The 72089-nt window shown below is 44.4% G+C and overlaps 2 protein-coding genes, 1 long non-coding RNA gene and 3 pseudogenes across 3 annotated transcripts; 3 read left to right on the plus strand and 3 right to left on the minus strand.

The window, feature by feature from the left end:
• Positions 1-18321: 18321 nt before the first annotated feature.
• Positions 18322-19007, minus strand: LOC147978190 (uncharacterized). The gene has a single exon (XM_087516533.1). It carries the CDS (start codon positions 18990-18992, stop codon positions 18438-18440), a length of 555 nt encoding a protein of 184 aa, XP_087372659.1. The 5' UTR covers positions 18993-19007; the 3' UTR covers positions 18322-18437.
• Positions 19008-22648: 3641 nt separating this feature from the next.
• On the minus strand, positions 22649-25101 carry LOC147978191 (protein FAR1-RELATED SEQUENCE 5-like; annotated as a pseudogene).
• Positions 25102-30193: 5092 nt separating this feature from the next.
• LOC125547802 (uncharacterized) lies at positions 30194-31798 on the plus strand. Its single transcript, XR_007300783.2, has 2 exons — positions 30194-31462; positions 31545-31798. It is a non-coding gene; the product is annotated as an uncharacterized LOC125547802 (long non-coding RNA).
• A 9369-nt stretch (positions 31799-41167) lies between these two features.
• Positions 41168-42473, minus strand: LOC125546558 (cyclin-P3-1-like; annotated as a pseudogene).
• Positions 42474-44100: 1627 nt separating this feature from the next.
• On the plus strand, positions 44101-44897 carry LOC125546538 (disease resistance protein Pik-2-like; annotated as a pseudogene).
• Positions 44898-68178: 23281 nt separating this feature from the next.
• On the plus strand, positions 68179-69925 carry LOC125547801 (phloretin 2'-O-glucosyltransferase). The gene has a single exon (XM_048711569.2). It carries the CDS (start codon positions 68368-68370, stop codon positions 69781-69783), a length of 1416 nt encoding a protein of 471 aa, XP_048567526.2. The 5' UTR covers positions 68179-68367; the 3' UTR covers positions 69784-69925.
• The last annotated feature ends 2164 nt before the right edge of the window (positions 69926-72089 follow it).

The raw sequence follows: 72089 nt of genomic DNA on the forward strand, positions 1-72089 counted from the left end.
GGATTATACGCACTTTCTCCCTTCCACCATTGCTAGCCTCTCTAATACCGCGCACTTTTCGCTGGTATCATACACCCACCATATACCTTCCTCAAAACAGTCGCCATACCTACCTATCATGGCATTTCCATAGCCATTCCGAGATATATTGCCATGCAACTTACCACTATTTTGTTTATTATGACACGCTTCATCATTGTCATATTGCTTTGCATGATCATGTAGTTGACATCGTATTTGTGGCAAAACCACCGTTCATAATTCTTTCATACATGTCACTCTTGATTCATTGCATATCCCGGTACACCGCCGGAGGCATTCACATAGAGTCATATTTTGTTCTAAGTATTGAGTTGTAATTTATGAGTTGTAAGTAAATAAAAGTGTGATGATCATCATTTTAGAGCATTGTCCCAAGTGAGGAAAGTATGATGGATACTATGATTCCCCCATAAGTCGGGATGAGACTCCGGACGAAAGTAAAAAAAAGAGAAAAAAAGAGGCCATAAAAAGAGAGAGAAAAAGGCCCAAATAAAAAAAATGAGAGAAAAAGAGAGAAGGGACAATGTTACTATCCTTTTACCACACTTGTGCTTCAAAGTAGCACCATGATCTTCATGATAGAGAGTCTCTCATTTTGTCACTTTCATATACTAGTGGGAATTTTTCATTATAGAACTTGGCTTGTATATTCCAATGATGGGCTTCCTCAAAATGCCCTAGGTCTTCGTGAGCAAGCTTGTATATTCCAATGATGGGTTCAATCTTGCGGTGTCCTTTCCCAGTGACAGAAGGGGCAGCAAGGCACGTATTGTATTGTTGCCATCGAGGATAACAAGATGGGGTTTTTATCATATTGCATGAAACTATCCCTCTACATCATGTCATCTTGCTTAAGGCGTTACTCTGTTTTTAACTTAATACTCTAGATGCATGCTGGATAGCGGTCGAAGAGTGGAGTAATAGTAGTAGATGCAGGCAGGAGTTGGTCTACTTGTCTCGGACGTGATGCCTATATACATGATCATACCTAGATATTCTCATAAGTATGCTCAATTCTGTCAATTGCTCAATAGTAATTTGTTCACCCACCGTAAAATACTTATGCTCTTGAGAGAAGCCACTAGTGAAACCTATGGCCCCCGGGTCTATTTTCCATCATATTAATCTTCCAACACTTAGTTATTTTCCTTGCCTTTTATTTTACTTTGCATCTTTATCATAAAAATACCAAAATATTATCTTATCATATCTATCAGATCTCACTCTCGTAAGTGACCGTGTAGGGATTGACAACCCCTTATCGCGTTGGTTGCGAGGATTTATTTGTTTTGTGTAGGTGCGAGGGACTCGCGCGTAGCCTCCTACTGGATTGATACCTTGGTTCTAAAAAACTGAGGGAAATACTTACGCTACTTTGCTGCATCACCCTTTCCTCTTCAAGGGAAAACCAACGCAGTGCTCAAGAGGTAGCACTCCCACCTGGACTTGATCCCGGATGGAGTTGAAGCGTCTCTTGATGTGCTTGGTTCTCTTGTGAAATCTGGATTCCTTTGCCAAGGCAATTGCACCAGTATTGTCACAAAAGATTTTCATTCAACCCGATGCACTAAGTATGACACCTAGATCGGATATGAACTCCTTCATTCACTACTTCCGAAGCAGGAATGTACTCTGCTTCACACGTAGATCCCGCCACGATGCTTTGTTTAGAACTGCTCCAACTGACAGCTCCACTGTTCAATATAAATACGTATCCGGTTTGCGATTTAGAATCATCCGGATCAGTGTCAAAGCTTGCATCAACGTAACCATTTACGATGAGCTCTTTGTCACCTCCATAAACGAGAAACATATCCTTAGTCCTTTTCAGGTATTACAAGATGTTCTTGACCGATGTCCAGTGATCCACTCCTGGATTACTTTGGTACCTCTCTGCTAAACTAATATCAAGGCACACATCAGGTCTGGTACACAGCATTGCATACATGATAGAGCCTATGGCTGAAGCATAGGGAACATCTTTGATTTTCTCTCTATCTTCTGCAGTGGTCGGGCATTGAGTCTTACTCAACTTCACACCTTGTAACACAGACAAGAACCCTTTCTTTGCCTGATCCATTTTGAACTTCTTCAAAACTTTGTCAAGGTATGTGCTTTGTGAAAGTCCAATTAAGTGTCTTGATCTATCTCTATAGGAGACGGGGTTGCCGGCACACGGCTTGGTGTTTCTTGATGTGTCTTGGGTGCTAGACCTACCCCTCTATTTATATGTTGAGCCTTGGGGTCGAAACTTGGAGTAAAAGCCTCCACAAAGTCGGTTTCACCCGAAAGGCAAGAGTCCTTCTCGGACTCCAGAGCCAGACGCCAGGGATCCCGGCGTCTGGACCCAGACGCGAGGGACCCTGGCATCTGGCCCCTGGACTTCCTTAAAACTTCCTTTTCCGCTTTCCAAAAACCTCGTGGGCTTTCCCCTTTGGCCCAGAAAAAGTGTTCTCGTGCCCAAACATGTCGGGAAACATCCGGAACCCCTTCCGATGGATTCCGAAACCTTTCCGGAGATCAAACACTACTATCCACATATCAATCTTTACTTCCAGATCTTTCCGGAGTTCCTCGTCATATCCGTGATCTCAACCAAAACTCCGAACAACATTCGGTCACCAACATACATAACTCATAGTACTATATCGTCAATGAACGTTAAGCGTGCGGACCCTACGGGTTGGAGAACTATGTAGACATGACCGAGACACCTCTCTTGTCAATAACCAATAGCGGGACCTGGATGCCCATATTGGCTCCTACATATTCTACGAAGATCTTTATCGGTCAGACCGCATAACAACATACGTTGTTCCCTTTGTCATCGGTATGTTACTTGCCCGAGATTCGATCGTCGGTATCTCAATACCTAGTTCAATCTCGTTACCGACAAGTCTCTTTACTCGTTCCATAATACATCATCTCGCAACTAACTCATTAGTTGCAATGCTTGCAAGGCTTAAGTGATGTGCATTACTGAGAGGGCCCGGAGATACCTCTCCGACAATCGGAGTGACAAATCCTAATCTCGAAATACGCCAACCCAATAAGTACCTTCGGAGACACATGTAGAGCACCTTTATAATCACCCAATTACGTTGTGACGTTTGGTAGCACACAAAGTGTTCCTCCGGTAAACGGGAGTTGCATAATCTCATAGTCATAGGAACATGTATAAGTCATGAAGAAAGCAATAGCAACATACTAAACGATCGATTGCTAAGCTAACATAATGGGTCAAGTCAATCACATCATTCTCCTAATGATGTGATCCCGTTAATCAAATGAAAATTCATGTCTATGGCTAGGAAACTTAACCATCTTTGATCAACGAGCTAGTCAAGTAGAGGCATACTAGTGACACTTTGTTTGTCTATGTATTCACACATGTATTATGTTTCCGGTTAATACCATTCTAGCATGAATAATAAACATTTATCATGAAATAAGGAAATAAATAATAACTTTATTATTGCCTCTAGGGCATATTTCCTTCAAATACTTCCCCGGGGGGTTCCGGTAACCCCTCCGGCACTCCGGTTTTCTCCGAAACCATCCGGAACACTTCCGGTGTCCGAATATAGCCGTCCAATATATCAATCTTTACGTCTCGACCATTTCGAGACTCCTCGTCATGTCCGTGATCACATCCGGGACTCCGAACTACCTTCGGTACATCAAAACACTAAAACTCATAATACCGATCATCACCGAACTTTAAGCGTGCGGACCCTACGGGTTCGAGAACTATGTAGACATGACCGAGACAATTTTCTGGTCAATAACCAATAGCGGAACCTGGATGCTCATATTGGCTCCCACATATTCTACGAAGATCTTTATCGGTCAAACCGCATAACAACATACGTTGTTCCCTTTGTCATCGGTATGTTACTTTCCCGAGATTCGATCGTCGGTATCTCAGTACCTAGTTCAATCTCGTTACCGGCAAGTCTCTTTACTCATTCCGTAATGCATCATCCCGCAAATAACTCATTAGTTGCATTGCTTGCAAGGCTTATAGTGATGTGTATTACCGAGTGGGCCCAGTGATACCTCTCCGACAATCGGAGTGACAAATCCTAATCTCGAAATACGCCAACTCAACAAGTACCTTCGGAGATACCTGTAGAGCACCTTTATAATCACCCAGTTACGTTGTGACGTTTGGTAGCACACAAAGTGTTCCTCTGGTAAACGGGAGTTGCATAATCTCATAGTCATAGGAACTTGTATAAGTCATGAAGAAAGCAATAGCAATATACTAAACGATCAAGTGCTAAGATAACAGAATGGGTCAAATCAATCACATCATTCTCCTAATGATGTGATCCCGTTAATCAAATGACAACTCATGTCTATGGCTAGGAAACATAACCATCTTTGATCAACGAGCTAGTCAAGTAGAGGCATACTAGTGACACTCTGTTTGTCTATATATTCACACATGTGTCATGTTTCCGGTTAATACAATTCTAGCATGAATAATAAACATTTATCATGATATAAGGAAATAAATAATAACTTTATTATTGCCTCTAGGGCATATTTCTAGAGGCAATAATAAAGTTGTTATTTTATATTTCCTTATTCATGATAAATGTTTATTCTTAATGCTAGAATTGTATTAACTAGAAATTTGATACATGTGTGGATATATAGACAGAACACTATGTCCCTAGTAAGCCTCTACTAGACTAGCTCATTAATGAAAGATGGTTAAGTTTCCTAGCCATAGACATGTGTTGTCATTTGATGAATGGGATCACATCATTAGGAGAATGATGTGATGGACATGACCCATCCGTTAGCTTAGCATATTGATCGTTCAGTTTTATTGCTACTGCTTTCTTCATGTCAAATACATGTTCCTCCGACTATGAGATTATGCAACTCCCGGATACCGGAGGAATGGCTTGTGCGCTATCAAACGTCACAAAATAATTGGGTGATTATAAAGAATCTCTACAGGTATCTCCGTAGATGTCTGTTGGGTTGGCATAGATCGAGATTAGGATTTGTCACTCCGAGTATCGGAGAGGTATCTCTGGGCCCTCTCAGTAATGCACATTATAAGAAGCCTTGCAAGCAAAGTGACTAATGGGTTAGTTGCGGGATGATGCATTACGGAACAATTAAAGAGACTTGCCGGTAACGAGATTGAACTAGGTATGAAGATACCGACGATCAAATCTCGGGCAAGTAACATACCGATGACAAAGGGAACAACGTATGTTGTCATTACGGTTTGACCGATAAAGAGCTTCGTGGAATATGTGGGGGACAATATGAGCATCCAGGTTCCGCTATTAGACCGGAAAGGTGTCTCGGTCATGTCTACATAGTTCTCGAACCCGTAGGGTCCGCATGCTTAACGTTCAATGACGATTTTATATTGTATGAGTTATGTGATTTGATGACCGAATGTTGTTCGGAGTCCCAGATGAGATCACGGACATGAAAAGGAGTCTCGAAATGGTCGAGAGGCAAAGATTTGTATATAGGACGATAGTATTTGGACACGGAAGTGTTCCGGGGGTACCAGGTACGTATCGGGTCACCAGAAAGGGGTTCCGGGCGCCCCCGGCAAATATATGGGCCTAATGGGCGAAGAAGGGAAACATAGCAGCCAGCCGAACCAGAAGGGGAAGGAAAGAGGAGAGGAGAGAAAGGAAGGGGAGGGATTCGGCCTCCCGCTTCCTTCTGCCCCCTCCTCCTTCCTTCCCCTCGAGAAGTTATGGAAGGGGGGGGAGTAGGATTTTCTACAAGTGCTTGCCACAGAACTAGTTAAGGGTTTCAACGGTGCAAAAGTTCTCAAAAATTCTGAAAAAATACTGAACCAACACACCTATAATATAACATGATCCAACGGTGGGATTAAAGAAATACAACTATATGTGTCCTGGACAAAAAAACAAATAGTTCAGTATATATTTATGTCGCAGTGAGCTGAAATGCTTATTATTTTTGCCGATGACACATAGATGCATATTTTGACAATCCCTCTGTTGGATCATCTTATTACATTAGAGAGATGCTCCCATATTTATTTCCTATTTTTTGATAACTTTTAAACCTTTAAAAGTTTAGCGACCCTTAACAAGTTCTGTGGCAAGCTATGGTAGACACAGTTTTACCTATATATATGGGGGGGCACCGCTAGCAACATTGATTCCTAGCTGTGTGCGGTGCCCCCCTCCACAGTTTACGCCTCCGGTCATATTATCGTAGTGCTTAGGCGAAGCCCTGCGCGGATTACTTCACCATCGTAGTCACCACGACGTCGTGCTGACGGAACTCATCTACTTCCTTGATGCTCTACTGGATCAAGAGTTCGAGGGACGTCATCGAGCTGAACGTGTGTAGAACTCGGAGGTGCCGTACGTTCGGCGCTTGATCGGTCGGAACGAGAAGAAGTTCGACTACATCAACCGAGTTGTCAAACGCTTCCGCATTCGGTCTATGAGGGTACGTAGACACACTCTCCCCCTCTCGTTGTTACACATCTCCTAGATAGATCTTGCGTGATCGTAGATTTTTTTTTTTGAAATTGCATGCTACATTCCCAACACCGTTCACCCACATATCAAATTATCAAAGTAGCGAACGTGAATCAAACAAACATGATGAAAGTGACTAGATGAAATTCCCGTGTGTCCTAAAGAGCGCTTAGCTTATTATAATAGACCATTCTGGCCTGTCCTTTGCTACAAGAAGGATTGGGATACCTTGCTGCACCTTAGTTACTATTGCTACTTGTCGCTTGTTACGAATTATCTTGCTATCAAACTACTCGTTACCGATAATTTCAGTGCTTGCAGAAAATACCTTGCCGGAAACCGCTTGTCATTTCCTTCTGCTCCTCGTTGGGTTCGACACTCTTACTTATCGAAAGGACTACGATATATCCCTTATACTTGTGGGTCATCACAACGCGCCAATCATAGGCAGCAGACCAACTGACTGGGCAGTACGCATCGGCCCCACGAGTCTACTCCAGGCGGGCCCTACGACTGCGTCAGCCGGATCGGCCGCGGGATCCGTGCCAGATCTGCCCCATGCCCCCCGCTTGCCTAGGTCCTCTGCGGACGCGTCTACTGCTCCCTCCACGTCCCCAACCACAAATGATCCCATGCTGCATGGCGGGTCTGCTCCCTCGGGATCGGCATGATCTCCTCTGTAGCAGCTTGTCACCCCGCCTAGATCTTCTGCAGCTCCACCACTCGCAGGCGGCTTCAGGCAGGGATTATTCAGCCTGTCAATCACAAAACTAAATATGGTTTGGCTATTTGTTCTAATTCCACAGGCGAACAACGTAATTTTAATGATGGCCTTGCTGGTCCATGGTGGAAGCAGGCTATGGATGAAGAGTTTCATGCTCTTCAAAAAAATCATACTTGGCACCTTGTTCCTTATCATCCATGTAAAAAATTTCATTGATTGCAAGTGGGTGTACCGCATCGAACATCGGTCGGATGGCACCATTGATTGCTATAAAGCCAAACTTGTTGCTTAATGGTTTAAGCAGAGGTATGGACTTGATTATGAGGACACTTTCAGTCGTGTTGTTAAAGCTGCCACTATTCGTCTTGTTTTGTCCATTGCTATGTCCATAGGCTGGAGTGTTCATCAGCTAGATGTGCATAATGCATTACTTCATGGTGTTCTGAAAGAGGAAGTTTACATGAAGCAACCTCCTGGGTTTGAGGATAAAAGCAAATTGTTTCATATCTGCAGGCTTGACAAATCCCTCTATCTAAAGCAAGCCCCCAGAGCATGGTACTCGCGCTTGAGCTCCAAAATGAAAACACTTGGTTTCATTCCCTCCAAGTCAGATACATTCTTGTTCATTTACAATAAGTCACACACCATCATTTTTGTGCTTATTTATGTGGTTCACATTATTGTTATCAGTTCCTCTGATAAGGCAGTGACAACTTTGTCGCAAGATTTGCACTCAGATTTTGCTCTCAAGGATCTAGGATATCTTCACTTTATTCTTGGTATTGAGGTTAATAGAAACCATGAAGGTTGGCTTCATCTTTCTCAGGAAAAATATGCAATTGATCTTTTGAGCAAGACTGGGGTGCAAGGTTGTAAACCATCCCCAACTCCACTTTCCAATGCAGAAAAATTGTCTCTTGCAAAGGGTGTACTCTTGAATCAAGAGGATGGCACCAAGTACAGATGTCTGGTTGCACTTGACACTTACACGACCTGGTATTACTTTTCCAGTCAACAAAGTGTGTGAGTTTCTTCATGCACCTACCTCATCTTATTGGACTGCTGCTAAGCGTATTTTGAGATATGTAAAGAACACTTTTAGTGTTTGACTCACTTTCAGCAAGTCTGCCTCTACTCTTGTTAGTGCTTTCTCTAACACTTACTGGGCAGATTTCTTAGATGACAGAAGGTCCACAGGTGGTTTTGCAGTTTTCTTTGGACCTAATCTTATTTCTTGGTGTGCCAAGAAGCAAGCAACAGTGTCACGATCTAGTACCGAGGTACAGTACAAAGCACTGGCTAATGCAACAGTAGAGATCATATGGATCAAGTCCATGCTTAAGGAACTTGGAAGATATGCTCAAACACCATGTCTTTCATGTGAAAATCTTGGTGCCACATATCTTTCTGCTAATCCTGTGTTTCATGCAAGGACTAAACACATTGAGATTGATTATCATTTTATTAGGGAAAGGGTTGAAGGAAATATGCCCTAGAGGCAATAATAAAGTTATTATTTATTTCCTTATATCATGATAAATGTTTATTATTCATGCCAGAATTGTATTGACCGGAAACATAATACTTGTGTGAATACATAGACAAACAGAGTGTCACTAGTATGCCTCCACTTGACTAGCTCGTTAATCGAAGATGGTTATGTTTCCTAACCATAGACATGAGTTGTCATTTGATTAACGGGATCACATCATTAGGAGAATGATGTGATTGACTTGACCCATTCCATTAGCTTAGCACTTGATCGTTTAGTATGTTGTTGTTGCTTTCTTCATGACTTATACATGTTCCTATGACTATGAGATTATGCAACTCCCGTTTACCGGAGGAACACTTTGTGTGCTACCAAACGTCACAACGTGACTGGGTGATTATAAAGGTGCTCTACAGGTGTCTCCAAAGGTACATGTTGGGTTGGCGTATTTCGAGATTAGGATTTGTCACTCCGATTGTCGGAGAGATATCTCTGGGCCCTCTCGGTAATGCACATCACTTAAGCCTTGCAAGCATTGCAACTAATAAGTTAGTTGCGGGATGATGTATTACGGAACGAGTAAAGAGACTTGCCGGTAACGAGATTGAACTAGGTATTGAGATACCGACGATCGAATCTTGGGCAAGTAACATACCGATGACAAAGGGAACAACGTATGTTGTTACACGGTCTGACCGATAAAGGTCTTCGTAGAATATGTGGGAGTCAATATGAGCATCCAGGCTCTGCTATTGGTTATTGACCGGAGACATGTCTCAGCCATTTCTACATTGTTCTCGAACCCGTAGGGTCCGCACGCTTAACGTTACGATGACAGTTTCATTATGAATTTATATGTTTTGATGTACCGAAGGTTGTTTGGAGTCCCGGATGTGATCACGGACATGACGAGGAGTCTCGAAATGGTCGAGACATAAAGATTGATATATTGGAAGCCTATATTTGGATATCGGAATCGTTTCGGGTGAAATTGGGATTTTACCGGAGTACCGGGGGTTACCGGAACCCCCCGGGGGTTAATGGGCCTACATGGGCCCTAAGGGAGAAGAGGAGGGCCGGCCAGGGCAGGCTGCACGCCCCTCCCCCCTAGTCCGAATAGGACAAGGAAGGGGGGCGCCCCCCTTTCCTCTTTCCCCCTTCCCCTTTCCTTCTTCAACAAGGCAAGAGGGGGGAGTCCTACTCCCGGTAGGAGTAGGACTCCTCCAGGCGCACCCCTAGGGGGCCGGCCGCACCCCCCCTCCCTCCTTTATATACGGAGGCAAGGGGGCACCCCAAGACACACAAGTTGATCTTCGTGATCGTTCCTTAGCCGTGTGCGGTGCCCCCTTCCACCATATTCCACCTTGGTCATATCGTAGCGGTGCTTAGGCGAAGCCCTGCGACGGTAGAACATCAAGATCGTCACCACGCCATCGTGCTGATGGAACTCTTCCCCGACACTTTGCTGGATCGGAGTCCGGGGATCGTTATCGAGCTGAACGTGTGCAAGAACTCAGAGGTGCCGTAGTTTCGGTGCTTGATCGGTCGGGCCGTGAAGACGTACGACTACATCAACCGCGTTGTTATAACACTTCCATTGTCGGTCTACGAGGGTACGTGGACAACACTCTCCCCTCTCGTTGCTATGCATCACCATGATCTTGCATGTGCGTAGGAATTTTTTTGAAATTGCTACGTTCCCCAACAGTGGCATCAGAGCCTGGTTTTATGCGTTGATGTTATATGCACGAGTAGAACACAAGTGAGTTGTGGGCGATATAAGTCATACTGCTTACCAGCATGCCATACTTTGGTTCGGCGGCATTGTTGGATGAAGCGGACCGGACCGACATTACGCGTACGCTTACGCGAGACTGGTTCTACCGACGTGCTTTGCACACAGGTGGCTGGCGGGTGTCAGTTTCTCCAACTTTAGTTGAACCAAGTGTGGCTACGCCCGGTCCTTGCAAAGGTTAAAACAGCACCAACTTGACAAACTATCATTGTGGTTTTTGATGCGTAGGTAAGAACGGTTCTTGCAAAGCCCATAGCAGCCACGTAAAACTTGCAACAACAAAGTAGAGGACGTCTAACTTGTTTTTGCAGGGCATGTTGTGATGTGATATGGTCAAGACATGATGCTAAATTTTATTGTAAGAGATGATCATGTTTTATAACCGAGTTATCGGCAACTGGCAGGAGCCATATGGTTGTCGCTTTATTGTATGCAATGCAATCGCCCTGTAATGCTTTACTTTATCACTAAGCGGTAGCAATAGTCGTAGAAGCATAAGATTGGTGAGACGACAACGATGCTACGATGGAGATCAAGGTGTCGCGCCGGTGACGATGGTGATCATGATGGTGCTTCGGAGATGGAGATCGCAAGCACAAGATGATGATGGCCATGTCATATCACTTATATTGATTGCATGTGATGTTTATCTTTTATGCATCTTATCTTGCTTTGATTGACGGTAGCATTATAAGATGATTCGTCACTAAATTTCAAGATAAAAGTGTTCTTCCTGAGTATGCACCGTTGCCAAAGTTTGTCGTGCCCAGACACCACGTGATGATCGGGTGTGATAAGCTCTACGTCCATCTACAACGGGTGCAAGCCAGTTTTGCACACGCAGAATACTTGGGTTAAACTTGACGAGCCTAGCATATGCAAATATGACCTCGGAACACTGAGACCGAAAGGTCGAGCGTGAATCATATAGTAGATATGATCAACATAGTGATGTTCACCATTGAAAGCTACTCCATTTCACGTGATGATTGGTTATGGTTTAGTTGATTTGGATCACGTGATCACTTAGAGGTTTAGAGGGATGTCTTTCTAAGTGGGAGTTCTTAAGTAATATGATTAATTGAACTTAAATTTATCATGAACTTAGTACCTGATAGTATTTTGCTTGTCTATATTTGATTGTAGATAGATGGCCCGTGCTGTTGTTCCGTTGAATTTTAATGCGTTCCTTGAGAAAGCAAAGTTGAAAGATGATGGTAGCAATTACACGGACTGGGTCCGTAACTTGAGGATTATCCTCATTGCTACACAGAAGAATTACGTCCTGGAAGCACCGCTGGGTGCCAGGCCTGCTGCTGGAGCAACACCAGATGTTATGAACGTCTCGCAGAGCAAAGCTGATGACTACTCTATAGTTCAGTGTGCCATGCTTTACGGCTTAGAACCGGGTCTTCAACGACGTTTTGAACGTCATGGAGCATATGAGATGTTCCAGGAGTTGAAGTTAATATTTCAAGAAAATGCCCGGATTGAGAGATATGAAGTCTCCAATAAGTTCTACAGCTGCAAGATGGAGGAGAACAGTTCTGTCAGTGAGCATATACTCAAAATGTCTGGGTATAATAATCACTTGATTCAACTGGGAGTTAATCTTCCGGATGATAGCGTCATTGACAGAATTCTCCAATCACTACCACAAAGCTACAAGAGCTTTGTGATGAACTATAATATGCAAGGGATGGAAAAGACTATTCCCGAGCTCTTCGCGATGCTAAAAGCCGCGGAGGTAGAAATCAAGAAGGAGCATCAAGTGTTGATGGTCAACAAGACCACTAGTTTCAAGAAAAAGGGCAAGGGGAAGAAGAAGGGGAACTTCAAGAAGAACAGCAAGCAAGTTGCTGCTCAGGAGAAGAAACCCAAGTCTGGACCTAAGCCTGAAACTGAGTGCTTCTACTGCAAGCAGACTGGTCACTGGAAGCGGAACTGCCCCAAGTATTTGGCGGATAAGAAGGATGGCAAGGTGAACAAAGGTATATGTGATATACATGTTATTGATGTGTACCTTACTAGAGCTCACAGTAGCACCTGGGTATTTGATACTGGTTCTGTTGCTAATATTTGCAACTCGAAACAGGGACTACGGATTAAGCGAACACTGGCGAAGGACGAGGTGACGATGCGCATGGGAAATGGTTCCAAAGTCGATGTGATCGCGGTCGGCACGCTACCTCTACATCTACCATCAGGATTAGTATTAGACCTAAATAATTGTTATTTGGTGCCAGCATTGGGCATGAACATTATATCTGGATCTTGTTTGATGCGAGACGGTTATTCATTTAAATCAGAGAATAATGGTTGTTCTATTTATATGAGTAATATCTTTTATGGTCATGCACCCTTGAAGAGTGGTCTATTTTTGATGAATCTCGATAGTAGTGATACACATATTCATAATGTTGAAGCCAAAAGATGCAGAGTTGATAATGATAGTGCAACTTATTTGTGGCACTGCCGTTTAGGTCATATCGGTGTAAAGCGCATGAAGAAACTCCATACTGATGGACTTTTGGAACCACTTGATTATGAATCACTTGGTACTTGCGAACCGTGCCTCATGGGCAAGATGACTAAAACGCCGTTCTCCGGTACTATGGAGAGAGCAACAGATTTGTTGGAAATAATACATACATATGTATGTGGTTCGATGAATGTTGAAGCTCGTGGCGGATATCGTTATTTTCTGACCTTCACAGATGATTTAAGCAGATATGGGTATATCTAATTAATGAAACATAAGTCTGAAACATTTGAAAAGTTCAAAGAATTTCAGAGTGAAGTTGAAAATCATCGTAAGAAGAAAATAAAGTTTCTACGATCTAATCGTGGAGGAGAATATTTGAGTTACGAGTTTGGTCTACATTTGAAACAATGCGGAATAGTTTCGCAACTCACGCCACCCGGAACACCACAGCGTAATGGTGTGTCCGAACGTCGTAATCGTACTTTACTTGATATGGTGCGATCTATGATGTCTCTTACAGATTTACCGCTATCGTTTTGGGGTTATGCTTTAGAGACGGCCGCATTCACGTTAAATAGGGCACCATCAAAATCCATTGAGACGATGCCTTATGAACTATGGTTTGGCAAGAAACCAAAGTTGTCGTTTCTCAAAGTTTGGGGCTGCGATGCTTATGTGAAAAAGCTTCAACCTGATAAGCTCGAACCCAAATCGGAGAAATGTGTTTTCATAGGATACAAAAAAGAGACAGTTGGGTATACTTTCTATCACAAATCCGAAGGAAAAACTTTTGTTGCTAAAAATGGATCCTTTCTAGAGAAGGAGTTTCTCTCGAAAGAAGTGAGTGGGAGGAAAGTAGAACTTGATGAGGTAACTGTACCTGCTCCCTTATTGGAAAGTAGTACATCACAGAAACTGGCTTCTGTGACACCTACACCAATTAGTGAGGAAGCTAATGATGATGATCATGAAACTTCAGAACAAGTTACTACTGAACCTCGTAGATCAACCAGAGTAAGATCCGCACCAGAGTGGTACGGTAATCCTGTTCTGGAAGTCATGCTACTAGATCATGATGAACCTACGAACTATGAAGAAGCGATGGTGAGCCAGATTCCGCAAAATGGCTTGAAGCCATGAAATCCGAGATGGGATCCATGTATGAGAACAAAGTGTGGACTTTGGTTGACTTGCCCGATGATCGGCAAGCAATTGAGAATAAATGGATCTTCAAGAAGAAGACTGACGCTGACGGTAATGTTACTGTCTACAAAGCTCGACTTGTTGCAAAAGGTTTTCGACAAGTTCAAGGGATTGACTACGATGAGACCTTCTCACCCGTAGCGATGCTTAAGTCTGTCCGAATCATGTTAGCAATTGCCGCATTTTATGATTATGAAATTTGGCAAATGGATGTCAAAACTGCATTCCTGAATGGATTTCTGGAAGAAGAGTTGTATATGATGCAACCAGAAGGTTTTGTCGATCCAAAGGGAGCTAACAAAGTATGCAAGCTCCAGCGATCCATTTATGGACTGGTGCAAGCCTCTTGGAGTTGGAATAAACGCTTTGATAGTGTGATCAAAGCATTTGGTTTTGTACAGACTTTTGGAGAAGCTTGTATTTACAAGAAAGTGAGTGGGAGCTCTGTAGCATTTCTGATATTATATGTGGATGATATATTGCTTATCAAAAATGATATAGAATTTCTGGATAGCATAAAGGGATACTTGAATAAGATTTTTTTCAATGAAAGACCTTGGTGAAGCTGCTTACATATTGGGCATTAAGATCTATAGAGATAGATCTAGACGCTTAATTGGACTTTCACAAAGCACATACCTTGACAAAGTTTTGAAGAAGTTCAAAATGGATCAAGCAAGGAAAGGGTTCTTGCCTATGTTACAAGGTGTGAAGTTGAGTAAGACTCAATGCCCGACCACTGCAGAAGATAGAGAAAAGATGAAAGAAGTTCCCTATGCTTCAGCCATAGGCTCTATGATGTATGCAATGCTGTGTACCAGACCTGATGTGTGCCTTGCTATAAGTCTAGCAGGGAGGTACCAAAGTAATCCAGGAGTGGATCACTGGACAGCGGTCAAGAACATCCTGAAATACCTGAAATGGACTAAGGATATGTTTCTCGTATATGGAGGTGACAAAGAGCTCATCATAAATGGTTACATTGATGCAAGCTTTGACACTGATCCGGACGATTCTAAATCGCAAACCGGATACGTGTTTACATTAAACGGTGGAGCTGTCAGTTGGTGCAGTTCTTAACAAAGCGTCGTGGCGGGATCTACATGTGAAGTGGAGTACATAGCTACTTCGGAAGCAGCAAACGAAGGAGTCTGGATGAAGGAGTTCATATCCGATCTAGGTGTCATACCTAGTGCATCGGGTCCAATGAAAATCTTTGGTGACAATACTGGTGCAATTGCCTTGGCAAAGGAATCCAGATTTCACAAGAGAACCAAGCACATCAAGAGACGCTTCAATTCCATCCGGGATGTAGTCCAAGTGGGAGACATAGAGATTTGCAAGATACATACAGATCTAAATGTAGCAGACCCGTTGACTAAGCCTCTTCCACGAGCAAAACATGATCAGCACAAAGGCTCCATGGGTGTTAGAATCATTACTGTGTAATCTAGATTATTGACTCTAGTGCAAGTGGGAGACTGAAGGAAATATGCCCTAGAGGCAATAATAAAGTTATTATTTATTTCCTTATATCATGATAAATATTTATTATTCATGCTAGAATTGTATTAACCGGAAACATAATATTTGTGTGAAGACAAACAGAGTGTCACTAGTATGCCTCTACTTGACTAGCTCGTTAATCGAAGATGGTTATGTTTCCTAACCATAGACATGAGTTGTCATTTGATTAACGAGATCACATCATTAGGAGAATGATGTTATTGACATGACCCATTCCATTAGCTTAGCACCCGATCGTTTAGTATGTTGCTATTGCTTTCTTCATGACTTATACACGTTCCTATGACTATGAGATTATGCAACTCCCGTTTACCGGAGGAACACTTTATGTGCTACCAAATGTCACAACGTAACTGGGTGATTATAAAGGTGCTCTACAGGTGTCTCCAAAGGTACATGTTGGGTTAGCGTATTTCGAGATTAGGATTTGTTACTCCGATTGTCGGAGAGGTATCTCTGGGCCCTCTCGGTAATGCACATCACTTAAGCCTTGCAAGCATTGCAACTAATAAGTTAGTTGCGGCATGATGTATTACGAAACGAGTAAAGAGACTTGCCGGTAACGAAATTGAACTAGGTATTGAGATACCGACGATCGAATCTCGGGCAAGTAACATACCGATGACAAAGGGAACAACGTATGTTGTTATGCGGTCTGACCGATAAAGATCTTCGTAGAATATGTGGGAGCCAATATGAGCATCCAGGTTCCGCTATTGGTTATTGACCGGAGACATGTCTCGGTCATGTCTACATTGTTCTCGAACCCGTAGGGTCCGCACGCTTAACGTTACGATGACAATTTCATTATGAGTTTATATGTTTTGATGTACCGAAGGTTGTTCGGAGTCCCGGATGTGATCACGGACATGACGAGGAGTCTCGAAATGGTCGAGACATAAAGATTGATATATTGGAAGCCTATATTTGGATATCGGAATCATTCCGGGTGAAATTGGGAGTTTAGCGGAGTACCGGGGGTTACCGGAACCCCCCGGGGGTTAATGGGCCTACATGGGCCCTAAGGGAGAAGAGGAGGGCCGGCCAGGGCAGGTCGCGCGCCCCCTCCCCCCCTAGTCCAAATAGGACGAGGAAGGGGGGGCGGCGCCCCCCTTTCCTCTTTCCCCCTTCCCCTTTCCTTCTCCAACAAGGCAAGAGGGGGGAGTCCTACTCCCGGTGGGAGTAGGACTCCTCCAGGCGCACCCCTAGGGGGCCGGCCGCACCTCCCCTCCCTCCTTTATATACGGAGGCAAGGGGCACCCCAAGACACACAAGTTGATCTTCGTGATCGTTCCTTAGCCGTGTGCGGTGCCCCCTTCCACCATATTCCACCTCGATCATATCGTAGCGGTGCTTAGGCGAAGCCCTGCGATGGTAGAACATCAAGATCGTCACCACGCCGTCGTGCTGATGGAAGTCTTCCTCGACACTTTGCTGGATCGGAGTCCGGGGATCGTCATCGAGCTGAACGTGTGCAAGAACTCGGAGGTGCCGTAGTTTCGGTGCTTGATCGGTCGGGCCGTGAAGACATACGACTACATCAACCGCGTTGTTATAACGCTTCCGCTGTCGGTCTACGAGGGTACGTGGACAACACTCTCCCCTCTCGTTGCTATGCATCACCATGATCTTGCATGTGCATAGGATTTTTTTTGAAATTTCTACGTTCCCCAACAAGGGTTGCAAGCAAGGAGTTGGAGATTTGATTTATTCCTTCAAAAGACCAAGTTGCAGATGGGTTTACAAAGGCCTTGGCTACAAGACAATTTGAAGAGTTCAAACGTAATCTTAAGCTGAGAAGTTCAGATTAAGGGAGGGTGTTGAACATGCAATATGTTACAGAGGAGGAGGCGCCGTTGACACTTGTCATGGGCCAGCCTTTGGCGTGGCCGCACCCTTGACATGCTCGACGTGGTGACTACTCTAGCGTAGGCTTTCTGTTGAGGTTGTTAGAGATAGTTCTCATGTTTAACTAATTCTATCTCTTCCTCTGATTCTCTCTATAACCACCGCTCTCGATTATGCAATCTCTACATAGGCTTGTACCCATCGATCATCCTATCAATATATACATGCGGGCTCTCGTGTATGAGGGTTGATATGCTTCCATAACTCTTTACACTTTGTAGTCAATGTTCCTTTGTCATTTTTGTCTATGTGGATATCTAGAGATGTCTTCATCTCTTGCAGCATGGAGGGGTGCTCTGCTTCTTTTTCTTATCTACCATAGTATTAGCTCCGTTCAAAAAGTTTGTCTTAGATTTATCTAGATACAATGTAGAATACAGGGTGCTTTGCTTCTTGGCTGCATGGGATGGAAATGCCACTACCATGTTTGGCTTCACTCACAGGTTACTTCCCATTCATTCTTTTACGAGAAACAGTAGGATTTCTCCTAGTGTGTGTACTTTTATTGATTTTGTTTGAGAAATTGTAGCAGCTCTATACAAAAGGGAGTTTAGGATCCCAGGAAAAACAGAGAAAACTAAATACCATGTGGTTAAAATTAATAGAGTTGCAATCTATATGGTATTCCTAGGGTTCATCTCATATAAAACTGATATAACTCGATAACTCATAAATTGCATGACCGCCATAACATTTTCAGATACAGTCGGCTAATTATTGAAATCAATAGGCATACATGAGGCAGGAATGACATGTCATCACTTGGGGACAAGTAGGTTGATGAGGTTGCTGGCGACACTACAATGCTCCGTCATCTCACGATCTATGTAGGACACTGGGGACTTCTTCTTGATCCATTTGAACGCTTCCTTGCATGTGTGACTAGCACCCATTGCAAATGAAACAACGTTCAACGTAGAAGGGTACAACCCTCTTTCGAAGTATATGTCGGCAAAAATCTCCAGGGCACTAGTGGCTTCAGTGTAAGCCTTGAGGCAGATGGCAATTGCAAACCCCTCCGGTGTGCTCTGGTTGTTCTTGGATAGGTCACTGATGACCTCGACATTGTGTTTGGCGGTGTTAGTGGTGATATTCAACGCAATACTGGCGAGGTCATGCTCAGTGGAGGCATGGGAGCTTTGTGGCTTGGCGGTAATCACGGCTATGCACAATGCGGTGTTGTTTGTCTTGTTACATGTGCGGGAGATGAAATCAGTGTCAGCATGGGCAACAAGGAGGCTAGAGGACACGATGGCGAGCACGGCGAGAAACATAGCTACAAATGTTGAAACACTGACCATTGCATTTTGCATTTGGGGTGCATGCTGACTATATATATTTCTATATATAGACAACCCTCCAAGAGAAAATCCTTCTCAGATCTCCATACTAGTCACATAGTATTTATTTCTTTTGCTACATAGAATATGATGGCAAATCATTTCAATAAATGAATGACAAAATGACTACTTTAGCTTTTGGGGTGCATGCTGACTATATGTATTTCTATATATAGACACCCCTCCAAGAGAAAATCCTTCTCAGATCTCCATATTAGTCACATAGTATTTATTGCTTTTGCTACATAGAATATGATGGCAAATCATTTCAATAAATCAATGACAAAATGAGTGCTTTAGCTTTTGTGAATCCAGCTAGTGAATAAATGTACAAACAATTTCAGAAATCAAAATTAAAATAAACATAATCTATATCTCTATATGGAAAATCCTTGTGGTCTGATCTGCCTTAATTATAGTATATTTATTGCTTTTGCTACATGGACTGTAACAGCAAACCAAATAAATGAATGAATGAATGATCAAATGAGTGCTCTAACTCCCGTGAATTCATCTACTGAATCAACGTACAACCAGTTTTGCAAATGAACAAATAAAGAGTTAATTACATTTTTAGTACATAAACTTGCATTAGATGTACAGATTCAAACATAAACTTCAAAAATGACACAAATCAGCCCCACAACTTTTTTATGGGTACATTTGAGTACATTTCCCTTAACTGTGCAGCTAGTTGCCCCACGCTTCATGCATGCATGTGGGTCCCACTTGTCAGTGACGAAGAATGAAATAGAAACACAATAAAAAATAATGCTTACATGATTTTAACATAAGACTTCCCCTTGCACGCGTATGGCACTAGCCACTGGGCCACCACCTAGCAATTGACAAATGTAGATATAGACATCATTTATATTGTTTAGCAGAAAAATTGATTTGAATCTAAAATCGCGTTGCAAGTGGCTCATTTTGTGCGCGCCTCTGTTATCACCTTTTTCTCCCGCTTGACCGGTTATTAGAAATTTCAGTGAGCCCCTAATGTATTTTATATCATTCAAACTATCTAAGTTCTTTTAGTATTTACAAGCTCAGGTGTATTATCAAATAGAGCTCGTATGCAAATGCTTTACTTCAAGTGATAATTCGAGCAAACCATCATCTTGATGTCCCAGGATCAACTTCCCCGATTTCACAAACCAGAATTTTTTAGCGTTGAATAACTGAGAAATTGCTTTTGGAGGCCAAGCTCCATGGAGGCCTCCAAATGCAAAATTCAAAATTCATGAAAATTCATACTTTTACATTTCATTTTTTTGAGAAAATACAGATATACATGAAGACAGAATGCACAGGTGTGTAAATTTTCATCATGTAATACATTGAAATGAGGGATGTGCAAAAAAAAATCTGGGGCTTTTTAACAGATGATACTATTCATAATCCCAGACCATGAAATTTGTCTTTTTGGTACAGGGCACATTTCAACGTATATCATCCTGAAATTTTACACAGAGGCACCTCACATCCTCGTTTATTTGTAAAAAAAGTTCAGATGTTTTTAAACCAAAAATTACATTTTTTTTCAAACATTCGGCCTCTATGGAGGCTGAGATACGCCACACTATGAAGAAATCCAGTTAAAAAAGGATGATGTGGGTTAGACCTGCCTCGAACACGCACCCTTCTGATTAAAACATGGCAAGCTGACCGCTTGAACGGGAGACAATTTATAGATCGTGTCATTAAACATTATATATTTATACGGTAAAACATTTTGAATTAAAAATTCTGAACAAGAAAATTCCAAAAAAAATTCAAGATTTTCCGAAAACTGGTTTATTCGGTCCCACTTTAAAAACCTAAATTGAGAAAAAATCTGATCAAACCCCGAGCAGCGTGTATTTTGACTTCAAAATAGTCGTTTTGTTAAACAATACAAAAGATCTCTAGCTCTGTCATTATCAATAATTTCGTGGTGTTGCAACGTCCTGAGATCGAATCCTAGTATGCAAGCATGGAACATGAGACAGCTGACGTGCAAAGTTTAACGGAGAGTTAACGGCATTGATGGAAATGTACTTAAACGTACCAGAAAAACAAATTGTAGGGGCAATTTGTTATATATTTTCAACTTTATGTACGAATATGTATATACAGTGCAAGTTTATGTGTTAAAGTGTAATGAACTCACAAATAAATATAATCTATATCCATATGGACGAGTCCAAGAAAAATCCCTATGATCCGAGATCTGCCTTAATAAACACTATATATTTATTGTTTCTACTACACTAAATGTGATAGCAAACCAAATGAATGAATGAATGATCTAATGGGTACTCTAAATATCATGAATACAACTAATGAATAAATGTACAAAAAATTGCAAATAACAAATGTATGCAATTTATATCTCCATATTGGCGCCCACATGAGAAAATCTTTGTAATGCGAGATCTGCCTTAATCACAATATATTTATTGTTTTTGCTTCATGGAATCAGAAGAAACATCATATATATAAATGAATAATCACACGAGTATTCTAACTCGTGAATTTGTCTAGTTAATAAATGTCGAAATAATTTTGCAGATGAACAAACGGATGTAATCTATATCTCTAGATGGAAGTCCACCACCGAAAATCCTTACGATTTGAAATTTGTTTTAATCATAGTATATTTATAGTTTATGATGTGTGGAATGCAATAGAAAACCAAATGAATAAATGAATGCTCAAATGAGTACCGCAAATCAAGTGAATCCATCTAGTTAAAAATGTACAAAGAAGTTTTGCAAATTTGTTGACGTCTGCCGGAGAAATCCTTATGATCTAAGGTCAGCCTTAGTGACAGTGTATTTATTTCTTTTGCTAGGTGGACCGTGCCGGCACCGCACAGTTTGACCATAGCCTACACGGGCTAGACATGCATGCGCAATGTCAAGCCAGAACCACGCCACCAATGCCCACATGAGCGCCGTCGCACCAACACCTCTGCGTCGCAACCCACAGCCACGCCGATTCCAGGGGACTGAGATCCCGTGCCTTGCTGTAGTCAAGTCATCGTGTGCCTTGCCCCCTACCATCCAGCGTCCATGTTGATCCTACGGCCAGCAGCAACTCACAGTCAAAATACCCACCTGTACACAGAACAACAATAACTGGCAGGGGAAACAGAGGAAACAGAGGCCCTTCATGCAAAGAACAGAGCAGAACATAAATTCAGTTAACACGCAGTTCAGTCTATCTAAACAGCAAGAGTTTGACAAAACAACAGTCTTACAAGGCTGTAAACAACGTAACAAAATACAGTTTAATTTAGCAAGCAAAAACACTTCGGTTCAGTTTAGGAAACATCAAGCAAAAAGGAAAACCCAAGCCATTTTAAATACAAGGACATTCAGTTAAGAGGTTCAGGAAATTAATAGGGCAGAAAGGTGAACACGGTACAGAGCCTTTTGTAGGCGTGAATAAACTAATTTTTGAAGCAAATTACCATAGAAATTTGTTCTTACATAATCATCCAAGTACATAGTGTTGGCCCTTTTACTTGTACATTTAGGGCACAAAAGACTATAGTTAGCCCCCAAGTCCAAAATACTATAGTTAAGCACTGTCCAAAATACTAGTCGACACTCCCAAAATACTATCTAACAAGCTTCTAAATACTAGAACAGATCTTCATCATAACGGGTAGCTGTCAAGAGTTGCGTGTAACTCATTATCTTGTTGCACCCTTGAAACTCCATATTTGCTCCTTCATCGCGCCCATCCTTCTCCACTCCTACTTGAGGCCCTGCACCATCATGTTTCTTTTGTTTCTGCAATAAAACTTCTAATAAGTAATTTATGAATGAAAGGTAACACCACGCCATGTACATCTTGCTACATACCTTTGCTCTTTGGTTTTTGGATGCCACAACTTTAGTTGCCTTGCGCTTCCCTTTGAGTAACTTATCAAACCAATTTTTTCTTCTCCTCAAATTTTTTGATTGAACCTCTTTTTTCTTGAACTTTGCAGCACTAAGAACCTCTTTTGTTTCTGCACTAAGAACCTCATTTGTTTGCTGCACATTTGGGTCAACATTTTCTTCGCCATTACATGGCTTACTCGTCGCATTGGCAATTGCGTTCAGTTTATCCTCTAGTTGTGGACCAATGCAATCAAGTGCATTTCTAACAGCAAACAACATTCCAGAGAGTAGGCTATTTTATATGCCAAAGTGTGAAATTTGTGAGACAAATCTTTGTACCGAAGTTGAGCTTCCAACTTTGGATTTTCTACCACATTCCTTCCTTGTCTATCTTGTATGCTTCCATTGCGTGCTTCTCTAGTCCATCTTTTTAAGAAATAATGTGATGGCAATACTTTTATATTCATCAAATCAAGCACTTTGAGACCATGTCCACACAATATTCCCGTCCTATTGAACATTCCACAACTACATGAAGCTGTTTGGGTCAGAGGATCACCGATCACTACGCGCTCCTCTTGGAATTTTAAATCACCATGCAAACTCCCAATAGCAACTGCAAATTTGTTATGCCCATCCAATGATCTAGTGCATGCAGCCATGGATCTTTCATATTCACTTTGGAAAGCTTCAAAAATAACTGGAGTGTACTCTTTGCTTGCTAGCACCAACATAGGTGTGTGCATCTTGATTCTTGGCAATTTCTTCCTTGCATCAAATTCAGATTGCAATTCCTTTCTTCTTTTTACTTCCACTGTCCTCTCAAAATGCATCAAGAACCGAACAATATGGAAATCTGATTTCAAATGGTTTTTCAATGAATTGTTGAAGCTTTCACTAAGTTGTGTACTTCTCACTCCCAAACTAAACACATCTCTCATATAACATTCAGCCCATTTTTCTTTCAACTTGTAGATACTATCTAACCAAGTTTGCTTGTGCACTTTATGCCTCATATTGTCAAATGCTTCCTGAAATTCTGTTTTGTCCTAGCCATATATACATTCACTAAAATCAGTGAGAATATGAGACTCCTCATCTTCATCCTCATCTTCATCTTTCCCATCATCTTCATCTTTCCCATCATCTTTATCTTTCCCTTCATCTTTCTCTTTCCCTTCATCTTTTTCTTCACCCTTCAATGGTGATAAATGCTTGACAGCATTTTGCATTATATGAAAGGTGCACAATCCATGATATGATTCCGTGAAGACTTTTCCTATAGCTTTCCCCATTGCTGCATCTTGATCCATATAAATAGTTCTAGGTTGCTTCCCATTATGTGCAGCTAGAAAAGTCTCAAAAAGCCATGTAAATGAGTCACATGTTTCATCAAATAGCAATGCAGCACCAAAAATGGTGGTTTCTCTAAACTAATTGAGTCCAAGAAAAACACCTGGCCTATATTCTTTGTTTGTGCCAAAAGTGGTATCAAATGTGACAACATCGCCAAAGTGTGCATAGTCAAGAACCATTTTAGCATCAGCCCAGAATATGTTGGTTATATGCTCCTCACAGTCCAACTGCAAAGCATATTGGAAAGATGGGTTCTCAATGATTTTGTCATGGAAGTACTTCAACATACTACCAGCCTGTCCAAAAGCCAACTCTCTCTGCCGCTTGCTTAGCAAATGATTCTTTTGGTCAACACAAGTGTAGCCGAGGTTAAGTGGTCCACCAAATTGACGACAAGCAAGCTCATGTGCAGCTTTTGGCATGATTCCAGAGTCATCAGCGGCTTCTATTTCAAAAGCTTGTACTTCGGAAATCTTCCTTTGTGATGCCATCAAGTGACAAGTTTGTGGCAATTGGAGGTAATGATTGTGTTCTAGCACAATATCTGTGACTTCATAATTTCCCCCACTCGATCCAATGTTATAGTCATCCGGGCTTTGCAATCTGTTCTTGTTTCAGCTCTAATACGCTTTGGCACATGATCCAATGTTATCCATTTTTTTCCTAAGACCCTCATTGGAACAAACAAATCTGCATGAAGTCACTTCACCATCAAACTTGCTTACATGCTTGTTTCTCTTCCTCACATCAAACCCTACACGGCCACCATATGCAACCCAAAACACCCAAGCTTCATCTACATTTCTGAACCTCATACCAACTTGAGGTATTCCCTTATCAATTTCACCCATTGTACACCACTTTGCAAATGCACAACACTCACAACACTAAAATCTTGTCAAATTGCACAACTCCGCAGCCCAATCAACAACAATTCTGTTAAATGGGACAGTACACACATCAATTTCACACAACACATAAAAAAATCAGCTAAATAGCAAAGACGACTACCTGTTTGAGTCGGCCTGGAGCTCAATGGCCACTTCAGGGAAGCCGCGGGAATGGATGGAGGGAGCCGTTGGAGCCCGTCGGAGGGGGGAGGGGGTGGAGGAGCCCGGAGTGGTGATGGAGGAACCTGTCGACGCCGTTTTCTTCAGTGGCCGCGGCTGGAGCTCGATCCACTCCGTTTCCTGCGGCGGCGGGGCGGAGAGATGGCGACGGGAGCGGGGGCGGGCCAGAAAGAGGGCGGCGGGGGCGAGGGTGGCGGCGGGCGTGGTGGGAGAGCGGAGGCGGCGGGCGCGGCGGAAGCGGCGGCGGCGGCCGATGCCCCAGCCCGCGCAGTTTTCCTCTGCCCGCGGGAATGTGTTGGGGAACGTAGTAATTTCAAAAAAATTCCTACGCACACGCAAGATCATGGTGATGCATAGCAACGAGAGGGGAGAGTGTGATCTACGTACCCTTGTAGACCGATAGCGGAAGCGTTAACACAACGCGGTTGATGTAGTCATATGTCTTCACGGCCCGACCGATCAAGCACCGAAACTACGGCACCTCCGAGTTCTAGCACACGTTCAGCTCGATGACGATCACCGGACTCCGATCCAGCAAAGTGTCGGGGAAGAGTTCCGTCAGCATGACGGCGTGGTGACGATCTTGATGTACTACCGTCGCAGGGCTTCGCCTAAGCACCGCTACAATATTATCAAGGTCTATGGTGGAAGGGGGCACCGCACACGGCTAAGAATATGATCACCTGGATCAACTTGTGTCTCTAGGGGTGCCCCTGCCCCCGTATATAAAGGATCAAAGGGGGGGGGGCGGTGCGGCCGGCCAGGAGAGGGCGCGCCAGGAGGAGTCCTACTCCCTCCGGGAGTAGGATCCCCCCTTTCCTAGTTGGAATAGGATTCGGGAGGGGGAAAGAGGAGAGAGAGAAGGAAGGGGGGGGGGGAGCCGGTCCCCTCACCTTGTCCTATTCGGACTAGGGGGGGAGGGGCGCGCGGCCCAGCCCTGGCCACCCTCCTCTCTTCCACTAAAGCCCACTAAGGCCCATATACCTCCCGGGGGGTTCCGGTAACCTCCCGGTACTCCGGTAAAATCCCGATTTCACCCGAAACACTTCCGATATCCAAATATAGGCTTCCAATATATTAATCTTTATGTCTCGACCATTTCGAGACTCCTCGTCATGTTCGTGATCACATCCGGGATCCGAACAAACTTTGGTACATCAAAATGCATAAACTCATAATATAACTGTCATCGAAACCTTAAGCGTGCGGACCCTACGGGTTCGAGAACAATGTAGACATGACCGAGACACGTCTCCGGTCAATAACCAATAGCGGAACCTGGATGCTCATATTGGCTCCTACATATTCTACGAAGATCTTTCATCGGTCAGACCGCATAACAACATACGTTGTTCCCTTTGTCATCGGTATGTTACTTGCCCGAGATTCGATCGTCGGTATCTCAATACCTAGTTCAATCTCGTTACCGGCAAGTCTCTTTACTCGTTCCGTAATACATCATCTCACAACTAACTCATTAGTTGCAATGCTTGCAAGGCTTATGTGATGTGCATTACCGAGAGGGCCCAGAGATACCTCTCCGACAATCGGAGTGACAAATCCTAATCTCGAAATACGCCAACCCAACATGTACCTTTGGAGACACCTGTAGAGCACCTTTATAATCACCCAGTTACGTTGTGACGTTTGGTAGCACACAAAGTGTTCCTCTGGCAAACGGGAGTTGCATAATCTCATAGTCATAGGAACATGTATAAGTCATGAAGAAAGCGATAGCAACATACTAAATGATCGGGTGCTAAGCTAATGGAATGGGTCATGTCAATCAGATCATTCACCTAATGATGTGATCCCGTTAATCAAATAACAACTCTTTGTCCATGGTTAGGAAACATAACTATCTTTGATTAACGAGCTAGTCAAGTAGAGGCATACTAGTGACACTCTGTTTGTCTATGTATTCACACATGTATTATGTTTCTGGTTAATACAATTCTAGCATGAATAATAAACATTTATCATGATATAAGGAAATAAATAATAACTTTATTATTGCCTCTAGGGCATATTTCCTTCAGTCTCCCACTTGCACTAGAGTCAATAATCTAGATTACACAGTAATGATTCTAACACCCATGGAGCCTTGGTGTTGATCATGTTATGCTCGTGTAAGAGGCTTAGTCAATGGGTCTGCTACATTCAGATCCGTATGTATCTTGCAAATCTCTATGTCTCCCACCTGGACTAGATCCCGAATGGAATTGAAGCGTCTCTTGATGTGCTTGGTTCTCTTGTGAAATCTGGATTCCTTAGCCAAGGCAATTGCACCAGTATTGTCACAAAAGATTTTCATTGAATCCGATGCACTAGGTATGACACCTAGATCGGATATGAACTCCTTCATCCAGAGTCCTTCATTTGCTGCTTCCGACGCAGCTATGTATTCCGCTTCACACGTAGATCTTGCCACGACGCTTTGTTTAGAACTGCACCAACTGACAGCTCCACCATTTAATATAAACACGTATCCGGTTTGCGATTTAAAATCGTCCGGATCAGTGTCAAAGCTCGCATCGACGTAACCATTTACGATTAGCTCTTTGTCACCTCCATAAACGAGAAACATATCCTTAGTCCTTTTCAGGTATTTCAGGATGTTCTTGACCGCTGCCCAGTGATCCACTCCTGGATTAGTTTGGTACCTCCCTGCTAGACTTATAGCAAGGCACACATCAGGTCTGGTACACAGCATTGCATACATGATAGAGCCTATGGCTGAAGCATAGGGAACATCTTTCATTTTCTCTCTATCTTCTGCAGTGGTCGGGCATTGAGTCTGACTCAAATTCACACCTTGTAACACAGGCAAGAACCCTTTCTTTGCTTGATCCATTTTGAACTTCTTCAAAACTTTGTCAAGGTATGTGCTTTGTGAAAGTCCAATTAAGCGTCTTGATCTATCTCTATAGATCTTAATGCCTAATATGTAAGCAGCTTCACCGAGGTCTTTCATTGAAAAACTCTTATTCAAGTATCCCTTTATGCTATCCAGAAATTCTATATCATTTCCAATTAGTAATATGTCATCCACATATAATATCAGAAATGCTATAGAGCTCCCACTCACTTTCTTGTAAATACAGGCTTCTCCAAAAGTCTGTATAAAACCAAATGCTTTGATCACACTATCAAAGCGTTTATTCCAACTCCGAGAGGCTTGCACCAGTCCATAAATGGATCGCTGGAGCTTGCACACTTTGTTAGCTCCCTTTGGATCGACAAAACCTTCTGGTTGCATCATATACAACTCTTCTTCCAGAAATCCATTCAGGAATGCAGTTTTGACATCCATCTGCCAAATTTCATAATCATGAAATGCGGCAATTGCTAACATGATTCGGACAGACTTAAGCATCGCTACGGGTGAGGAGGTCTCATCATAGTCAATCCCTTGAACTTGCCGAAAACCTTTTGCGACAAGTCGAGCTTTGTAGACAGTAATATTACCGTCAGCGTCAGTCTTCTTCTTGAAGATCCATTTATTCTCAATTGCTTGCCGATCATTGGGCAAGTCAACCAAAGTCCATACTTTATTCTCATACATGGATCCCATCTTAGATTTCATGGCTTCAAGCCATTTTGCGGAATCTGGGCTCACCGTTGCTTCTTCATAGTTCGTAGGTTCATCATGATCTAGTAGCATGACTTCCAGAACAGGATTACCGTACCACTCTGGCGCGGATCTCACTCTGGTTGATCTACGAGGTTCAGTAGTATCTTGTTCTGAAGTTTCATGATCATTATCATTAGCTTCCTCACTAATTGGTGTAGGTGTCACAGAAACAGGTTTCTGTGATGTACTACTTTCCAATAAGGGAGTAGGTACAGTTACCTCGTCAAGTTCTACTTTCCTCCCACTCACTTCTTTCGAGAGAAACTCCTTCTCCAGAAAGTTTCCGAATTTAGCAACAAAAGTCTTGCCTTCGGATCTGTGATAGAAGGTGTATCCAATAGTTTCCTTTGGATATCCTATGAAGACACATTTTTCCGATTTGGGTTCGAGCTTATCAGGTTGAAGCTTTTTCACATAAGCATCACAGCCCCAAACTTTCAGAAACAACAACTTTGGTTTCTTGCTAAACCATAGTTCATAAGGTGTCGTCTCAACGGATTTTGATGGTGCCCTATTTAACGTGATCATAGACATACTAAACGATCGGGTGCTAAGCTAATGGAATGGGTCATGTCAATCAGATCATTCACCTAATGATGTGATCCCGTTAATCAAATAACAACTCTTTGTCCATGGTTAGGAAACATAACCATCTTTGATTAACGAGCTAGTCAAGTAGAGGCATACTAGTGACACTCTGTTTGTCTATGTATTCACACATGTATTATGTTTCCGGTTAATACAATTCTAGCATGAATAATAAACATTTATCATGATATAAGGAAATAAATAATAACTTTATTATTGCCTCTAGGGCATATTTCCTTCAGAATGTGTCTGGCAGCCCGCGTAGTTTTCCCCTGTATTGAGTCCCTTTGACTGGATGTGAAATGCTGCCAGCCGTAGGATTGATTTGGACGATGGATGTAGGGGGCAAGGCACTCCGTGACCCGCCTCTGGCGAGGCACTGGATCTTGATCCGATTCCAGGGGGAGGACAACACGATGGACGGGTGATTTTACATTTATATTAGCATAGGTCCACAAGTTATGTATTGTAAAACATTCAAACGTATAGTGATCTGAACTCTTGGTTATATATATATATAGGGTGGGTCTATTCTAATAACACCCCTTAAGACCTTATTCTAATAACACTTCCTCTTATTCTGATAACACTACGTCTAACATTGGAACAGACAAAAAACGCCACCGCCCCACTAGTGCCCACCCGCCCACCACTCCACCTCCACCTCCACCTCCCATCCCGCACGACCCCACATCCTCCTCCTCTTCCCGAGCGGTGCCGCCCCGCCTCCTCCTCCTCCTCCTCCCGCCCGGCACCGCCCCGCCTACTCCTCCTCCTGCCCGGCGCCGCCCCGCCTACTCCTCCTCCCGCCCGGCGCTGCCCCGTGACTTCCCATCGCCGGATCCAGGTCGCGCCGACTTTCGCGACTCCCAGCCACCGGATCCAGGCCCACGCCCAGCCATCCCGCGACTCCAAGCCGCCGATCGAGGCCACGCCGGTGCCGAATCCACGTTGCGGCGAGCCCCCCGCAACGCCTCCCCTGACCCACCTTCTATCCATCCGGCCGGCGTGCAGGCACCGACGCCATCGCACGGGCTTCCTCCCCCACAGCCCTCAGGTTCCCCTCCCCTTCCCCCATCTCCACCTGCCACCGCATCCGTCGCTCCATCTCGCCCCACGCTGCTCCGTCGAGGCCCAGTGGATGGATCCTCTGTGACCTCCTACCATCGTCCCTGCAACCTCCTTCCCCGCCAGCCTCCCCCCCCCCCGCGGCAACTCCTAGTACAAGCGGCGCTGGATCTAGGCTCTCCTGCTTCCCTTCCCCTCCCCTCTGGCGAGCTCTGTCGCCCCCATCCTCTCCGACGAGCTCTCCTGTCTCCCCACCCCTCTAGCGAGCTCGCCGCGGCCGGATCCACCCTTCCGACCTCTGGATCCGCTACAGCCCTGCCTTGCCTCACCGCCCCGTGGCGACGGAACTGAGCGCCACCGGCCCCTGCTCCAGCCCGCCGGGCGCCATGTGGTCTGCTCCGTCAAGCCACCGGTGGATCCAAGCTCGAAAGCTCAGCTGGTTCACCGCGCGCCGCCCCTGGTCTTCTGCCGTGACCGTCGGGATCCCCAGCCCCTCTGCCACCGCATCCAGCTCGCCACCGCTAGATTCGCCTACCCGGCGACACCACCGTCTCACTGCAGTCCCCCCTCTCTCTGTAAACCCCTCTTCCAGATACTTACTACGGCGAGCACCACAGGCAACAGCGGCCTGCAGTTCGTTGGCGGCGAGTGTGTGGCTCGCACTGCAGTTCGGTCGTCTTTTTTTGGATTCACTTTTGATTGTTTTGCAACAAAGGGATGCAGTTCTTTTGGTGGCTGGCCGGTGAGCGTGCAGGTCCCCCACACCGGATCCTTCCCCTTGGACTATGGCGTACCAGCAGGTACGACAAAAAGTTGCCATGGCCAGTGACGCCATCACTAGACTCCGGCTAGGTAAGACAAAAAATGCCCAGATCAAATCGTTCGCTATTGTTCTCCGCTGACGATGAGCAGTGCATGTTCCTCTTCATTGCAGGTCGCTTGGGTCCTCGGTGCATCTCGGTCGACGGCAGCGAGAAGTTAGTTGCAGGTTCGCTATTTTTGAAGTCCCCCTGTCATTGTGGGAGCATTGCAGTTCGTTTCACCCCGTCTCATAGTACAGAGATTGTGCGAGCATTGCAGTTCGTGTGCATGCTGAATTTCTTGTTATTTATCTAAAAAAATGTGGTTGACTTACAGTAATGTGGTCCATCTTCGAGCGTGTTGTGGTTCAGTAATGTGGTCCAGCTTTGAGCGTGTTGTGGTTCAGTTTCGAGTGTGTTGCCGTTCCAAATGTGAAATGCAAAGATGTTAAGGAAATGAAAAAAAGTAATGCGATTCACTTAAAATTGTGTCGAGGTTTGCTTTTTCTTTGATTGTGAAGTGCACTCGCCTTGTATCAAAAAACAGTAACAGATAAGCGTTTGCAGTACTCTCTGTTCGACATTGCAGTGCGATTTTCCGTCTGATGCAAAATCCATAGCCCAATGTGAAGTGCAAAAAAAGTTAGGGAGATGGCAAAAAAAACTGCATGATTTTCTATTTGCAGTACTCTCTGTTCGATATAGCACATGGTAATTTTGAAGCTCACTTTGTTCTCTCACGAAGTTTGCCATAAAACACCTTTGTGGTTTTCCGAAACAAAAACACCTCGGAAAGCAGCTCACTTCTCATTACATGTGGTTTACTTGCTCAGTTCCTGCGGTCCACTCGCCTGATCTACGCAAGTAAAAAATATTGAGTTTGGAAAAAGCTCAAGCGGTTCACTTTCGGTAGTGTCGCGGCCTGTTTATGTTGTCACGAGGTTCGCTTTTCATAGTATTGCGGTTCACCAAACACTCGATATGAAGTGCACTCCACCTCGTTTGGGAAAATGGACGTCCCATGAAAAATAAATCATGCAGTGCACATGTCCGTCCGATGAAGTGCGGATTTCAGTCTAAAAGTAGTGCACTCCACCTCGTTTGGGAAAATTTACGTCCCACAAAAAAGAAATCATGAAGTGCACTTGTCTGTCTAATGAAGTGTGTTTTTAGTCTAAATAAGTGCGGTTTTTTATTTAATGCAGTACGGCTCGTTTACGATAGTCTCCAGGTTCACTTTCATAGTATAGTGGTTCACCAACACTCGACATAAAATGCACTCCACCTCGTTTAGGAAAATTTACGTCTCACAAAAAAGAATTCATGCAGTGTACTTGTTTGTCCAATGAAGTGCGGTTGTTCGTCCGATGCAGTGCGGTTTTCGGTCGGTTGAAGTACCCACGTCGATTTGGGTGTTGCGAAAAACAGAGTGTCCGCATTTCGATAAATTTAAAACTGCTCCTAAACCGTAAGGAATTAGAGAGAGTGTTCTACATGAAAAAGTTGCGTCTCGTCAATATCTTTCCAACGGCATATCATTTGAATCGTTTCGACAACCAGTTTATAAATTTTTTGCGAAAAACGACCGCTGCCTCTCGTCGTTCGCCGCACGATTTTCAAAATTAACTTAAAACTGTAAGGAATCTCAAAACCATTTCTACATATGAAAGTTGCGCCTTGTCCGTAGCTTTCCAACGACGTATTACACGCCTCGTTTCGACGAACGGTTCAAAAACTAGAGCGAAAACAGTACCGAAAATTGCAAAAATTTCAAAAAACAGAATTCCACGATTTAGTAAATTTGAAACTGCTCTTAAACAGTAACAAATTAGAGAAAACAATAGTTATGAAAAAGATGCGCCTCGAAGATATCTATCCAATCAGTTGCATCATTCTGATAAGCGGTTTAGAAAAAAATGCGAAAAAACACTCGCTGTCACATGTCATGGGCCGCACCATTTTCAAAACTGCTCTTAAACCGTAAGGAATCTTGAAAAGTGTTCAACATGGCGAAGTTGCGCCTAATCCATAGCTTTCCAACGGTATATCATACGCCTCGTTCCGATAAACGGTTAAAAAACTAGAGCAAAAACAGTACCAAGAAAACACTGCGTACAGTTTTTTACGACACGAAGTTCACTAGTCTCTGTAATGCAGTGCTCTAGCTAAAGAAAGTCCAGTGCCCTCGCGTTGAGCATGCAGTGCGGAAGTGTTGTCAGAATAACTATATATATATATATATATATATATATATATATATATATATATATATATATATATATGCTACTCCTGGAGGGCTCACGTGATCGTGCGGAATTTTCCCTCAGCATTCGCTCAAAAAACAGAAATGAATGTTCCTTGCACGAGTGTTGGAAGGGATACGGAGGGATCGGTGGAATCGATGTTTATAGTTTGAGCCTCGTGGGCATATATATAGAAGTACAATGATCAATTTGGAGTACAAGACAAGGTAGGGTAAGATTCTACGTTATCTTATCTTTCCTAATAATCATAATACTCAACATCCTCCACAGTCACAATGATAGCGACGCAGACGGTGATACTGGAGAAGAATCCGAAGGTAAGCCAACAGACATCCCCTCACAGCCGTAATGGTCGATGCACCGAGGAAGTCGTGGCTGGAGTGGAAATCGACGAGGTTGCTCAAGCAAGGCGGTAGCCCATTGTGCCGATGTCGATGGAGTCGAGAGTGTAGTGTGGTGTAGCCGTGGTCAAGGTAGCCGATGTCGAGGGACGCCGTGGTCGATGTCGAGTCGGGGTGGCCGGTGTCGAGGTAGTCACCTTGAAGCCTGATATGTCTCCAACATATCTATAATTTTTTATTGTTTCATGCTATTATATTATCTATCTTGGATGTTTTATATGCATTAATATGTTATTTTATATCATTTTTTGGGACTAACCTATTAACCTAGTGTCCAGTGTCAGTTGCTATCTTTTCCTTGTTTTTGTCTCTACAGAAAATCAATACCAAACGGAGTTCAAACGAAACGAAACTTTTTGAGGATTTTTCTTGGACCAGAAGACGGCCACAAAGCTTCGGGAAGAGGCCAGAAGACCCACGAGGGAGCCACAAGCCCTCAGGGCACGTCCCAGGGGAGGGCCCTAGGCTTGTGGGCCCCCCGTGGACCTCCTAACCTAATCTCAGCTCTATAAATACCCAAATATCCCCCTATGCCAGAGGGCACACCAAATATACTTTTCCGCCGCCGCAAGCTTCTGTTCTCATGAGATCTCATCTTGGGGCCTTTTTCGGCACTCCGCCGGAGGGGGATTCGATCACGGAGGGCCTCTACACCAACCTTGCTGCCCTTTCAGTGATGTGTGAGTAGTTTACCACAGACGGGTCCATAGCTAGTAGCTAGATGGCTTCTCTCTCTCTCTCTCTTTGATCTTCAATACAATGTTCTCCTTGATGTTTTCAGAGATCTATTCGGTGTAATCTTTTTTTGCGGTGCGTTTGTTGAGATCCGATGAATTGTGGATTTATGTTCAGATTATCTATGAATATTTTTTGAGTCTTTTCTAAACTCTTTTCTGCATGATTAAGATAGCTTTGTATTTCTCTCCGGTCTATCGATTTGATTTAGCCAACTAGATTGATTTTTCTTGCAATGGGAGATGTGCTTTGTGATGGGTTCAATCTCGTGGTGTCCTCACGCAGTGACAGTATGGGTAGCGAAGCACGTATTGCTAAGCCTCTACCTATAAGCTTTTCCCTAATAGTGATGGTCTACACGGCGAGGAAATTCATCGATTCGTTACTTCGCATGGAGTAGCGTTAGGCAATGATGACAGAGTACACATTATTCTGCACTTTAACGCTTTGTTTGGTTGATGAGGTGGACTTGAAAGGGGTTGGAAGAGATTGAGGGGGATTAAATGCCTTATGGGCCAAAATCCACTCCAATCCCATGGGAGGAAGATTAACCGAACAATGCCTAAGAGCATATACAACCGGACCACCCATATCCACCCCGATCGCCCGAACGGGCTGTCCGGTCAGTGTCCATATGAAAAACTGCCACTCAACCAGCCTCCCCATAGCCGGCCCAAATGCTCGGGCTCTCCAATTAGTGTCCAGATGAACCTCCGCCTTGCGCTCCGCCGCTCCCGGGAGGAGGCCGCCCGACGATAGTGCTCAGACTCATTCCGCCAGGAATCCATTGCGTCCGCCCAAATGGCACATGGATCCGGCGCGAGGTGTGTCGCCGCTGCCTCACCGGAGGCGGTGCGGTCCGTCTGGCATCCGAACGCTTAGGTGGATGTGCAACTGCTTCGTTGGCGCAATAAGGCAGAGGTGAACGCATGGGTGTCCGCTGACAAAAATATGGTGTGGCGTGCCTGCCGTGCTAGGAAGCAGGCGTGGGAGGTGGCGGTAGCCCTCGCGGACGTTGGCGAAGCGGAGTCGCATTCTCTAGCGCCCCGTATGCTGCACGGCCACCCCGGGCGCTGCAACCGCATCGTGGTGGACGTTGTCGGCTCCTCCCAGGATGGATCCATCATCGATCTCACGTCCATCGGTGACATGCAAGCGACGGCTCCGACTAGGAAGTGTAAGACATGGGAGACGGCGACGCCTCGAGTCCCGTGAGCTGGTCAGTGTCTCATGTCCTACTATTCCTCGTTGACAACTAGAGCAACACTTCGAGGGACACAGCCGGCCGCCGAACATGGGCACTATGGAGGCGGATGAGCTCCGCTTAGATTACATGTCATGTTGCATGTAATAATATAGAGTTGCTGATTTGAAACACCGGCATACGTGGGAGCCACTCGTACCCTAAGGTCTTTCAGTCCTAGTGGGCCTAGATTCCACGATAAGTTCCTTGAAATGGAGGAAATGATGCATTCAAAGTTGTGGTTGTGGAATCAATTTTTTGGGTGTTGTCTGGTCACTGTCTCTGTGAACGGTTGTTTCGGGCCGGATTTTGACGTTTGTAGTTTTAGAGCATCTACAACCGAGGTTGTAAATTTGGACCCTCAAACGCCCGCGGACGCGCCCACGGACAGTGACCGGGAATCCCTCAAATTTTATAATTTACAACCACGTATCCTATTTCAAAACATCTGTTACATGCAGGGCCATGCACGTCGATCATCCTGTTCGTCTTGGGACGGCTGGGCACCGAAAATTACTCATATTTAACATTTTCACACCTGTATTAGTCTCACCTCGCCGACTTATGAGCTAGTCGACCAGCTTAAATATCCGGGTCGTCCAGAAGGATGAGCTTATGACATGATTGCAACCTTTGTTAAGGATATGGACTCTTACTATGAATCTTCTATCTTTATCACATAGACAATTCATAGTCAGGGTCTATCTCCTTCACATAGGGAACATTGGTGTCGGCTTTTTTTGAATCACTATGTGTCTATGCGTCAAAATAAAATAAAAATCTACTGTCATTGTAGTAGAGGTATCAACGTATATGATCGAGACAAACTTGACACTCGATGAACAATCACCAGTCAATGAAATGCAGTCTAGTGTCAAATTTATCTCGATCACACATGCGAAAATTGATAGACCTACACAACAACAACAACCAAGCTTGCCGCCATCCGCTGGCGCAGCTATTTAAGCAGGGTGGCGTCCGCCTCGCCCGGTGATGTGGGACTAAAATTTGGTTGCACCGATGAGAGATGGAGGAGTTTCGGTCGCTGCAGGTGAGAGAAGGAGGAGCTTCGGTCGCTACAGGTGGGACCGCTATGACCTGTAGCAGGGTCGGCGGGCGTGCCCGGACGCCCCATATCCGCCTCATATTTAGGCTAGATACGAGGGGTGCCGGTCAGCCCGGGTGTTTGAGGCCCGTTTGAGGAGCCTGTCTGAATCAGATTTTCACGACCGGGCAATGACCGGTCGGCCCGCCCGGTCGTATAAGATTGGTTTGAGAGGTCCAGCTGTAGATGCTCTTAGTAGATCCTCTAAACAGGACACAGGTGTGACCGGACTGAAGGCCCACTATAGTCGGCAACTCACAAGACGCGTAGGAAAAAGAGGACGTTCTACGCACTCGTCGTTCTCATCGCTCCCATCAGATGGCTTATCTTGCATTCCTGGCCCAGGCGCACCGCTTGAGGCGGGATTATACGCACTAATCTTGCCTACACACATCAGGGCGGCTAGTTGGGATCTTAATTTAAGCTTGTCTATGCATGTTGGGCTTCTTCAAACTTTCCAATATCCAACGCTTAGATTAGGGTGGCTAGTTGGCTCCTGATCTTAAAAAATGACCAACAATACTTGGTCTCGGCTTAACAAGGCAAGAATAGTGATAACATGAATTAGAAATGACATCTAACATATATATAAGAGACCTTCATTGCAGTCACAACATGTCTTTAGAATGACAGACATAATTATGAGCCAAAAGATAATTACAAATAGGATTTTAGTGACAACCATAGCAAGCAAATTATCCTTAGAATTCTTCATTGCAGGTTATTTGCTGATCACATAAGAAAGAACATCAACAGGTGTTGCTTCTCGGCTTTATGTTTTTACCTCACACTGATTGGTGCTTGCCATTGTACTTCCTCTATCATAATCATCATCATGTTCGTGTATTTCAGTCTTTGGCGTGTAGAACTTAGAATACACAAAAATCAACCTGAACCAAATGAGAACATACATAGAGCACCAATTAGAAGGGCACCTGCACCAGTCAGTTTCCCATCGCTATGATGAAAAATATATGTTGCACAAAACTATATTAACATGTTCCTTGCGTGGGATTTGTGTCATCCTTCAAAGCAAACACTTGAATTTGCAAACAAGGTTGAATTAAGAACAATACCATACCATGTTGTTCACATAAAGAAAAGGTTTTCCCAACACCTTGCAGACCTGCCCTCCCCGCCCATCAATGAACTATTCAACTAAGGTTGCTTGTGTGTACAATAATATGCACCCATCAATGATCTGGCTATGCAAGTTTCTAACATAAATCTTCCCCACGTCAGAGAAGGCACGTCTACAAATTAAGAGTATACTTTTATATCAACCTGGAAAAACAAATTATTATGCATCTAACAATAGAGTGCTTGCGTATGCGCCACTCATCATTGTAATGGGATCGGAGGTGTTTACTACAAATTTAAAGTATATATATTTAGTACCTAGGGCCAACTGCTTGTGAAACAAGGGCATCCATCTTCGATGTTCAGTTGGCTGTGTCCCTCAAACGACCAACACGTATGAAATGAAGACTGAAAGTCATAGCACCATGAAATAATTTGGAACTTTTGGTGCTAGACTGCTGAAAGGTTACTAATCTACGTCTATGTAGCAGGTTTCAGCAGCCAATGCTATTCAGAAGTTCTTAAAACAATTACCTCGACATTAACCATGGGATATGATATCTCGACTTCTTTTTCTTGGCATGAAATTGTTCTTGTTTAGAAACAAACAAACATAATATGATAAAAGCGAGTTCAGAATCCATGAAGCAGAAAAATATGTCAGATTAGTCACGCTTGCACACTGGAAAACTCCCACTCTTCTAAACAGCATGGGCACTTACAGTTCCTTCGAATATCTTTAACAGTGCTTGCTGGACACCCTCTCCTGAGGCATCCTCTAGTCCTCCTGCTATCCAACCTGAATGTACTAATGGGTCCTATTAGTACCCGTAGAATGAGCGGAGTAAACTGCAAGTAGCACAGACAAGTATTGCCTTTTTGCAACCTGGAAAAGCGGAGTAAACCACTACCAAGTAATACATACATACATACATACATACATACATACATACATACATACATACATACGTACATACGTACGTACGTACGTACATACACACATACATACATACATACATACATACATACATAACACTATTTTCCTGGAAAAGTAGAGTAAACCACTACCAAGTAATACTACACATTACTGTTTATTTCCTATTAGTGGGCACCATTAAGCAAGAAATGTGGCATACTGGAAAAGCGGAGTAAACCACTACCAAGTAATACATACATACATACATACATACATACATACATACATACATAACACTATTTTCCTGGAAAAGCAGAGTAAACCACTACCAAGTAATACTACACATTACTGTTTATTTCCTATTAGTGGGCACCATTAAGCAAGAAATGTGGCATATTGGAATATTAGTACTTCACGTAATCTTGCAATGAATACTATTTATGCCAGATCTCTAACCTCCTTTCTATGAATAGTTAAAGATGTAGTGAACACTTACAGTGAGTACATATGCGAAGTTTTGCTCACTGATTTAAAATTTCTCACTACTCGCACACTTCCTTGCAAAGAGGTTCTGTCAAAGAGCATGAAGGTACAGTGAGCACCTAAAAATTAATAAAGATACTGAAGATCTTGAACCAAGAAGAGAAGAGCCTGAAGCTACATGAGTCGGCTTCTTCTGTTGACAGCTCTCTTGTTCATCGGATGGACAAACGGGGACGCGTTGGGGACGAACTGATCATCCTCAACCCAGCCATGGTAAGGCCATACTCGTATCCCATGGTGGTGGAGTGGCCTAGGCGGCGGAGCAGGGAAAGGAGCACAATATACCAGCGCAGCGGGCGATGACGAACGCACCATTGCCTGCTCGACTTCCTCTCCCTACATGTACGTACTAATTAATTATAATTTGCTCAACGCACAAATAGAATGGTTCAAACAACTCAAGCATTTAGAATTCTCACTTTCACATCCATATTTTGCTACATGTCAATTTCCTATGGTAGCAGAAAGTTCATAAATTTTTTAGCGTCATCTTTAACCCAACCTGTACCATTGAATTCCTAGGATACCAGCAATTCCCCATGATATAATTTGTGAAGCTGCTGTTTTCTTTTTCTAGAACCAATAATCAGTAATGGAGTAATCCTAGTGGCAGTAGAGCAGGAGAATAGAAGAAGAAGAGGGTGAACGTACCTCCACGAAGCTGTCTATCCTGAGTAGGGAGAGGCCGTATCGGTTAAGCAGCAGAGGCGAGTTTGTGAGGCCATGGAGCTTGCTTTATTTGATAGACACTTCTGTGGTAATTTCAGCATAAGGGGTGTGGCGTACTTTTCAACCCCATTTTTAAGTAACCACCACTACAGTTCCAAAATGAGAGACATTTGAAAACTACTTCTTTTCCTAGCAGAAAGTCTGAACTTACATGTTGCTTATTGAGTCGAGCAAGATGCTGGAGGCCTTGAATCCGCGGTAGATCACCGACTGGTCGGCGTTGTGGAGAAGGCAAGGCCCTTAGCCGCACCGACAACGATCTTTATCCTTGTCATCCATGGGAGGGGGGTTGTTATACCTAAAGGAAATAGTTTCAGCCTTTCAGGTCAGTTTCGTCCTCCACATTGACCAAGAGTTGTAACTTGCAAGCACCAAGAAGTTGGTCAGATAATTAATTTTGTAATCCAAAATATCCAGTGGCCTTTTTTAGTAAATATCCAATATCTACATTCATCTGACTTTAAAAAGAGAAACGGCTGTCCCTTTCGAAGGCTGAGAGCAGCTCAACTACATTATGTATGCCATTAATTCCTGAATTTCATCTGTTAAACAAGCAATATATGTGCAATTCATCGAGTTTTGTACATCAGCAAAGATATCTAACCATGTACATATTTAAGGGGATCATTCCCAGCCTTTAATGATATCTAAGAGTGTCATCGAGCAAACATCCAAAAAAGAAAACCTTCGGCGATAGCTTACCAGAGTGTTGCCATCAGATTTTCTGAGAAAGGCCCCAACCTATAGAATTGGTGCAATCATTGACACAATCAGGTCAACTACCATATACCAAAATCTAGAAATCCGCTCGTCAGTGCTACCGCTATAGCTCAAATCTTTAGATCATTTGACACAATGAACCTGAACCGACAGTCTCTCTGGTGACACCGGTGCATGTTTCTCCAGTTGCAAGCAGTAGCTCCCAAAAAAGTCTCTACGTTCACTTTCAGCCTGAAGTCCAGATTAAACAACAAATGCAGCTCGAGACGATTCATCTCGATTGTGTTGATTCCTCCCACCCTAGCATAGAATGTATTGTTGAAAAACCTGCAGGAGATGCATTGAGATTTGAGAAAGTTAGTGGGAAACCAGTGCATGTTTGTGATATGCAAAGAAATACAGCTGAATTGCGGCTGCATTGAGTACACTTACGCATCATCTGTGAATTTGGCAGCAACCGCCACACTTGTAATTAGCAAGCGATGAACACTGAAGGGCGTCATGTACACATTTGACGTACATTGAAGGGCGTCATGTTTGTGACACAATATATGAAATACCTAAATTAACCCCCAAACCCCCCCGCTTTCAAAAAAAAAACCCAGCCACAGAAATGCTGACGCGTGGATGCCTATTGGTCCCGGTTGGTGCCACCAACCGGGACCAAAGGCCCTCCTGCCTGGGCTCAGCGCGCAGGCCACGTGGAGGCCCATCTGTCCCGGTTCTGGTTAGAATCGGGACTAAAGGGTCAGGGCATTAGTAACGACCCTTTAGTCCCGGTTCAGGAACCAGGACAAAAGGCCCTTACGTACCGGGACAATAGGCCCGTTTTCTACTAGTGACTGCACTCAGCATACTTGAAAATGCGTTCTGCATAGAGCTGTATACTGAGATCTGGCACCCTCTGGCCATGAAAGATAGTGGACGACTCCTTTATTCCATCAGAACCTAGTAATTCTTCATTCTTCTGAACTGATCTGCCCAGATATGTGGCAAGAAGCGACAGGACATTTGGAAACTTGGTATCCCCTTTCTTTGACTGCGATACTGTTAAACCTAATGTCCCGTAGCTCTCCAAATGCTTATCACCGGCATCAATTGTAGATGAGCAGCAGGTGGCGCGGCGCCACGGGCCCCTCCCCGAGCCCCCTGTCCTCTTTCTGCGACAGCACCACCGTATTGACGGCCCGCTCTGTGAAGCGCTCGAAGACGACCCTGTTGACCCCCGCGGCGCGCCCGGTGTGCAGGCCGAGAGGCCTCGCGCCGTGCCTCCTTCTTCTCACCTTCTCTCGCAGTCACCCCTCCCCTCCACCCGCCGTCTCTCCATCTTCCCCACCCCCACATCGCGCGGTCGGCCGATCCGGCAGAATCAGCGCCTCTCCTGCTGGAGACTCCGTGCTCTGCTCGACCTCCTCCTGATGGTCGTGGATGGAGAGGACATGGACGTGCCGATCTTGGTCCGGTAAGAAGCACGACGCCTCTCTCCCGTGTGCTCTTGAGATGCAGATTGAAAGGCTCGAGGGATGTGGAGCTCCGATGGCTACGCGCACGGTGGTGGCAGTGTGGGGAGGAGCAACGGGCAACGAGGTGTGGGCCGAAGGAAAGGGCGCGGAAGAGCAGCAGCGTGGTGTGAGCCATGAGATTGGGGATGCCGGCGGCGGAAGAGATGGAGGAAAGGAGAGGTCTCTGTCTTCTGTCTTCTGGACGAAGGAAACGACCAATGGTGGGGCAGCGACGAAGCAAACAAAGGGGACAACAGTGCCATTGCCACCCCTACTGCCCACGTGGCATGCGCGAGCGAATGGCCTTGATGCGTACGTTAATGTGTTCGATGGCCAAATGCAATAATGCAGTGTATGGGTAGAGTCGACGTGCCATGTTAGAACTAATCTTAATATTTGTATCAGCATGTTTATTTCGTTTAGGCATGTAGTGTAGGTTCAGAAATTGTAGGTCGGCAAGGGTTCAGCGGAGGCGTGCGAAAAAAGCGAGATGCCAAGCTGCCGTGTGAGACGGCGAGCACGGCGAGATGCCGATGGCAGCGAGAGGCTGCAAAGCTGCGCGAGGCGGCATGGCCGTGCGATACGGCAAGCGCTTGAGAGGTTGGAGCCGGACCGGCTAAGCACTTGCCCACTTGGTAGGAGCCAAGTGATTTGCTTAGTTTGTTAGCTGCATGAAACTAATTAGTTGTGTGGGCGTGCAAGCCGCTGGCAAGGTCATGTGCGGCCGTTAAGGGGTGCAGCGCAAGTGCGAGACTTGTGCATGTAGATAGGAATCAGTTAGCAGTCAGGTCGTCTGAGTTAGTGGCCGGTGTGGCGTGAGCAATGTTTTAAATAGTGGGCTATGGTATATAACGACGACTCTTAAAAACAGCTATAACTGGGCTATAGCGAACTATAGCAAGGTTATAGCGGCAAATTGTACATCAAATCATTTAGCGGCAACATGCTCAAACAGCTATAGTGAGGTTATAGTCGGCTATTTAAAACTATGGGCGTGAGTGCATGCATGCATGGATGTAGGTAGTGCGTTAGTGCATGGAGAAGTGTAGCCGCTGGATGCGTGCGTCTCTGACCCTATATAAGGGATGTAAACCGTGCTGTTTCTTTGAGCCAAGAGAATAGAAAGAGAAGATCAAGGCCGGCACTGTGAGGCTCCGGCCACCAAATTTCGTGCGCCTTCATTATTGTATATGTGAGCTGTGAGAGGCAGCCACCGAGGTAGAAGAACAAGAAGCGGCGCTGCGAGAGGGCGGCGCCAACATGCCACACGCTTGGTGGTGGACGAGACGAACACACAAGCATGCATCACTATTGCAATGTGAACTCTTCTTACCAAGTTGCGGTGCGAACTTGCAATGGCCGCTTCATCCAAGCTGCTTCTTCCTCGTGAAGCCCCCACTGCTCCGCGTTTCTTGCATTTCTACTGTTTTTTCTGCGATTGAGACGAGGAAGATGGAGGGGGTGGTGGCGAGCGCGTTGACGGGAGCCATGAGGACGCTGCTGCCCAAGCTCGCCGCGTTGCTCGCGCCTGGCGAGCAAGTACAAGCTGTCCAGCGGCGTGCACAAGCAGATCGTCTCGTTGTGGAACGAGATGAGCACCATGAACGCCCTCCTCGTGAAGCTCTCTCGGGCGGCGGCGCTCGACGAGCAGCAGAGGGACTGGCGTGACAAGGTGCGCGAGCTCTCCTACAACATGGAGGACTGCGTCGACGTCTTCACCCATGAACTCAACGGCGGCGGCCATGGCGGCAAGGCCTGGCTTAAGCGCAGGCTCAGAAAGATCAAGACGCGCCACAAGATCGCCCGCCGCATCGAGGAGCTCAAGGCTCGGGCGCTAGAAGTAAGCAGCTGCCACAGTAGGAATAAGACTGATGAGTGCACCTTTTCTCCTGACTGCATCGCATCTCCTGGGGGCCTGGTGACTATTGACCCTCGAATGGAGGCACCCTATGTAGACGCCAACAGCCTCATAGGCATAGACGGCCCGACGGGAAGCTCATCAAGTTGCAAATCGCCTTAGAGTGGATCGCCTCCCTGAATAGCAGCGCCACTGCTGAAGCCTTCCTGACGCCGAAACTGATGACGCCGTCGGAGTCCATGGATTGATTATGCCTTTCGCTGGCAAGACCGACGGTGCACCCGCCCCGACGGCGAAAGTGTATTTGTTGTTTCCCGTACGCGATACGCGTTGTTCTTCCAGTCCGGACCCGACTCGTACGTACAAGGGCCACGACCGGCTGATGGAATTCAGTGTGTCTTACCGCGTAGAGAAAATTTCATATGGCCTTTCCCGGTGCTCCACGATGAACAGGTGTTAACTATGCCACATAAGCAAAAAAATGACATGGCATAACAATTAAGGAGGAGAGAGAGCACTTTGATGATGCGAGGAAGAACCAATAACAAGCACGTGAATCTAGGCAAACCATTTAAATTAAAGAAGAATGACCAATGCATGAAAGAGTTTAGAGCAACTCCAACCAGCCGACCCAAATGGACGTCCCTGTCTGCCCGTCCGTGTCCATTTTTTCAATTAGATCGGCCGGTGCGCCCAACGGTAGCCGACCCATTTTCAATATGTTCGCCCTGACATTTCCTCATACACATAGAAGGCAGGGGAGCTTGCAACGCGGGGGCGGCACGGCGAGTGCCACGAGCGCGAGGCCGGGCGCCGCCGAGGCACGGCGCGCGACGAGGAGCGACGGGGCACGAGGTCGCGGCGGGGCGTGGTCGGGAGCTTGGCGGCACGGAGGACTGTGGCGGGGGGAGGCGACCAGGAGCGGTGCAGGGGACGAGGTCATGCTGAGGTCGGCGAGCTTCAGCTCTATGAGAGGTCGGCCTTCAGCAGGGCTGAAGGGAAAGGACTACGAGCACCTTCTCCCGAGCGCGGCTACTGGCTAGCTACGCATGCATCTGTGCACAACACGGCTAGCTGCTGGTGTCCAGCTACGCAATCATATGTGCACGCACGGGCGCGGCTAGCAGCAGGTGGTAGCACGCGGCGGCCAGCTCGGCCAGCGGCGGCAGGCAGATGTTAGATATAATTGTACGTATGAACGGTGTTGTATATACCGTATATACCTTCTGGTAGAGCTAGCGCGTGCGTGTTGATGTAATCTGGTAGCTAGGCTGTTGGGATTCCTCCTTATCTCTTGTATAGTTTGCTTGAGGATTAATCCACGCCTAACTACCATATCTTGTAAACCATCTGTGCTATATAACACGTACGCCGTCCTGCAAGAGGCATACGCTTCATCTAATCTTCCGTGGTATTCAAAGTCTACTTCCTCTTCGACATTCAACCCTAATTATGGCTAGCTCCAGCTCCACCACCGTCACCGCCGCTTTTGCCCTCATCCCCATCGCTAACAAGCTAAATTAGGTCTGTACCGCTCTGCCAGACTACCTAGATGGCTTGCACAGAGCACAACAACTGTTGGAGAGGGTAGTCAGAACCGAAAAGAAATGCCTATTGGCCCCTCCAACCCACTAGCCACATCATCCACTAGCAAGTTAACAAGAAGAAGAAAACGGCGCTTTGTCTACAACAAAAAAAACATCAATCAGACAACATATATAGACATCTGCCCTGAAAAACTGAAAATACATGACACATATATGACGCTTCCAACATGCTTGCATTTTATCCGGTAATTAGAGTGCTCTACAACACAAGTTTATTGGCTTTATGTTTAGTGCCGACACCATGGTAAACTCATTATCCTCTTACTATCACCGAGGTACCTTACTTGCAAAATTAAACTCAACTAAGGTATATCACTCACACTATTGGTCATTCACTCAAACTGTCCAATGAATAAGTAAATAAATAATCAAAGAGCAATATACATCTATAAATCAGACATAAAAATCACATATAATCATATTATAAAGTAACAAATCAACACATAGGCATAATCACAATAGAGAATACATTAGATGGCTCACAATCTTGTTAGAAAGCTAGTGTGTTCATCCAGAAATAAGAGAAGGATGGATGTACAAGCCTCCTCAGCGATCGCGATTCTCGGCCGTCGGATCGGGTGGCTTGATGCGTTTTCGTCCGTCCGATCGAGATCTGGAGAAGCCTGGGCCGTTGGATCTGGGATTGACACTGCTGGAATGAATAGTAATGGCAGCAAAATGTAAATACCGTGCCCCCGCCGGGGTATTTTGGTCATTTCGCATATTGGGGGTATAAAAGGGCCGGCTACCCTAGCCTCCTCCTCTCTCCCTCCCTCCCGCAGCCGCCTCCCTCCCTAGCCCGCCCCGCCTCGCTCGCCCGCCCTGCCTCGCCCCGCCGCCTCGCCCACCCCGCCCCGCTCGCCCGCCCTGCCCCGCCCCGCCGCCTCGCTCGCCCGCCCCGCCCCGCTGTCGCGCTCGCCGTGGCCGTGGCCGATGACCACGACCCCGCCGTCCCGCCTCGCTCGTCCCGCTCGCAGTGGCCGATGCCCCGCCCCCTCCCCATCCCCGCCGGCCCTGACCTTCTCTCCCGTGGCCAGTGGGGAGCCCCTTGGGGGTTCGATTCCTCCGAGCCGGCCGCCGGCGTCATCGTCGTCCACCACCGCGCCCCCGCCCTCTCCCCATCCCTGCCGGCCCCCACCCTCTCCCCATCCCTGCCGGCCCCCACCCTCTCCCAATCCCCTCACCTAATCTCCCATGGCCAGTGGATTCGCCCCTTGTGGGGTCGATTCCTCCGAGACGTCGGTCTGGAGGGCCGGCCGGGAGCGGCACGTCCCCCGTCGGCGCGTCGGTGGCGACGGCCCCGCAGGTTCCTCTCCTTTTCTCTCCCTCCCTCACACACACACACACACACTCTCTCTCTCTCTCTCTCCAAGGCTGACTTGCGGCTTGATCTATTGTTATTTAGGTTGTTGCTCGCGGTTGGTTGCAAGGATAGTTGTTGCGGTGGTCAATTTCTCCTAGAAAGGTTTGTCTTCAACCTCTGGAGATTTTTCTTCGACTAGCTCCGAGAGGTGTCACGGTCTGAGAGGATACAGTGGGATGGCTCCATCTGCTAGAGTGATTGGTAGTCTTTTATTAACTCCCTGCTCATAACTCCTCAGTTTGTTTTATATGTGTGCATATGGACAAATTAGTGGGCATGATTTATATTTGTGCATATGGACAAATTCGCTGGGAACAGAGTGACCCCTCCTTTCCTTCTGTTTGGTTTCACTTTTTGCCATCATTTGATTGGTTGGCGGGCACAGAAAGAAAGGGAGGACAAAGTGCTTTTTGCCTAAGTTAGTGTTATATATATTTTTTTTGAATTTTATTTTACATGACACGACACCCAGTGGCATATAGGATATTTTCAGCTGTTTTTTTGGGCAAATGACAATTATAGTAATTAAAATGACCCCATTAGTAATATCTGTTATCTCTTTAATTCAGCCTTATAAATCAGGACATGTGATAAATGGTGTGCGGATTTTGATTTCAGAATATTGTTAGCCCAACATGCATGATATTCGTGCATTAGCCACATGTATGTTAGTCCCAAAATGTCTTTTTTTGACTATGGGCGGGACCACTAAAATATTTTGAACCACATATAAATTTCACATTTGCTTCTCTGTTTACAGGACCCACGATGCAATTGATTTCCAAACTAATAGATTTGGAAACAATAATAGTTTTAGTTTGTTTTTATTCAACAGTAGTTGCATATTCTTGCTACAACTTTGGACATGCATGAGGTGAGTATGCATGTAAATCTGTCTCAGTATTAACTGATAGGGCAACTAATGTGACCATTTTGTTTTGCAGGTAGTGGCTGTTAAAACGATAGCTGACTGTAACAAATAATGTGTGAGAACAAGGAGCCAAAAATATTGGGAAACGACCATAAGATAGATAGTGGATTCAGTGATTTGGTTATTATGGAGGTTGATGGAACTTGGTCTACTGTCAGAATTCAGAGCCATAAAGCATTGGACTTGTACAAGGTGAGTGCACTTGCAGAATCTCTATCTAGAATATCTATTTTGGGTACTAATTATTGGTATATTATAGCAACAAACAATCAAGGATGCGTACGTGACTGCTCCATGGTTCAGAGCTCTTCCATGGCAGCAACCAGCAGTCCCAAGGCCAAGGTGAGTTCCCCCTTTTCCTCCTCTTGCTGAGCTCCCTCCTTTGCCCGCCATTTCCCTCGCTATCTTAGTGATATGCTTATATGCGCTGCTAGAAGTGAGGATTTGACTATATTTCCGAGGCGATAATATAACGAAGCGAAAATTGTTCCAGAGATCTGGGAGTTGTACTACTACTTCTGTTGTGCCGTGTCTTGCTTTTGTGTTTGTTTACAATTGGCAAGTTTTAGGCTTTTACTGTCTTTAGGCCATCCTAGCAATATTTTTTACAGTCATACTACAAGGTCTGCACTATTTGTTCTCTCCTGAAAATATGATTCTTGATGAAGTTTTACTTCACTGTTGGCATCTCCTCTGTTTGCTGATCTACAAATGTGTTTTTGTTTTTACATTGATAGACAAACTTTTAGTCATACTTTCTAGGATCATAGTTTGTTGTCAACTACTTCCACTCATGGCTGATATATGTGAGTATAGTTGGTCCATACATATTCTGTTAGACATAACTATCTTTTTTTTAATCGGCCATGTGACTGCTTGCTAACGGCTTGCATTGACCCACTCCTACATATGAAATTGTAATTTGTTGACACATATGAGCAACCACAATCTATCCTAAAGGTGACTGACCGATCTGTTTAGTGGAGTAATGGTTGATGCTATCTTGGTTTTGCTGAAAAGTCATATGTAGAAATAATGTCCGACAACCAATACCCAAGACCCTGTGGGTTTATTTGCAGTGGCCAGTTCCTAAAATGCCAAGTAGTCCGCATCTTTCTAAGCATTTTAATTACTATATGGAATTAGAACTAAATCAGTAATAATTTTAGCCTCGTTTTGAATATGACATTGTCTTTATTTGTCACAACAGCGGACAATTAGCACAAAAGCTGCAACCAGTGCATTCATGACCAAGTTTTCTTCCTTTATAATGGATTTTCAAGATTCCTTTTATACTGCTATTTTTTATTGCTTCTGTCTTCATGTACCGTGACTGATACCGGTGAGTTTTTCTGTATCAGGACAGTTGTTGTAAGGAATGTGTTTCCATGCACCCGCCTCGACCTTTAAGACTGGTAATTTGTTAAGTTAATAAATCTAGAATCTTCATTTGCTACATGAAAATCCATGCTTAATTAGTAGCCCCACTCTCTTGATTAACTGCAGATTTTATGCTCTTCGATTTTGTACTCAGTCAAGTAATGTTTTTATGGTTCATGAAGGTGAGATATTTGAAGCTCTACGCTTGTGTGACTAGAATGGTGAACATCTTTTTTTAATGGTGATGCGCCGAGAATGTGTCCAAGGGGATCCAGTGGTGCGGGGTGATGACTGTGGGCAGGCTCCGCTGGGGGAACGAGGTGTTCCGGAAGAGGATCCAGCCCGGCGATACTGAGGCTAAGGTCAGCCTGGAGATGCTCAGGCGTATCGAAAGGTAGTGCTTTCTTTCTCAGTTTTCACATCAAATTTGTGTATTTTCATGATGCAAGCATATATATTCGTTTGTTTGTACGGTTCAGTTTTAAAGATTTTTCAGTCTGTTTTAAAGATATTTCCCTTGAGATAGTACTTTATTTCTATGGTGTCTTTCTGATAGTTTATAGCAACATTTGGTATGTCGTATATAATGTCTATGATAATTGATGTGCGATCTTGATTCATGGATCAAAATGATTCACAAGATTCACAAAATGATTCCTTAAAAACAACCTTTGATGGTATATGCTTTCACAGTCCACATGGATTCTTATACATAGGCTGTTTAATTACTATGTCCACCATTTCTTTTCAGCTAAAGTCTTTGTCATACTGTGTGCAGTGTCAATGCGAACTACCAGAGTCACATGAGGCTTACAATAAGCAGCAATATTAGCGCCACTAGGGTCCATTGTTGCTAACTTGGTATTTAGCATGTTTACCTGACACCATCAGGTCTAAGGCATTAGTATGCTCTTCTTATTCTACCCTGGCAATAATTAGAGAACCAGCTTAGCTAACCTTATGACATGTTGGTCCTCCAATATTAATATGCCGGTGGAAAATCTGAAATGAGACCATGATGGTGCTTCAGAATTTAGAGTATGTAGATATCCAGTTGTTTGTAAGGAATTAGGAATGTAGATATCCAGTTCACCCAAAACTTTATTGCAGTACTAGCCTCTGGTAGTTGCTTAGGTTACACTTTGAAAATGTTGTGTCATCATTTTCCATCTATACACACTGTAATATAACATCGTTGCTCCAGGCATGTACTTTGTGGCCTTCTAACTATTAGACCTGTTTATTTTGTGTTAGCTTGAATAAATTTGGACATGCAATTGTGCAACAATTTTTTTTCAAAACAGGTTACCTAAACCCACCATTTTAGTTGTCTATTACTATTCCTCAGAATATTTGAAGCAAGTGAATAACAATACTGAAAATATTAATGGATCAGACTCGATGTTAGCTCCCTTCTACCCCCCTACAAATTGATGTGTGCTTTCAATGTACTAATAAGTAATAACATTCTCCTGTATCTTGTGGGAAAAGCTCCTTGATGTCAAAAATGAATGGAACGCAATTGATGTAGCACAAGAAAATAGCAGGAGTGTTCGGATATGACTAGAACCACTTACTCCCCTATATACTCCCTCCGTCCGGAAATACTTGTCGGAGAAATGGATAAAAATAGATGTATCTAGAACTTAAATACGTCTAGATACATCCATCTCTGCGACAAGTATTTACAGACGGAGGGAGTATGATCTAGCTGTTTGGCGGCGGCGGCTAGGTTCAGCTCCATCCAGTTTTGATTCTCCCGTCCTTTCACCTACCCAGCGGATCATCGCCTCCCGGAAGCACCATGGCTACTGCTGCTCCGCATCGCTGCTCCTTAGATGAGCTCTCGCGATGCCAGTACCGGTACCCGGAGCAGCGTCGGCCGCCGAGACGGCTGTCCATGTTGCCATTGTCATTGTCCTTCAGGTTCCCTTCCTCTCGCTCTCGTCCGATTCTCTCCTAGCTGTATGTTATGTGCCTGTTCCTGATTCGTTCGTCGTCTCGCAGCTGGATCGCGGGGCGGTGACATGTTCGTCGTGCTCATTGCTTCTTATCACTTCGACTACCTGATAGAGATGGAAGAGGTTCCTTCTTGCTCCCTTTCTTGGTCTTGTACTCGCTTTGTCCCATCTAGCTGCTTATCTAGGTCTATTACTATGGTTCGTAGTGTGGTTAGGTGAAAAGTTAGCTGACTTGGCACTAAGTTCTTATCTGATTGTGAGATGTGTGACGTTTAGTTACAGCCCTTAGTATATTTCTTAATTTTTTCCTCTCTGCTTCCTTCCATATTTTCCTGTAACTAATTTGAAGGTTTATATTTTATCAGGTGCATTAGCACTTGCTGCTGCAGCAAGAGTTGCCACCAAATCAGATTAGAAGTTCTTTTTAAAAATCCTATATTTTGAAGTAGTTATGCTCATCACATAGCTTGGATGGATCATGCCTTGCTATATAAAGTACTTCATCATGTCTCAAGCTTTCTGTGCTCAATGGTGAAACTTGCCACATGATCTTAATTATGATCAGCAAAAACCTGAATTACTATGTCTTCCAGCTTATAATAGATGATTTCTTTCCATGGTTTTTGTTAATTAATGATATGTATCTAATAATCTTATTTTGGCATCAACAAATTAGTCATCTAGCATTTCTTCTGTTGCAGCTCTGTATCTTTTTGTTTACATGGTTACTGCACTATTGAAGTAGTTGTATTATGGTGCTTGGACAGGCAATGCAGGCCAAGGTGCGCTCGCCGGCGCCGCCCACTGAACGGCGGATCCAGTGCACACTCAGTGCGCGCAGGGGGTGACGGGCCAAGGTGCACTCGCCGGTGCCGCCCACTGACCGGCGGATCCAGGAGCACCCTCTACGATGACCTCCCCGGCACGCCACCGCTGTCGACGGTGAGAACCACGCACTCCGTCCAGGTTCATCTCTCTCTCTCTCTCTCTCTCTCTCTCTCTCTCTCTGACCAATGATCTTGCAGGTCGCCTAGGTACTGCCGACAAGGTACTACCGATGATCTTGGCTCGCAGGTTATGGATTACCTGATGAGGTACTGCCGATGACCTTGCAAGTCTCTCTCAAGCTTGATTCCCTGTTATATATTGTGTGATGGCAGTACATGGTTTCCTGCCTTTGGCCGCACTATTGCCATGTGCATTGTAATATTTATTCAATGTAAAATGTAGATTTTCAGAAATATCAAAGATTGAGAGAAGCATATTTAGGCCTGCTACTTTTTATCTTGCCAAACTTTCTGTGCATATAGGCTTCTTTGAATTTTTTCTGCTTCTAGGAGGTGATGCTGGTTCTGAATTTGATCACATTTATGAAGTTCTATTCTGCTTTAGCTCTTGTTTTTTATCCTAAATTGATTTTTTTTTCTGCTTCTAGGAGATGATGTTAGTTCTGAACTTTTTATTTGGTACTGATTTACATCATGTACTACTTTCTTTATCAAGTGTCCATTTTATTTCTTCATTTCTTGTTTTTGGTGTGGTGTGCTGCCCCGGTGAGAGTCGGACAGGAAGAATAGGAAGCAGAGTGTGTACACATGATTAGGTTGGACATGGATTTGTGTAACTAGCTAGCATCACTAATCTTGTGTGTCTGATGCTTAGCCAAGAAGTGTTCCATTCATCTGAAAATCTATCATTTTCTTATTCCCATTTCTGGTTCCTGAACTGAACCTCTACCCTTTTCTACAAAATTAGGAGAGCAAATGATGGTTTGCTTATTTATTTTCTTGGTGTTATATTACTAATGTGTAGAAATACTACAATGGGAGGAAGTGATAGGTTTGGAAAATGCTAATGGTTACCTATCGCTCATCTCTACTCTATTCATGTAAATGCCCCTGCATAGATGCCCTGTTCTCGGGGATCTTCTTTTCAGCCATTCACCTGTTCATTAATGTGATGCTGATCTATGATTTGTTCGTCCAACAGAAACGGGGTTTTATGTGACTGTATTTAGTATTCAATATGGAACCTGACAGAGAATATGTGGATGCTGGTTATTTTCCCACTAGATGATTTGTTGGGTTCCATAGAAGGGAAAGAAAGCTTCAACTGATTGCAAGGTATGACTGGATTGAGCCTTGATTGATTTTTCTTTTCAACAATATATGTGGCTTCCCTCTCATGTATTGCTTTTGGAAGGGGATGTCGATTTATTGGTGTTAATGTTTGCAAAGATGCATTGTGCTCTAAATTTTTGTTACACATTCTACTGGATATCCAAGCTCTTGAATTGATGCGATCTTACAAAAGGATCTACATTTATTGTGTGTGTCTGTAAACAAAGAAATCTTATGTTTATGTTGGTATAACTGACGGGCACCAATTGATTTTGTGCAGGAAGGCCTATTCAAAGAACGACAACCAGAAAATATTCCTGTCTATATGCAGGGTATACAATTTTTGCCCAATATGCTATGTAAAAATAGTTTACATTGGTCGGTATTCGGGTGATTGAGTTGTATCCATGATGTAAAGTCGTTTAATTGTCATGAGTTTGTGTGCACATATAAGGTATTTTTATGTATTGTCCATACTATTGTTATTCCTGTCACTCATAATCCGGAGATATTAGTTGATGAATGATTAATCATGCCTTTCTTTTGGTATAAGGTACTTAAACTTCCTTTTGGTATATCATGCTGCATTTCCTAAGAAAATGCCACACTGGTATGTAATAGACTGGGTTGGATATGACTGGAAATTATTGTGTGCCTTGCTTTGAGTTGTTTTCATTCAAATGCTTGATGGATTGTTGCTTACTGTTTTCTAATTTGAATGTGCTTCTATAGTTTTTATATGGACTGCTATACCTCTTTGTTTAAGGTCCCATTGGAATTGAGAGGCATTGTATTTTCTAAATTTTCCTGGGTAAGTTCATAGATCTTTTATGTATTGTATTACTTGGAACCTCTATCATGCTATGTTATATTTTATATGCAATGCTCCAGTGTCTTTGTTTCTGGGTTGGATATGATTGCTATACCTTCGTCGCTCCTGGACGAGGATGTTATGGACCTTAAATACCCTACTACTTCTTACAAGTAAATTATTGTAGTACCCAGCTGTGACCAATGCATGTTTCTTTTTGCGGTACTTATCATGTCGCTTCACAAAACTGCATCTAAAGGACCATCTCAATGAACCGGTCAAGGACATGATGTTTAGTCTCAGCACTAGATATGTTATGAGACAGGTCCGGATGAAGATGAGTACGGACAAGAGACCAACGATAACAAATAGTTTGTGAGACTTTGTCAAAGTGGCAGGGATCAGAGAGTATCAGATATGTGTCTTTGCCTTCGAAATTGAAAAGAGGAAACCATCGCTCATTGTCCATAACCTTTAAAAGGCTAAGGTACAAAATCGCAAGTGCATTGTCGACACATATAAATCGTCCTATGCAATTGAATGAAGCAACTTATTATAGTATATGCCTAATAGCTATGGCCATGTAGATTTTTATTACCTTTTTATTGTGTTCCTCCTTTTGGTACTTTCTCTCTTGTGTTCGTGCTCTTAGTACCGAACTTAATGTCAGGTGGTTACCTTTTGTGGTTTCACGAACGCACTGAACTGAATGTTGCCTTAATTCTTATGACGATGTTGAACTCGATGATGTTTTGCTCATGTGAATGTTTAATTTTTCCTTTTAGTTTGTTATATCCTGTTTGAATACCCGTGCTAAACCTGGATTCCTTCTAACTTAGCATTACCGGTTTTGATCAACACGTTGGGACCAGCACCCTTGCGCCAAGGCGCGATCCCGATCTAGTTGTATTGAAGCGGAAGTGAGAGATTGCCTCATGACTACTTCCAGGCAACAATAGTTTAGGGGTTTAACTACTCAAACATCATCATGGAGCCGCGAAGAGCCGAATATCATTTTTTTATGAAGATGGCGATGAATTCCCGCGCCAGCAGGGTAATAGAACATGGTTGTAGATGAAAACACATTGTAATGCTAAGTGATGGCCACAGAAAGTTGTGACATAATCTATGTAGGGGTTTTGGTGTATATATAATCTGGAGGTGCACAGGGGCAGAACGGCATTATTGAGCACATGCACCTCAACCCTAGGGCGCCTGGGCCTTCTGTGACCTACACTACCCTTCTCTTTCGGCGCTGGTGCTCTTGTCATCCAAAAACACTTCTCAATTTTTTCTCGTGAGCATAAAATGCTTGTTTTCCATGAAACCAAAAACGCTGAAAAACCAAAACTAGTGCTAGGACTTTATTAACATGTTATTATAGATAAATCATAAAGACATGCAAATTCATTTCTACTGAAGCATTAGAGTTAAAAAAATTATGAATGTGGTTAAAGCATATCAATATATCAATGGCTGCGCGAGATGCCTGAACCGCGACATTCGGCCCACCGTTGACACACTTGAACCCGCATATCATGGGATCGTTGTCGCATGACAGATTTCCCAACCATCGGGCACCAATGCAACTCTGCCAACACTAACTCCGAGATGTGCCTAGCCGCCACCTTCAGCACCAGCGGCTGCCAGTTAAGCTCGCAACAATGCCACTACCTCTGCATTTTCATCTCCACTGCCTCAAGCCATTGCATGCAGATGCCGCAGAACTGCCCCACAAAAAGAGCCATGCTGTCGCCATCGACTGCGTGGCCTATGCTTGGTGGCCTCAGGGGAAGATGCTCGAGGAACATGCCACCAAAGAAACTGGATCATGTCGTCGCCTATGTCATGCACACCGATGACACTAGGATTCTATCTTGTCTAGTTTTCTCATGATCTCAAGAAAACATGTGTTCTACTTATCGCATTCTTAAATTTTCAACCGCAGATGAATAGGCATGGTGCCTATTTGTGGATGCTTGAAAACAAAAAAAAACATGTAAAAACGCTTAAGGAATTGTTGCGAGGGATCTCTCTGGGACAGATGGAGTACAAGTTCGAGTGTATATGGCAGCTACCGACTAATGGATGGGAAGGGATGGGATTGATGGACGACATGTAATACATCTTCTATTTCCCGCGCAAATAAAAAAAATGTCTTCTACCTTTTTTTTTTGGATAGCTGCAACACACTATATTTTTAAATCCATGCAAGTCATCTATACATCAATAAGTTTTGCATGTTTGTCACGTCATCAGCATGACAGTTCATCATGGTTAACTTCCTTGATTTATCCACGACATCAGGTTATCTACTTTAGCACGTGTTTACACAACTGGTACTCCCTCTGTACAAGTTCTCCCAATTACAAGTATTTCGGTACAGAGATAGTAGTTTATACAGCAAAACTACCCATCTAAAATCAGCGTATGGATATCAAGAGAAGAGTGACATGTCGCCCGCTTTTGCTTTTCTGATGGATCAGGTACATCATTTGATCACACGGATTCTACACATGGCATTTAGTTCCTGTTAGGTGTTTGGTGACGTGCGCCTCTTCTTTAGACTAGATGTGCAGTGGAGCAATGCACGGTGGCAGTGACCTGGATATACAAGCTCGGTTATGAACTGTGGTACCATATTTCGAATGAAAACAAATTACCTCGCTTGCATGCAATAATATGTCATCATATCTGGTAGCATACAGAATGCTAGCTAGTAGCCTAGTACATCATCTCAAGAAGAAAAAAAGAGCCCTAGTAGCATTAGCACCGCACCAAAGTATGCCTGTGCTTGCTTAGCTTCCCAGCCTGCTAAACTAATCGACCGGCTTCGCCTTATATTTCTCTATCGTTGTCTGCATCATCGGTTTTACGTGTAGTCAAACACAAACAAATACAAAGTCTAATTCACAAGATGGTACAAAATTGTGAGACTAAATAAATTACATAAAATACTAATGGATTGCTCGTTGCACATTACCTTGTATACATATAAGGAGACCGTCGGTATACACAATACATACTCCAGCTCATGCAATGCATGCATGAGTCCTTAGATGCATGCGTTCATGCGTACATCATCATACATATAGGCGATTCACGTTATCGACCGTATTCATATTTCATAATCATATAGTACATACGTGCGTTGGTCATGGCACTGATGGACCAATGTTTTGGGCGGGACCCTGGTTCTTCTCCTCCTCGTCCGGCGAGACGGTGACAACGGCGTGACCACGGCTGCTCGGGCCGGAAGGTGGATTGTGGCGCCACCGCCAGGCCAGGATCTTCTCTCCCCGGCGCAGCACACGGCGCCGCCACGGCAACTTGACGCCCCCCACCGAGGTCGGCGTGGACGGCGCCATGCCACGGAGTAGAGCTGGCCTTTCTTCCACGCTCACCAAGGAAAGGCCGCCAGCAGCAGCTACTGCCATGACCAGAACGACAACCACGAGCTGGGATCGCAGCGAGCTCATTGAGATTGAGCTGGCCTAGCTGGGCTGCCCGATTAATTGTCGATGTGACCGATATTGAGTGCCTAATTCTTGTGGCGTACTAGGTTGTTATGCGTGTGACGATTTGGCGTGGTGGATGGACTGGGTGATCGATCTCTGCCTCCATGGCCATATATAGGCACATCCAAGGAGATTTAGAGCTCGGCAATAATGGTTTCTTTTGATTACCGGGCATGGATGCGTGTGCTGGTGGTTAGAAGGTAATGGCTGACTCGAATTAAGCCCAGAAAATTGAAGAGAAAGCGGTGGTGCCGTGCTGCTTTCGGTCAATTAAGCTAGCGAACGAACTTTGCAGAGTTGGCACCCGTGATGGACAACGCAACCGCATTCGATCTGCCGTGGCAACTGGCAAGGGAAAATAAGAGTGAATTTCAGTTTTTACCCTTTACTTTCACATTTTGGCACTAATTACCTCATTTAACATTTTTTCATCCCAATTACCCCATTTAGCAAAAGTCTTGCCAGTTTTTACCCCAGTAAGATTTTTGAGAGCGATTTGCGAGCTAACTCCTTGTCATCAGATTTCTTGGCATTTTTTCCAATGCCCGACCCGGTCAATTAGTTTAGCCGCACCCGGTTTTTTTTCTCATGGTTGTCACGTACGTGCGCACCACATCGAGGGAAAGAGGAACAATTATCTTCGGCGGTAAAGTACGTTCAATTTTGCATTGTGGGTTGTGGTTTGTAGGTTACCCAAAAAGGCTTTCGCCCGGCTTTATATATAAAGCAACGATTATCCATAACACGGTACAAACGCACGCCACCGCAGCACACGCACATAACCAAGGCATGATACATAGGCGCTGAGCGGAACAACACCACCCCTAGCACTACAAGAGCAACCAGGCTCCCCAACCATGAACAAACCATTGCGAAGAGATGAAGCCGCATACGATGAAACGTGGGCTCCAAGGTGGCGCCTTCAGGAAGCTTACAACACCGGAGCGCTGCCACTGCCCGACCCGAGGATCAGAGTTTCCCCTAGAGCAACACGACGGGCAATGAGAGCCAAGACGACGCCTTCTGAAAGGAAACAAGCTTCGCCATCGCCGGTCCGTCCGAAGAATAGATTTTCACCTCGGCCAACACTCACCGCCACCGAACACCACACCGCCCACACGGTCATGGCCACTGGGCAGCACCGAGCCACGGGCTCTGCCCATGTGCACCGCGCTACCACCACCAGGGCCGCCGCCCCGGCATCCAAGACCTTGACACCACCTCACCCGAGACCCGCTGCTACCCCAGCCAAAGAGACGAGTGGAAAGGCCTTGCCTTTCACACCCCTAGGCAGCCCCCGGTGCCGAGACCCAATAGGCCGGTCAAAACTGGCCTCCATAGACCGGTCCTGCTTCACCGGGCGCGAAACGAGCTTGGTCATGCTACCTTGCGCGAGACGAGCTCGGTCTTGCTACCGGGCGCAAGACGAGCGATGGACCGGATCTGGAAGAGATCCAATCCTTCGATGAAAGTAGTGCCCGGACAACAAGGAGAGGAATCGAAGGCTGACACAAGCCGCCCATGCACCAGCCGACGCCGGAACATGCCAGCCGCCGCCGCTACAGCCGACTTGCCAAGCATATCACCATGAGCCTCCCCGCACGGTGACCCACCCAGCCACCGCCGGCACCAACACGCCGGCGTTGTCGTAGCCATCACCCCGAGCCGCCCACCAACGACCAGGGCCAGATCCGGCCGGATCTGATCAGTCTCAACGGGACCCTGCACTACGCCACCTTGCCTAACCTAGCAGCCATTGAGAGGAGGAAGAGGGAGCCCACCACATGTCAGGCCGCCACCCCCGCCGACGGAAGGCCACGGCAGGGGCAGCCGCCCCCGGCCCGCAACCCCTAAATCCAGATTCAGACGACCACTATAGTTGCCATAGCTGGCCAGGGCAGCACCTCCATAGCGACGTTGTCACACCACCGACCCGGCCCTGACGTCGTGCTTCCACGCCGGTCGCGGAGCGCAACATCCTGGCGAAGATTCCTCGGCCCGCGCCAAGACCCCTGCGCGAGGAGACGTGGCCTCCCCGCCGGTGCCGGCGGGGCTTCGCTCGGCCGCGCCCTCTGGCGGCAGCGAGGGAGGGAGGAGGGGAAGAGGGGGGCCTGGTGGCAGCAGGGTTTGCCTCCCCTGCCGCTCGCGGGAGCGCCAGAGGAGGTCGGGCCCGGCACGTGACACTTTCGTACTCGGTTTGTAGGTTTAATGTGATGATATTTTAGCTTTCTTCCTTTATGCAGAACATCGGGGGAACTACTTATTTTAAGCTTTGGGAGATCATCAAACAAAAACATCAGTCTATTTTACATGCCTGCAGTGCTATTGTCGTGCATGTGTTTTTTAGCGGGCTCCAATGATGTGCGTCCATTTAAAAGTAGTACTACCACGTATTGACATAACAGAATCGGATCTTTTTTTTAATAAAAATGTACATTTGGGCACTTAGTCGAGTAAAATTTACACGATCTTTGCAAGAAGGCTCTTAAATTTAAAAGGGGTAAGAACAGACATGATTGTCACTAAATGGGGTAATCTGGATGAAAATTTGTTAAATGGGATAACTAGTGTCAAAATGGTTAATTAGGGAGTAAAAGCCGGAATTCACTCAGAAAATAATATTGAATGGGTCTGTCTAGAACACATCTAGATGTGACATAATTATGTCACATATAACCTGATGTCCATTATATTTGTGGTCTGTTTTTTTTGTCTCAGTTTTTTTTGTTCCTTGTTGCTACGTTATTTGTGGGAGATTAGATGTAACATCCTTAGAAAATATCTAGATATGAATTAGACAAACTGATACTGAATTGGAGCTTACGGTTATGCAAGGGGCCTTTTCCATCTGTTTATTGTTGCCGACATTTAGTTTGAAAGCTGGATCTGTTCGTATGTGCTTCTGTTTTCTAATTGAATTAGTTAAAAATTTAACTGCGCACCAGCCTGTGATGGATGGTTAGGAGGACACTGGTATTCCCAACCCATCAGAGTTTTCAGCTTTTCGACGACGTGCGTTAAGTGGGAGGAAACGTTCCTGTCGACTACGAAGTCGTCTTCATCAATCTCAATATCATGTGTCGGCTCAGTCCCTCGGAGGTGCTCATAGAGGTAGTGTGTGTGTGCGCGCGCGCGTGTGTTTATACGGGTGAGTGTATACTTGTGTATGTAAACGACTTCAATTGTATTGTATTTTTTTTAAAAAGTTAAAATTCCAACTTTGTTATTAAGTTAACCTTCTTTACTCCCGCAAAACAAAAAACTTAACCTTCTGTACATTTTCTTTGATTAGTTTGGATTGCTTTAGTACAAAAATATACACAATTTTTTTCAAAAACAGGGAAAGACCCTCGGCACACAACCATCCATTAATTATCGCCACGATTAACAAGGTCCAGAACAAGCAAGAATCAAAAATAGAAAGCCACGTACACTTCTACATAAACGGTAACTGAAAGTGGTTTTAATACGTGGGCCTGTAGCGGTTCTCCATTCTGCCGCAAAGCATGTGTTGCCGATACTCAGAACATAGGAGGCGGTTGAGACTGCCTCGAATGCTTCTACCTGCAGGTGGTTCCACAAAAGCAACTGATTCTAATTCTTTTAGCGTCACTCGCAAAAAAAAAAACTATTCACGTCGTAGGCGATTTCCCTCTGTTAACAGCCTTGATATGTTATAATTCATACCAATTTACTCTTTGCATATAAGTATGAGCAAAAAACAAAGAAAATAACGAAAACAGAAAACATAAAGAACTGAAAGCCGGGGCTAGTGGGCCGGCCCATCTCGCTCGCCCCTTCAGCGAGTCAAACGGCAGACTGAAGGTGAGATACAGGGGCACCCGGTTCTCGCTACCAGAAACATTTTCCTGCTCGAAGTGGCTGGATTCTATTTGCTGCGTGAAGACCCAATACTAGGAAGGCCGGATTCTATTTTTTGAAATAGAGTATTAATTAAGTAGCTTTGTCTGTCTTTTGTTTTTTCTTTCTTTTTCCTTTTCTTTTTCTTTTTGTTTTTTCAAAATTCACAAATTAAGAACAAATATCCGTACAAACAGTGAAACTACACAAAAATTTCATGTATATTAAAAAAATGTTCTTCATAGTTTAACAAAATTTTCACTATATATTACAAAAGAATTCACAGTATAGTATTTAAAGGTTTATTGTGTATCCAAAAATGTTCAACATATATTGACATCATCTTTTTTAAGGTAATACGTGTTTCATTTATATGATCATAATACAAGTGACACACATACCGACCTGGCAAATCTGAACAAATAGCATAATGCTAGCCTTTGCATAAAGGAACAACAACCAAGAAGTAAAATTACAAACAAGACTGAAGAAACCTTTGAGCTTGACACCGATGCCCGTCACATGCCTCTGGCACCACCACAGCAGCCACCAAAAGAAAAAAATGATGGATCACCTTCACACCCGAGCTCGACGCGGCTTCATCGCTGACATGAAGCTTTTCGGACCTCCAAGGTGGTTGGCCAAAGGCAAAACCATTATCGTTGAATAAATCAGACCGGGGCAAACCCCGGACACGCCATCAAACTCCAGATCTAGCAGCCCTAAATGACTAAGACGTCGAAGGAGGAAATCTTATCTGCCATCCACGTATCACGAACCTAGCACACGATCCATCATCTTCCAGATGACATTGATGCAGACCACAATCTGCATCCGCTCCTGGACTATCTCTCAAGCTCCGCGTCGGCGCTGGAGCAGACGTCGGCACAATGGCGGAGCCCGAGGACACAGGTCCACCACGAGAATGCCGTCGCCGCCACGCCATCCTTGCTTGAACAGACTGAATTCCAAATCCATCCCCAACCATAGGACCAATCGCCTCATCGGAGTAGGATCTGAAGAAATTTTATTCAGCGCCGCCATCGCCGCCGCCGAAGCCAAGACGATGAACAGCCTAAAAACTAAGCTAATTTGGCCTAAAACTATCCACCCGCATAGATCCGGCGACCCCCCTCACCACCGACGACTAAGGTCGCCGGCGGAGTGAGGCCTCCGGAGAACTGCGGCGGGGAAACTCCCGGGCGGCGTTGGCGCTTGGCGAGATCGTCTCTTCCTTCGCTAGGAAGAAAGAGCGACACGTGGGGTCATAGAGGAAAAGCAACTCTATATATTGACAGCATCTTCAATGTGTATTTTAGAAATGAAAAACATGTATTACAGAAGGTTCACTGTATATTCAAATATTAGAATATTCTTTCAAATAAAAATGATACATTTTGCCGATAAACGCTTGAACTTTATTCGAGTAGTATGAAACTTTTTTTTGCAATTTATTCACATATTTATGAACAGATTTTTAAAATGGCACATTTTTTAAGTGAAACATGGGAAAATTTTTAAATACCAAATAGAATTTTAATTGGTATGAAACGGTTTTTGAAATATCGGGTACATTTACTAAATTATATGTAATTATTTTTAAATGGCACAAGCATATTTTTGTAACATGCGAAAATTTTCTAAAATGCCACGTAAACTATTTTGAATTCCGCATACATTTTTTAAATGCCACTTACTTTTTAATTAAAATTACAGACACATTTTAACATTTTATTTTTTTAAATGTCATGAATATTATTTCAAAGCATTTAAACATTTTTTAAATTTCATGACCTTTTTTCTGAATGGTACACACTTTTCTTGAATAGTACGAATGTTTGTTCAAATATTTTGAAACATTTAACTAAAGTAATCTTGAAATATGTTATGTATATATTTTAAATATAAACAAAAGGAAAAAAGTGGAAAGTAAAAAAGGAAAAAAAACAAAATGAACCATTATTTTCCTACCGAGGCCCATCATCGCCAGTGAAAGTTCTAAATAGCCGGTTATAGCCCCGCTGTATCGCGGCTATAGTTTTTTGAGCAGGGTGTCGCTAAATAATATTAATGTATAATTAGCCGGTGACGTTGTAAAATAGAAAGCTATAGCCCCACTATAGTTGATTTGGAGGATTGCCCATATTTAGCATGGCCTGCTATTTAAAACTATGCAACCAGAACTACCCAACACAATAGCTACACAATATGTCAGTGATGAAGTAGTTGCAACCTCACACTATCGTGTTGGCTCTCTTGTACTCTTGATCTAGTTTACCACCACCAAGTGTTCCAAAAATAGAGGCCTTCTTTGGTAGCACCGGACCGGCCATGGAAGCATCCGACAAGGATACAATAGCTGGGACATTTGTGCCACCTGATTATGATCTTGCTACGGCTTCAGCACAAGAAGAGAGCCCATCTATTGCAATGGTTGTCGAGATGATGGTTGCACCATTAAATGTTGATCTTGTCGTGGAATCATATAAAGCAACGGCTTTGAATGCAGATGATGAGTATGTGTTTCCACTAGAAGCACTTCTAGGGTTGCATGTTCCTATGGACTTAGACGACGCATGCATCGGTGATGGAGCTATGAGATGGCTGAGTGATGAGGAGGGCGGCGTCCATGACCATAACTATGTTTGGAAGATTCATAATGTGATGGACTGCTCGGCAACGGTAAAACATCTTCAATGTGAGTATCAGGGGCCAACTGCCATTATCATCAAAGACATTGCAGACAAGATGTAAGAGTTTGAAGAGGTGTGTATGTGAAGCATGAAGGTAGAGAAGCAAATTACAAAGCACATAATTTAGCAAAGCTATTGTGTCACTATTGGGCCGCCATGTTTGGCTATTAGACCCCCACCCCCACCCCCGGTGCGGTGATATTGCATGTATCCCGGACCATGCTTTGATTGGATAAAATCTGGTGACACCCCTCAAAAAGAAGATGACATTTCCTATGCCCCTCAAGATCGTTCGAGAAGCAATGATCATTTGCCTATTAATCAGGTCCAAATCCCACTTAGATAATTGAAAGAAAGAGCGAAGATAAATAGGAATGCTGGCTAGGCTCGCTTCCATGAGAACAACCCTTCCTTTGTACTCATTCATAAGTTTCCTGTCCAACCAGAAATTACTTTCAAGTTCTTGTCTATTGTAGGAAGCACGTCATCTATAGTTAGTTCCTCATAATGTAGAGGGACTCTCCCAAATAATCTAGCTTGGCACTTAACTTTAGATAGTCTAGTGGAAGTGTCGTTCTGCTCCAAGGTGCAAATGCACCCTGCACCTGTGTCAATAGTAAACTCCTAAAAAAATTACTTCTAATACATAAGCGATAACATGTGTTAACCACCTTTCTTTTTCTTGAGAGATAGGCCACGCAACCATGAGCACGGGGCTGTGCACTACTCCGTAATCTTTCCTTGGACAGTAAGTACACCGTATTTTACTTTCATTTTTGACACGAGTAGTACTCTATACTATTATAGTTAACATGGAAAGGTAGTAGGAGTATACTCAGATTAATAAATTAGAGCTAGTTTCTTGTTGATCTGATCTCCTCATGTGACGTTAGCACATACGGCCGGGACGTACAGTCTGGTTCCGTTCGTCATTGATGACGTTGTCATTTGTAGCATAATGCGCCTTCGTTCATAGGATGATCGTCATATATTAGCATACTATATACGGACAAAGTGAGCATCCAGGTTCTTTCGGTCTGCCACCTTGAAGCAGTAGAGCAGCAGAAGCTGAGAAGGTTCGGTGACCATTAGAGTGACACGGATGCATGCAAGTTCAAACACAATCTCCACCTGACCTGGGCAACACGGTTTACGGATATTTGAATGATAGTTCTGGACAACTGGGAGATGTTGGGATCATGTGTCTTATAACTATATTTAAATTACTTGAAATTATTAATATTCGAGATGCCCCATTGTGAAATTGTACATGGAAATACTTTGCATGTTTAACATGAAATTAGTCCTTGTTGTAACGTACTTAACTATTATATATATGTTTAAGGAAGCTATTCGATTAGTGGAACACAATATACTATGTACACTGGAAAGACTATATGGGTACACTGATAATTGAAAGAAACTAGATCATCAATGGTTAGATTACAACTCTGACTATGCTCTACATAATTGACCATTTAGTTTAGTTATGGCGTACAACTCACATGTGCATGTCCTAGAATCTAACAAATAGTGTTCAATCAAAATTGGATTATATTGTGGTTGTTCATCGCACCTGAACTCTATTTGTAAATAAGTTGGTTTGAACTTGGATGGTTATCTGCATACAGACAAACGAGGACTGAAATTAGTAGTATAAGTAGGTCTAACCCACTAGCCTCAAATTTAATTGTGAGCAGCATCACCGAGACAGAAGAGGAATAAAGGGTAGGCCGAAAACCCCAATTTTCTTAACATGAAGTTGGTTTCTTTGATTTCAAGAAAGAAAGTTGGTTGCTTAACATTATTTGTCCTAGGAGGGTTTACCTTCTTCTAAATCTTAACTTAAAATAAGAAAGTATATGTACAAGAGTGCAACGCACAACCTTTTCATTTAGAACAGAAAGCATATTTGACCTCCACATTCGATGAGTAGCCTCTGAAATCTTAAAGAATTTATTACAACTACTACAGGAAAATAACACATCACCATGTGATTGGATGTAAGCCGAGTGTAAAAATACAAGCACTCGACTTACTTTCTCGTAAGCCGAGTACTGAGTGAAGAACGCATGGCAAAGAATGAGAACTCGGTTTAATTGCCCATAAGCCAAATATGAGAAAAAGAAGTGTTTGCCTTATCAAATCCACTTGGCATATAGTCCCTCCGTACCAAAATATAAGATGATTTTCGGCATTATTATAGTGTCAAAAAAGGTCTTATATTTTGATACAGAGGGAGTAGAAAAAAAAGCTCTCAGCTTACAGTCAAGCCTCGGGAATGTTTCCTGCCACGTGACCATCACAGAGGTGCTTGACGGCCCCATGACGAAGAAGACTATAAGCTGAGTGGGTGCCAGAAGGTTCTCAGCTTACTTTAGGGAATTACTTTATTTTTAAAAGTATGAAGATATAAGCCAAATCCCGTGAAACAAAACCGGCTTACACGTGGCCTGTTTTTTTAACGCCAAAATGACCTTTCAACTAATGGGCAACTAGTTGAGGAGGTCAAAGATTTACTCAGCTCTTTTCAGGAGTTCATGGTTGCTTGGGTGCGACGTTCGGTGAATAAAGTCGCACATGTCTTTGCTAAGAAAGGTTGTATTAGATCTCTATGTAAAACTTGGCTCCATCTTTCTCCTGAGTGTGTTAGCTCGGAGATTGCTACCGAGGAAGCTATGAACTTTGAATAAAGTGACAACGTTTTCCCCTAAAAAAATGTTTTGCATTGTATTTACATTTACTTTTCGTATTTTGTTTCTTTCCCCTCTTTCTCTTCCATCCTCTCTCGGCTAGTTTTCATTGCCCTTTCAATTCCCCAATTTCCCGATCTTTCTCTAATAATTACTGTCATTTTGCCACTTTAAAGTGGTATTGCCTTGTACTCTTCACACCCTCTAGTCTACCCATATTAAGATTAATCATCAGACATTAAGAATAAGGCTAGAACACTAGTTTTGTGTAACATGGCACTGATATTATTTTGAATAAGGATCGATTGACGATAATACTTAGGTAGTCGATCAAGATAGGTCTTTCGTAACAAAAAAAGAGAAGTACTGCTGTTTTTTTAATCATAAAAAAGCACTGTGGCTAACACAATAAGCAATGACGTACGTTCACCGGCCTGCTGCTACTCCATACTGTTTTCTTGGACAGCACTACTCCCTACTGTATTAGTTAACGTGCAAAGGTAGTAGGAGTACCAGATTCTAGTAATTACTAATTGGTTTCTATCTTGAACTGATCTCCCCATGGGACGTTAGCACACACGGCCGGGACGTAAAGTCTGATTGAGTTCGTCATTGATGACGTCGCCCTTTCTAGCATAATGTGCCTTCATCGGATGATCACCATATATTATACACATAAAGTGAGCATCCCGGTACTTTCTGTGTGCCACCTTGAGGCTGAGAAGGTTCGGTGCCCATTAGATTAGAGTGACGGATGCAAGTTCAAACAATCTCCACCTAATAACCTGGGCAACACGGCTGCAATCCATGTTGGGTCATCTTCACCAATCACTTGCCATCCTACCACCTTGTGACATTCCAAACACAAGCCTACACTCCACAACCCACACCACATATCAACAACGAAAGTTCTTGTTGCCGACATGGACGGCATCACAGCCAACACCACCACGATCAGTCCCCGGAAGCCGCGGGTGATGCTCTACTCGTCCCCACTCATGGGGCATCTCGTCCCCATGATCGAGCTCGCCAAGCTCTTCGCCGCCCGTGGGCTAGCCATCACCGTCGTTCTCATGGACCCGCTGTACGATACCGGCGCCACGGGCCCCTTCCTCGCCGGTGTCTCCGCGGCCAACCCCTCCATTTCTTTCCATCGTCTGCCACAGGTCAAGCTCCTGGAGTCCGACGACTCCGTGATGCCGGCCTTAGCGTTCGCCCGCCTCTCCAACCCGCATCTACGTGACTTCCTCGCTGGTGCATCTCCGGACTTCCTCGTGGTGGACTTCTTCTGCAGTGCCGCTATGGACGTAGCCGCGGAGCTCAACATCCCCGCCTACTTCTTCTCCACCTCCGGCGCCCAGATTCTGGCTTTCTTTATGCACCTCACGGTTCTGCATGGGGAAACCACGAGGAGCTTCCGGGAAATGGGCGAAGAACTCGTGCACGTCCCGGGGATCACCCCGTTTCCGGCGACACACTCCATCCAGCCACTCATGAATCGTGACGGTGCGTCCTACCAGGCATTACTAAATGTAAGCCTCAACCTGTTCCGATCACAGGGCATCTTCATCAACACCTTCCGCTCGTTGGAGCCTCGTGCCATGGACACCATCCTCGCCGGGCTCTCCGCCCCAGCTGGCCTCTCGACGCCCCCAGTCTACTGCGTTGGGCCGCTAGTCAAGTCAGAGGAGGTGGACGTAAAGCGTGGAGACGAGTGTCTCGCATGGTTGGACACCCAACCCAAGGCCAGTGTGGTGTTCCTGTGCTTTGGCAGCCTCGGCCGGTTCAGCGCCAAACAAACAAAGGAAGTGGCAACCGGGCTGGAGGCTAGTGGACAAAGGTTCCTCTGGGTCGTGCGGAGCCCGCCGAGCGACGACACGACTACAGAGCTGGACCTGGATGTGCTGCTTCCGAAGGGTTTCCTGGACCGGACCAAGGGCAGGGGCCTAGTTGTGAAGTCATGGGCACCACAAGGTGACGTTCTAGCACATCATGCTGTGGGAAGTTTTGTGACACACTGCGGGTGGAACTCGGTGCTCGAGTCTACTATGGCAGGTGTGCCTATGCTGGCCTGGCCATTGTACGCGGAGCAAAAAATGAATGCGGTGTTCCTCGAGAAAGAGATGGAGTTGGCTGTCGTGATGGAAGGGTACGACAAGGAGGTGGTGGAGGCAAAGGAGATTGCCAAAAAGGTCAGGTGGATGATGGATTCGGAGGGCGGGAGGGTGCTCCGAGAGAGAACTCTAGCAGTGATGCGGCAGGCGAATGAGGCTCTACTCGAGGGTGGAGAATCAGATGCGGCCATGACGGGCTTTGTGGATGCGTGGGTTAAAGCTTGACATTTGCACCATCATTTATAAATGATCATGGAAATAAGCAGTGAACGTTGAGTCTTAAAAGTGTGATTTTTGTTTCTTCCTCTCTGTAACATATACTATCAACACACAATAGAGAAATTTCTATATAATGTTGCTTGTTTGATATAGTGTGTAAGAACCCTTTAAATTGGGGGCTGTTCTACGATAAACTGATTCAAAGTTAAACTAGAATGCACGGTGCTCTGCTTCTTGGCTGCATGGGGGTGAAACGCTGCTGCAATGTTTGGCTTCATTAACAGGCTACTTCCCATTCATTTTTGACGGAAAACAGTAGGATTTCTCCTAGTGCGTGTTCTATTATTGATTTTGTTTAAGAAATTGTAGCAGCACTATATAAAAATGAGTTTAAGCTCCCAGAAGAAAAAAGAGAAAGGTAAATACAGTGCAATATGTCTATAATGAGGTGGAGGGGAGAGAAAATAAGAAAAGACTCGTCTTCGACAAGAGATGATCTCTTAGCACAATATGTCTCATCATATTCTTAGGAATAGCTAGTTATTGAAGATAAAGCTAAAAGATGACCCATTATAGACATGTTTTTTTGTCACCTTTAAATTACATGCAAAACTTAATATAAAGCCATCTAATCAACCATAAGTGACTGATTTCTATGTTGAACTGATCTCCTCATGGACGTTAGTACATACGGCCGGGGCCTAAAATCTCCGTTCGTCACTGATGATGTCGCCCTTTTGTAGCATAATATAATGCGTCTTCATCGGATGATCATCATATATCAGCATACAATATACGGATAGAGTGAGCGTCCAGGTTCTTTCTGTCTGCCACCTTGAAGCTCTAGAGTACGTGCAAGCTGAGAAGGGTTCGGTGCCCATTAGATTAGAGAGTGACGGATGCATGCAAGTTCAAACACTGCAAGGTACACATACGTCAGGAACTCCTTATCAAAGCCTGCACCTCTCTAGCTAGCGGCGTGGATCCTCATCTGTGTCGTCAATGTCTGGCAGGCCGCCAACCTCTCCTCTCCTCTCCTCGCCGTTGCCCAAGTCCTAAGTCGCACGCGCATCCCGCACGCGGATGAATGACTCCTTGTAGTATATATAGAGAGATGCTCTTAGAAGAAGGCATGGTCGAGAAAACAAGGATGCCGCGGATCAGTAGGGTGGCGCAATATGGAAGGCCGGCGGGCATCTCTAGGGCGTTTAATGACGATGATAATGATGATCCCCCTTCGTTTCCAACAAAGGCAATTATTACATGGCACGGGTTTCTCACAGCTTTTATAATCTCAATAATAGAATATTGTACCGAGTTCAAGTTCCTCTGTTCTTTCAGCAAACTTTCCAAGTAAATAAAGCTGGCTACTCTGTTTTTTCCTTGAGGATGTAAAAAATGGGATTGTTCTAGAGTTCGTTATTTTTATGTTCCTAATGTACAAGCCTTCGTTGATGTTTATGTGCAGTCTCTTTTCTCTTATATTTCACAAGAATTTCAAGCAACATCTCTTGTCTTTCATAAGAATTATACGCAAGAAGTATACGATGGAGGGTGTTTACAAGCGAATGGATCTGGTAACATATACATCCATCCATCAATCGGCATGGATCCTCCAAGGGCAAACTGATTATCAACTGAATAAATGGATCAACAAGTCGTTTACATCATCAAAGACATGGCAACATGGAATGGCAAAAAAGAGCATAGGACCAATCAATATACCAGGTAAACCTCAAAGAACAAATTTTCCATTGAACAGGCAATGGAGAGTATCAGCATTGCCTTGCACATCAATTTCCTGGAGATTTCAGTTCAAACCCCATGGACTTGTGCCCAAAAGATTGTGATACAAACAACAACACAAATACCAAAAGGTCCAGGGCCCTCCCACTCATAGCCACTAGTCATACAACGTCGAATAACTCCACAGCCAAAACAATACAAATGCGGCAACCAGCCACGCCTCAGTGACCGATAACTGACAAAAGTATAGTCTAGTCCAACAACAGCTAGAAACACCACGAACTGACTAACAACACCGCAAAACGCCGCGACACCGAGACCAAGGGCTTTCATATGTATTGAGACGGTTGGTGATGAGAGCCTCAAAAGTTCTTCTTGCACCTTGGCGCTCCATTCCATTGCTGCACTAAAAACATGGGTCATTTTACAGTGCATCCGAACGATATGGACCGTCCGTCGGAGCGAAATCGACGGTCCAGATCCGATGCAATACACCGATGTCACGTGTATTATATCAGACCCCGAGGGGCATTTTCGGGAGAAAAAATATTTCGAACTGATCTGAT

This window comes from Triticum urartu, chromosome 3A (assembly GCF_056163025.1).
Source record: "Triticum urartu cultivar PI428250 chromosome 3A, HENAU_Tu73, whole genome shotgun sequence".
Taxonomy (NCBI): domain Eukaryota; kingdom Viridiplantae; phylum Streptophyta; class Magnoliopsida; order Poales; family Poaceae; genus Triticum; species Triticum urartu.

Coding starts and splice junctions, on each gene's coding strand:
- LOC147978190 (XM_087516533.1), bottom strand. CDS start 18,992: ATGCAAAATGCAATGGTCAGTGTTTCAACATTTGTAGCTATGTTTCTC.
- LOC125547801 (XM_048711569.2), top strand. CDS start 68,368: ATGGACGGCATCACAGCCAACACCACCACGATCAGTCCCCGGAAGCCG.